Raw genomic sequence first — 72,089 nt, 5'->3', positions numbered from 1 at the left:
ACTTGCAATATTTCTGGGCCTTCGGTCCAAACGCGCTGCGTAGCTGGGCCATAAGTCGGGGTTGGCACGACGGATTTCCTGAAAAGCAAATGCAATCAAGATTAGAGTGTCCCAGCAGTGCTCCCAGACCACGAAACTCACCCAGAAACACCAGGAAGCCCCCCAAACAGGCCCCCGAAAACGCTACATAGAGCAAAATGTCAGAAATAGCCCAAAAAAAAATCGGCCTGGATTTAGTCCCAACCACTTCTACCCGGTATTAGACCTTCCCAGGAATGCCCCAAGACCCGGCAACCCACCCGCCAAGAAGTATAACACCCCCAAACAGGCCAAAAGCAAACTCTCATACTTGCAATATTTCTGGGCCTTCGGTCCAAACGCGCTGCGTAGCTGGGCCATAAGTCGGGGTTGGCACGACGGATTTCCTGAAAAGCAAATGCAATCAAGATTAGAGTGTCCCAGCAGTGCTCCCAGACCACGAAACTCACCCGCAAACACCAGGAAGCCCCCCAAACAGGCCCCCGAAAACGCTACATAGAGCAAAATGTCAGAAATAGCCCAAAAAAAAATCGGCCTGGATTTAGTCCCAACCACTTCTACCCGGTATTAGACCTTCCCAGGAATGCCCCAAGACCCGGCAACCCACCCGCCAAGAAGTATAACACCCCCAAACAGGCCAAAAGCAAACTCTCATACTTGCAATATTTCTGGGCCTTCGGTCCAAACGCGCTGCGTAGCTGGGCCATAAGTCGGGGTTGGCACGACGGATTTCCTGAAAAGCAAATGCAATCAAGATTAGAGTGTCCCAGCAGTGCTCCCAGACCACGAAACTCACCCGCAAACACCAGGAAGCCCCCCAAACAGGCCCCCGAAAACGCTACATAGAGCAAAATGTCAGAAATAGCCCAAAAAAAAATCGGCCTGGATTTAGTCCCAACCACTTCTACCCGGTATTAGACCTTCCCAGGAATGCCCCAAGACCCGGCAACCCACCCGCCAAGAAGTATAACACCCCCAAACAGGCCAAAAGCAAACTCTCATACTTGCAATATTTCTGGGCCTTCGGTCCAAACGCGCTGCGTAGCTGGGCCATAAGTCGGGGTTGGCACGACGGATTTCCTGAAAAGCAAATGCAATCAAGATTAGAGTGTCCCAGCAATGCTCTCAGACCATGAAACTCACCCACAAACAGACGGAACCCCCCCTAAGAGCACCTCAAAGGCAAGCAAGTCATCAAAAACACAAAAAAATTTCCGCCTCGGATTTGGCACAAACCACTTTTAGTGCTTCCCAGCAATGGCCCCAGACCCGTCAACTCACCTGCAAAGAGGTAGAACAACACCCCCACAAGTGCTGAGTCTTTCTTCATTGGGCGTAAACCAGCCCTCTGCTTTGATGGAAATAGGAGTCTGGAGGAGGAGGATAGAGGAGCATGTTCTTCTGAACTTGTGAACCTGAGGAATGCAGACTGCGGCACCTTCAAATAAATTAGCAAACAAGTGAAGACAGTTCTGCTGATGGGCTTGTCTTTGTGATTATCTGATTAAAGTTTGAATTATATTAACTGTGCACAACAAAGAAAGACAGACACACAGGAATAAAAGTGAATAAGGATGAAAAAGAAAGTTATTGATTCGTTGTCTCATTTTCAGGGCTCGAAGTCGGAATCACGGTCCAGGAATAAGAATAAGGCTTCGTCATCATACTCTGCGAATTCAGCCCGGGTGAGGTCAGTGCCACCTGACAGAGTAGAAATTCCCTCATCTATGGTGCTGGCCACCTCCTCTTCATCCGGCACGCTCTCTCGTACTCTTATATCTGGTGGTATGAGGTGCTGATTCATCTTGATCATTGTTAACCTCTCCACATTTTTGGGCGAGAGGCGGCTCCGTTTGGGAGTTACAATCCCACCAGCCGCACTGAAAACCCGTTCAGAAGACACACTTGCGAGTGGGCAAGACAAGTAGTTTAAAGCCAGGTTGGTGAGCTGTGGCCACAATTCTTTTTTCCCATGCCAATACGCCAATGGGTCAGAATTAACATAGACCTCTGTGGAGTCATTCAGATAGTCCTTCACCATCGACTCAAGGTCCTCCTCCAAGGTTCCTCCACTTTGCGTAGCTCTTGCTGTGCCTCTGGCCTTTTGAGAACCAAACCCACGCAGAGCTAGCCAATCCTCTTCAGCCTCCAATGTTTCTGCTGCCTTTCGTGCAGATGATGCGGTTGCCGGTGTCTTTAACGGCTGAGAGGTCACTTGTGCCACAGCCACAGGTGCAGAAGTGGATTGTTTTGACTGGGGATGGCCTGCTGATGTACTGCCATTTCCTTCAATTTCCAGCCGTTCTGTTTCAAACTTCTTGGCTGACAAGGCTAGCCAACGTTTGTACTTTGTAACATCTTCATCAGCAAAAGGAAAGAATGCTCTGCCTGCCAGCGCCTTTTTGTAGCGTGGATCCAGAATAGTAGCACAAATGTAATGCTGTTCTGAGTGGATCTTTTGAAGACGTTCATCACCTTGTAGGAGCTCTAATAATGTCTCAGCCAGAAGCAAAGAGTCTTTCTTTTTGTCATCTTTTCGAAACACAGAACACACCTCCTTCAGTTGGTCCTCCAGCATGTACAACAATGGGATAGCTTTTCCCAAATTAGAGTCCTCCTTGCTGACTGCACGTGTGAAGACCTCAAAAGGACGAAGCATGCGTGTTAGGCTTTCAACTATGTTCCATTGCGGCCCACCCATCCTCAGCTCCTCTATACCCTCTTTCAAGAAAAATTGATCGAGTTGCGTATACTGCTCATACAGACGCTCAAGCATGTAGAAGGTTGAGTTCCAACGTGTTACCACCTCCTGGATGAGTGCTTTCACTGGCATTTGACTTTGATATAGCATGCTCCTCAGCTGCTTGCGGGCCTTAAAAGAATGCCTGAAATGCTTGCAAATTTTTCGGCAGTTGTCCAATACACTGTACGCTGCACTGCGTTTATTACCCAAGAATTTTTGGACAACCAGGTTTATACAGTGCGCCAAACACGGCACTCTGAAATAGTAACCGTCCCTCATGGCCTTAACTATATTGGAGCCATTGTCTGTGGAAACATAACCAACCTTGCGTTTTAGTGGGGACAGACAGTTAAGGACCTTTGTGTTAAAGACATCCAAAATGTTTTCTGCTGTGTGACGTTTCTCCAAACCAAACATGGCTAGTGTTGCATGTTTCCGAGCACCTTTAAAAACAATGTTAGTGTCAACACCTGAGTTTAGCTTTGCTTTAGCCCCTGAAAAAGAGACCCAGTGTGCAGTGATGCACATGTAATCAGCGCCTGCGCCACTGGTCCACATGTCTGTTGTCAGATGTATAGTGTGAACAGCACTCTTCTCCAAAGCTGCCCCAATCAACTTCAGAACATCTTCATGTAGTGCTGGAACCGCAACTCGGGCAAAATAGAACCGGCTAGGAACCTTCCATTTAGGGCAGAGCACTGTCACTAATTCTAGAAAACCAACCCCTTCTACAAAAGAAAAAGGGAGAAGGTCCAGAGCTAGCATTTTAGCCAGCTTAGTGTTATACAGACGGGTCATTGGGTGGTTGCGTTCATATTGCGCTTCTGTAAACAACATCTTTTTAATGTTGCCCTGGACCAATGATTTACGGGATGATGATGATCTCTTCGACCCAGTTACGCTCGCTGATGAACTTTTCCGCATTGATGTCTCACTCTCTCCCACACTCTTAGTGTGGCTCCCATGGGGTGTGCTGCTGACATGGGAACTGGGTGTAAGTGAAGTGTTTGAATCGTCTTCTTCTACCTCCTCGTCATCAGCAGATGACAAATCAACGTTTTCATTACGTGCAATTCCGGCTTTCTTGACCGCCTCTAGGTGCGGAAACCATTCGACAGGGTGCCTTCTCTCAAGATGACCTCTCTGGCCTCCGGTACCATAGTTAGAACCAAGCTTACCACGACTATATCGAAGCTTACAAAGGCTACAAATGGCTACGTTTTCCTTTTTTGGGCAAACACTAAAGAAGTCCCAAACTGGAGACTTGAAATGTCTTCGGGGGCCGGAGGAGGCGGCGATACTGGTGGTGGTGGTCCTGCTGCTAATGACAGATGAAGTGGAGGATGTGGATTGCCGAACTTCAGTACGTTTTGCACTTTCACCACCACGAATTGAGGTCGAGGACGAGGTGGGTACCTTCTTGCGAGGAAGAAATATGGAAGCGGTAGGTTTTGGTGTACTACTTAACTCCAAATCTAATGATTCCATTTCCATTGCCTCCTCGCCGACATCATCATCACGCTCAGCAGCTTCTCGGGATAGGGTCAAAATGTCTCTTTGCTGCATGCCCGGTGGGGCTGCAGTGACCTTTGTGATGACTGCCTCGTCGTCATCGTGAGAGGCTTCATCACCAGCAGTATCTGTCACTTCTTGTTGAGCCTCATCACACTCCATAGGTTTGAGTTTTTGGACGACCTTCCTTTTACGCTTAGGTACCGGTGGCAGATCATGGTGTGCCTCTGCCTCACTGTCAGACCGCAGTTGTCGTGGTTCCCAAGACAGATCACTTGCACCAGAACGAGGTGGGCTTGAAGAAGATGTAGACACCCCCCTTGATCTTTTCCTTGCTAGGGATGTGGAAGACAATGAATGATCATCAGGAGGAGTGGCTTCCAATGATACCTCAGCTTCATTGTCGATTTCCAAATGTGCCCCTACTTCGGGAGGAACAACTATTGTGGGCACTTGTGAACGTCCATGCACCTTTGCTTGCGCATCTCCTTTTGCTGCCTCTCCTTCCACATGTACTTGGGCGTGTACTTGCACATGGTGTTGTTGTTGCGGCTGTGGTTGTTCAACACTTGTCAGATGAGTTACAACAACCTGTGTTGATTCAGGGACATTGCTGCTACTTTCTTGCGATGAGCCAACATCACTGGTCGATGGTGATTGGAGAAGTACACTGACTGCCTCTGAAGCACTCAAGGGCTTTGACTTAAGTTGGCGTGGTGGTGGAGGCACTGAACCCAATGGAGCAGGGGTGCTGCTCTCAGGTTGGTCCCCAGCAGATCCTGCTGCTGCAGGCGTACTTTTTTTTTTGCTCCCAAAAAAAGTGGTGGGTGGCACACCAGCCTCCTTGGTAACTTGCTTCTTCTGCTCCTTACTAGCAACTTTCTTGCTAGAGGAGCTACGGAGAAGTTTCTTTGGGGCCATCTTCTTCAGAGCAGGTCAGACAGCAGGCCGCAGTTGCACGAATTGTAGAGTTGTCTGAGGCCAGACGTGACGTCGCGTGACGTTATGCTGCACACACACACCGCTGCAGGACTTCTTCCTGGCACTGGTGGTTCTCTTGAGTCTTGTGCACCTAAAAAAAATGGAAGACAGAGGAACATCAGTTCAGTTATAGAGCACAAAAAAATCGAAAAACACTGCAAAATCAGCACAATCCCAATCCATCCATGCCCTCCATAATGTTTAAATTCAAGACAACCCACAGAAAGACTAGGCCCATGCAAGACTCACTACCCCTGGGCATAAATAAAGGTTGAAAAGTAGGCAAAATGGTTGGAGGCCTAACAACAAAGCCTGCATTCAAAATGGCCACTTGCCTGCCAGCACATGGCCAGTGCCTGTAGCTGCACTCAAAATGGCCACCAGCCACATGGCATGTCCCTCCCCATGAACACCCCCAAAAATCGAAAAACACTGCAAAATCAGCACAATCCCATTCCATCCATGATGTTTAAATTCAAGACAGCCCACAGAAAGACTAGGCCCCATGCACCACTCACTACCCCTGGTCAAGGCCCCAACAACAGGTCAAAAATCGAAAAACACAAAATTTTACAAAAAAAAAAAATCGAAAAACACAGAAAAATCAGCACAATCCCAATTCATCTATGGCCTCCATGATGTTTAAATTCAAGACAACCCACAGAAATACTAGGCCCATGCAAGACTCACTACCCCTGGCATAAATAAAGGTTGAAAAGTAGGGAAAATGGTTGGAGGCCTAACAACAAAGCCTGCATTCAAAATGGCCACTTGCCTGCCAGCACATGGCAAGTGCCTGTAGCTGCACTCAAAATGGCCACCAGCCACATGGCATGTCCCTCCCCATGAACACCCCCAAAAATCGAAAAACACTGCAAAATCAGCACAATCCCATTCCATCCATGATGTTTAAATTCAAGACAGCCCACAGAAAGACTAGGCCCCATGCACCACTCACTACCCCTGGTCAAGGCCCCAACAACAGGTCAAAAATCGAAAAACACAAAATTTTACAAAAAAAAAAAATCGAAAAACACAGAAAAATCAGCACAATCCCAATTCATCTATGGCCTCCATGATGTTTAAATTCAAGACAACCCACAGAAATACTAGGCCCATGCAAGACTCACTACCCCTGGCATAAATAAAGGTTGAAAAGTAGGGAAAATGGTTGGAGGCCTAACAACAAAGCCTGCATTCAAAATGGCCACTTGCCTGCCAGCACATGGCAAGTGCCTGTAGCTGCACTCAAAATGGCCACCAGCCACATGGCATGTCCCTCCCCATGAACACCCCCAAAAATCGAAAAACACTGCAAAATCAGCACAATCCCATTCCATCCATGATGTTTAAATTCAAGACAGCCCACAGAAAGACTAGGCCCCATGCACCACTCACTACCCCTGGTCAAGGCCCCAACAACAGGTCAAAAATCGAAAAACACAAAATTTTACAAAAAAAAAAAATCGAAAAACACAGAAAAATCAGCACAATCCCAATTCATCTATGGCCTCCATGATGTTTAAATTCAAGACAACCCACAGAAATACTAGGCCCATGCAAGACTCACTACCCCTGGCATAAATAAAGGTTGAAAAGTAGGGAAAATGGTTGGAGGCCTAACAACAAAGCCTGCATTCAAAATGGCCACTTGCCTGCCAGCACATGGCAAGTGCCTGTAGCTGCACTCAAAATGGCCACCAGCCACATGGCATGTCCCTCCCCATGAACACCCCCAAAAATCGAAAAACACTGCAAAATCAGCACAATCCCATTCCATCCATGATGTTTAAATTCAAGACAGCCCACAGAAAGACTAGGCCCCATGCACCACTCACTACCCCTGGTCAAGGCCCCAACAACAGGTCAAAAATCGAAAAACACAAAATTTTACAAAAAAAAAAAATTGAAAAACACAGAAAAATCAGCACAATCCCAATTCATCTATGGCCTCCATGATGTTTAAATTCAAGACAACCCACAGAAATACTAGGCCCATGCAAGACTCACTACCCCTGGCATAAATAAAGGTTGAAAAGTAGGGAAAATGGTTGGAGGCCTAACAACAAAGCCTGCATTCAAAATGGCCACTTGCCTGCCAGCACATGGCAAGTGCCTGTAGCTGCACTCAAAATGGCCACCAGCCACATGGCATGTCCCTCCCCATGAACACCCCCAAAAATCGAAAAACACTGCAAAATCAGCACAATCCCATTCCATCCATGATGTTTAAATTCAAGACAGCCCACAGAAAGACTAGGCCCCATGCACCACTCACTACCCCTGGTCAAGGCCCCAACAACAGGTCAAAAATCGAAAAACACAAAATTTTACAAAAAAAAAAAATCGAAAAACACAGAAAAATCAGCACAATCCCAATTCATCTATGGCCTCCATGATGTTTAAATTCAAGACAACCCACAGAAATACTAGGCCCATGCAAGACTCACTACCCCTGGCATAAATAAAGGTTGAAAAGTAGGGAAAATGGTTGGAGGCCTAACAACAAAGCCTGCATTCAAAATGGCCACTTGCCTGCCAGCACATGGCAAGTGCCTGTAGCTGCACTCAAAATGGCCACCAGCCACATGGCATGTCCCTCCCCATGAACACCCCCAAAAATCGAAAAACACTGCAAAATCAGCACAATCCCATTCCATCCATGATGTTTAAATTCAAGACAGCCCACAGAAAGACTAGGCCCCATGCACCACTCACTACCCCTGGTCAAGGCCCCAACAACAGGTCAAAAATCGAAAAACACAAAATTTTACAAAAAAAAAAAATCGAAAAACACAGAAAAATCAGCACAATCCCAATTCATCTATGGCCTCCATGATGTTTAAATTCAAGACAACCCACAGAAAGAATCAGTCCACCCACCACTGAGTACCCCTGGGAAAAGGCCCCAAAACAGCCCAAAAATCGAAAATCCCAAAATTTTAGTTGCAGCAACTGTAATGCCCCAAACAAACTTACTTGTAAAATTTCTAATCCAACAGTGATCCAAAGAAAGTCAAAAAGGCCTCAAATCCAAAGATCCAGCAGCATCCACAAAAGGTAATCCTTCCAGGTCCACATCCGAATGAAAAGTGACCAGGAGATGGACAAAGCACTGGGAGGAGCCTGCTGAACAGGAACAGGAAGTTGAAGACTATGGGGCACTTCCTTCCTCCCACCCCCCTGCCCCCCTCCCCAAAATGGACTCCTCGCTAAAAAAGTGCAGGCAAATGTCAAACTAAGGAGTTATTCACATAAAAATCATCATTTCTAGAAGGTTTATGCTGCTTGCTGGTGGATTTCTTGTGCAGAATTGCAAATTTATATTTTCGCGCGCCGCATCTCAAATCTCGCAATTTGCGAAGTACCGCGAGACGTGATCTCGCCGTACTCGCGTTGACAAACTCTCGCTGGCAAGCCGCGATGACGTAATCGCGCTCGCCAATTCCCGCGGGAACACACAGCAAGATCCAAAATGGCGCAGCACTCGCAAACTATCGAAAAAAACAACTCGGCAAACGATGATAAACGCCGCGCGCCGCAAAAATTGTATCACCAACGCCGCGCGCCGCCAAAAAAATCCGCTGCGTGCGAATTTGCGGATTTTGCGGGAAATCCGCAAATCTCGCGGATTGCGGATTTCCCGAAAATCCGCAAAATCCGCGAGCGGAACGGATTTTCCGCCCACGCTTAGGAGGGAGCCGACACTGGAGTGTGTGCCCACATGGGAGGCGCGAAAATCGAGCCCCAGCTTTGAGGCCAACATAGGTCGGTCGACTAACATCCCGGCAACCGGCAGGAGAAGGAGGTGACTGGCCCTGCACAGCATAGGGGGCTCCATCTGGACGCATCCAGGGGGACAGACCAGCCAGCAGACCGCACTGGCCCAATGAACAGAAGCCTGTGCCCAGAAGTTGAGGAGCAGCGTGGAGGGTACAGGGGTGCATGGATGGCACCCATGGCGTTACACCGGTGAGGTGATTGTGTCCGGGGGACATGCAGAAAGCTGCGCCTGACCTGACCTGAGTGATCTGTGTGTGAGAGAGCCCTAGTTGACGCTGCTTGGCTGATGAACGGGGCTTGGAGGGGGCCCCTGCAACGCACAACCCCCACAGACCATTGAGTGCCTTGACGGAGCCTACCCTATCCTAGTGGGGCGGAGTGGATGACTGGGAGGCCTAAGCATCGGCCTGCGGTTCCTGAATTTCCAAGGGGCCCACAATCATCAGAGCGCACTCCCCCCCCCTCCCGAGAAGTCAAGCTATCGGGCCCCCCTGGGCCAGAACGGACAGTGCACCATGGCCAATGTAGGGCGCAGGGGAAGGTGCACTATCACGGACATGTTGGTCAAGGGCACGCCTAAGGGGGAGAAGGGCCTTCCTTCTCCAGTAGCGACGAAGGAACTCACGGGACAGGATGACGGAGGGGCCCCTATCACTAAATGCTTTTTGGAAACCCTGTTTAACTCCCTGCGCGAGGACTTCCTGATGCTCAAATAAGATGTGGCCGGGGAACACAGCGAATTGCGCCACGACGTGGATAGCCTGGGGGAACGAGTGGAGGCGATAGAAGATACGGAACAAACTTAGAGCGAGGAGGTGGAACCATTGCATCAAGAGGTCCTCCGCCTTCGTGAACAGCAGGCATATCTTCAGGCACACGTGGAGGACCTCGAAAATTGCTCCCAAAAAAACAACATAAGGGTCCGAGGGGTGCCTTCCAAAGCAGAAGGAGACAACATCACCAGCTTCCTACAGGGACTGTTCCGGGAGATTTTGGGGGATGCAAATGACTTTGAAATTCGCATCGAAAGGGCGCATAGGGTAGGTCTGGCGCACCGCGCACCTGCCCCCGCCTGACATTCTGGCCTTCCTGCCGGACTTTCCCCTGTAGGAGCGAATCCTGAGAGAGGCATGCCAGAAACAGCCTCTTCAACATCATGGTTACCAAGTGGCACTGTACCAGGACCTCTCGGCTATCACTCTGCACAAGAGGAAAACCTTCAAGGTAGTTACATCGTTCCTGCGCGACAAAGTGATCCCTTATTCCTGGGGCCACCCCTTCCGGTTGATTTTTTAATGGAATGGGGCCTTACACCAACTCCGGTCGCTGCGGGACACGTGTGCCCTGCTGGGCATTGACCTCAACGAGGACCCACCGACGCAGGTAGCATCTCTACGATCTTCACAAGAGAAAACACTGCGACCCTCACGCGACAGCTGGCAGCGAGTGGGCCACAGACATTCGCCCAAAACCCATCTTAAACGAGACCCAGTAACAATGGCGCAGGAACAAGCATTGGCTGTCCAGGAGGTGTCCAAAGACACAGCATCACTGAACTGATGCAGCAAGGAAGGGGGTTATGACTTTGCACTGGTAACGCTAACGCGTGAGTCCGATGGGGGTTCGGGCGGGGGGTCGTCAGGGTCGCCACAGCCACACACACTTCCACGTAAGGTTACCACAGGCCTGAACTGTATATTGATAGGCCTGGGACTATGATTTGCAATGGGAAGTTCCTTGTTGGGGTTAGGGAGGAGGGAGGAGGGAGGAGGGAGGGGATGCTGGGGGGGTGTACGGGGTCAGGGGCCAGCCAAGTTGGGGTTAGGGAAGAGGGGGTGGCGGTGGGATGAGTTGTTGGGGTCTTGGAGTCTTGGGAGAGAACTTTTGCTTGGGGTGGGGGGTTCGGGGGAAGTGGGAAGGGGGGTTTCCTGGGTTGGGAAGGGGCAGGGGTGGGGACCAGTGTGTCGGGGTGGAACCAGTGTGTCGGCAGAAGCAGGGCTTCAGCGCGTGGCAGGGTGGTCGGTCACCCAACTCAATTAGCGCACACAACCCATTGATTCCATGTTGTCAGATACTACCTTAAGGCTTTTGACCCTGAATGTGAAGGGTCTAAACAACCCCATTAAGCGGAGGGCAGTGCTGTTCTATCTGGAAAACTCAGGAGCAGAGATTTATTTGATTCAGGAAACTCACCTGCTTTCGAAAGACTGGCATAGATTGAGGTCATGTGCATTTCCCCACCAATTCTTTTCTTCTACGCCGGAGAAAAAAGCAGGTGTTGCGATCCTAGTGTCTAAACACTTTCGAGGACAGGTCAAGGAAAATGTGGGAGAGATCAAAGGCAGATTGTTAGCTCACAGCATACTAGTGGGTGGCCAGCGGATGACAGTAGGATCTCTATACACACCGAACACGGGGCAAGAGCCATTCCTATGAAATGCCCTCTCGGAGGCATTACCCTCTTCAGACCCCGTTCTGCTTTTAGGAGGAGACCTTAATTTAGTAATGGACACTGACAAAGATAGGTCAGGGCACAGGTATGGCAGTGCAGGCGCTATTACCGGAGCAGGCAAATACTGGCTCCAGCAAAGGGGGCTAGTGGACTTGTGGCGAGCTAAACACCCAACACTGTCACAGTACACCTTTTACTCTCACGTACACCGCACATATGCCAGATTGGACCACTTTATAGGTTCTTCGGAGCTGGAGGCTCGGGTGGTAGATGTGTGCATTACCCCGGCAGCTATCTCTGATCATGATGCTGTGGAGCTTACACTCAAAGTCCCCATGGCTAGACGGCCCCCGGGTGGGTCGAGGCTACGAGAACCCCTCCTGCAGCGCTCCGATGTGGCCCAGCAACTCTGCAAGTGCATTACCAAGTACTTAGCAATCAATGATAATCCCGAAACGCCACCGTCGGCACTGTGGGGGGCCCTGAAAGCGGTGGTGCACGGCAAACTTATTGCATTGGCAGCGCCGGAATCTAAGGACTGTAAAGTAAAACGAGAGGCCTTAACGGCCCAGGTTGTAGAATTGGAGCGGGTCCACAGTCGAACTGGAGCTCCCAGAATCTGGAAGCAACTGAAAGCAGCCAGGGCCCAACTGGCAGGCTTAGATATCGATAGGGCTGAGTACGCGGCCCTCCGCTTGCACCATACTTATTATGTAGGGGGAACAAGACTGGACGCCTTCTTGCCAGTGCATTGAAGGCAAAGATCCAACGCTCAAAAATACAGACCTTACGAGGCGGGAATGGGGATGAAATTAGAGGTGCAGATCACGGAGGCCTTTCGCATTTATTACGCCTCAGTGTACCGCACCGACACTGTCCCAGGCGCCGATGTCGATGCTTACCTGAGAGATGCTGTCACCACGGCACTGACCACAGGGAACGCACACATAATAGACGCTCCCATCAGAATCAACGAGGTTGTGGCGCCCATATCCCTCCTTCGACCTCTCAAATCGCCCGGTCCAGACGGCTTCTCTGCCGGTTTTTATAAAACCTTCTGTCCGCTGCTGGCCCCGACACTCACTAAGCTTTTTAACTCATTCCACGGCCCGGGTTCCATCCCACCGGACATGCTGGATGCGGAGATCGTGGTGCTGCCCAAACCGGGTAAGGACACTACACACTGCTCAGCATTTCGGCCCATTTCCCTGCTTAACATAGACCTTAAGCTGTTTACGGGGGTGCTGGCCGCACGACTTGGGTTTTGTTTACCTGGGATTATTGAACCGGATCAGTCTGGCTTTGTCCCGGGTCGGCAATGCAGCAACAATACTAAAAGATTTCTGCACCTGGTCGACAAGACCCACTTCCAGCAATCAGACTCAGTCCTGCTAGCTATTGACACTGAAAAAGCGTTTGACCGTGTAGATTGGGGTTTCTTACAGAAGGTCCTGACGCATTTCGGAGTGGGTGAACGCTTCCAGGCATGGATTGCGAGTTGCTATCATCGCCCCCAGGCGCGGGTTCGCCTGGGCGGCTTCCGCTCCAGCCCCTTTGAAATCCAGCGCAGTATACGACAAGGGTTCCCCCTCTCCCCCCTCTTGTTCGCACTTCATGTTGAACCATTGGCACAAAAGGTGCAGGATAATCCACGCATAAGGGGTATTACATTTGGCAGGGAGCAACATTCTATAGGCCTGTATGCCGACGACATTCTAGCAGCTCCTGATCACCCAGAGAGTTCAGTGCCCGAATTCCTGGATGAGGTGGAATCATTCGGAAGGGTGTCTGGTTTTCGGATGAATAAAGGGAAATCACTGATTCTGCCCTTGGGCAAGAATGCACGCTCTGCCCCTGACACAATAGGATACGGGGGGCTTAGTGGTGCAGTCACAACTTCCATACCTAGGTATCACCCTTACTCCATCCACAGAAAAGACGGTTGCCCTCAATTACACCAACCTAACGTCGCAAATCCATAATGATCTGGCGCGCTGGACCAAACAGCTGCTTTCCTTACTGGGTAGGATTGCGCCGGTGAAAATGTTGGCCTTTCCCGAGATTCTGTACATCTTTCAAACCATTCCGGTATCCCCGTCGGCTGGGACTATCGCAAACCTACAAACAGCCCTCCAGCATTTCATATGGGGGGGGAAGAGACCACGCTTACATAAACAACTGGCATACAGCGGGATGGACGAGGGCGGTCTGGGGATCCCCAATCTCCAACAATACTTTCAAGTGGCACAATTGCGCTATCTAGTGGAGTGGTACAGGCCGGCACCAGAGAAGAGGTGGCTATTTCAGGACAGGGCCATGGCCCAGACGTCTCTCTGGAAGATACCGTTCCTCCACCGCTCACACAGGCCGCGTTACCTTCAGAAATCTCCTATTACCCACACCATTCTGAGAGTGTGGGACACAGTTGCTGTTCAACGGGCTCTTACAACTTTTCCTTCCCCGCTCACCCCTCTCCTGGATAACCCTGAGTTCCCGCCTGGCACTGACCCTCATGCATTTCCACAGTGGCGGGGAACTAGCTGTAGATCAGCTGGTCATCTTTTCGATTTGCAAGGCTTTCTTCCCCTTTCGGAGCTGACCCGGGGATATGATATCATCTCGCCACAGCTCTTCCAGTACTTCCAGATCCGACACTGGCTCACACAACCCGAACAAGCCCCATTATAGTAGGTGTTTGACTAGCTTTGAAAAATGGTTGGTAACAAAAAAAGAATCGGATAAGCGCCTTATCACAGAGTTATATAGGATGCTTACCCACCCCTGAGACACACCACACGGTGGGGCAAAGACGCTGGGAGGAGGAGTTAGGGAGGTCGCTGACACATCGGGAATGGGGTTCAGTTTACTACAGGGCCAACCACACTGCACGGAATGTTGCGGGCAGCTACATATTGGTACCTTACTCCTGTGAGGCTTAACAGAAGCAACCCGACCCGCATTGCATTGCATCCTGCTGGAGGGGTTGTGGGGAAAAGGGCACCCTGACTCACTTATTATGGGACTGCGTAGAAGTTAGGGAGTATTGGACAGAGGTACTCAATGATATAGATAGCTCATGTGACACTGAGAGCCCCAGATTCCCGGCATACACCCTTCTTGGTCTTCCGAACACGCTCACCTTCCCTTTGAAATCACTGCGAGGATGCCAGTTGGGCATTGCGATGCAAGCTGCCTCTCAACACATCCTGTCTCTCTGGGGAGCGACCACCCGACCCACTCACACAGGGTGACTGCACAGGCTATGGTTCACATTGGGAATGGAATGCATTCAAGCCACGCTTACACAATCTGTGGCATCATTCCGAACAGTCTGGCAGCCACTGCTTGCACTTCTTTCTAAATAATTCAATGAGATCACCTGCCCTAGATACCTCTGCCTGCTGCGCTTGACAGATACCGAGAATGACCCTCATAGGCCCGCCGACGGCACTCGATGAGAGCGATGAGCATGTAACGATGTGCACTCCGAGAATACGACAGACTGGTTGGGGAGGGGGAGGTTTGGGAATGAGGGGCATGTTTGAGTTTACTTTTTATGATTGTTTCTGTTACACAGGCTATGGATAGCTTTCTGCTTCTCGCTACCACCCAGGGACATATGTATTTCGCAGATTATGTGTTCCGCATACCGGACATGGTCGCCCAGACCGCTTATCAATCATTACTGTGGATTCTATGTTGCCTTGTATTGCCTGTGAATTTCAATGAAATCAATAAAAATAAATGTAAACATAAAAATGAATATACAATGTGTGATGTTCAGCTGCAGAAGACATATACTGGTTTGGGGTCGAGGAATATAATTCAATTTAGAGCATTAAACTTCTGGACTACGCACCAGAGTTTTTTTCCCAACCAGAAATAAGAGTTTGTTTGAACATTTCTGGGTTTACAATGGCGAGGCAGGTTTTTTCTCCAAGTCTCAGCCTGTGGGGAGGGAGATGCAGCACCTAGAGAGCACAATATCGACTATTGCTATTTAGTACTAGGATTGGTACACAAATTATTATAAGCAATGTATACAGAATGGTTATGAGTAAATTGATCACTTTTTCAATTGACATGTGAAGACATACATTTGACACCCTACTAGTCATTACAACAAGATTGTGTCATATATCAATATAATCTGCATATAGTTTTATTGCATGGAATGTAACAGGGTTAGTAACCCCATCCAAGTACCATAAGGCGTTCCTTTATTAGAAGTGGACCAACATACACACTGCATGCTTCCAAGAGACCCATCTAATTACCATAGAGATGGAGAAATTACGCCAGAAATGGTGGGGACAGCTGAAGGCCACCAATTATTCATCATGTGCATGTCGGAGGTTAATATGGATTTCGCTTGGGGTGCCATATGTCATACAAGATACTCATGTAGATGAGGAAGATAGGTTTTTTGTATTGAAGAGGAAAATGGAAGTAAAAGAGGTGTCTCTGGCAAGTATATATGACCCTAATCGAGGCTCAGTTTTTAGATGTATTGAATGTACACCTGATTAGGATATACGAAGCATCAAGAGTGCTAACAGGAACCTAAAACATGGTGCTGGATTTTGACAAAGACAGGTTGATAACCCCATTCCAAGGAGCCCCCCTGCGGGCATTCATCATGAAAATGTAGTATTTGGGTGAAAGAGTGGCAAGAGTTCTCCTTTTATTCCGCCATTGACAGGATACATTCAAGGATAAACATGTTTTTAGTTAAAAGGAATATAAAGACGGAGGTGATCTCTGATAGCTATCTTTGCAACACCAAGCTGGATCAAAACCCATTGCAATTGCAGATGTGTGAGGTGGACCCACGTGGTAACTACAGGTGGTGGCACAGGCAGATGCTCCCTTCCAAGTAACTCTAGGGAAGCAGGTTGATCACTATTTTATTGTAACAGAGGACATTGAGGGTGATAGGGTGTGATGCTTCTATGTTGTTTGCAAGAGGGGCATGCTTAAAGACTACTTATGACATTAAATCAACCGTCATTAGGGATATATATAGGTTTGGGACGTATGGGCCTCCCTTGGCATCCGCTGCATGGCCAACAATGTGTGCATCCACTGGTAGTACAGACAGAATGGCACTGTCATAAGGACTGCGGGTGGGTACCAAGGACCAATATATGCCCCAAGATAATGATACCAGAGATTAACATAAGCCCCGAAACGATGCTGCCACAGTACAAACTTAAACAACACAAGCACCACAGTGCCTGCGTACTTGTGAACGACCAGGATTGACTGCGAACGCCTAAACTCTCTTGCAAGACTTCGGGGAGGCAGCAGCCATGATGGGTGCAGTCGGGCATGGCCGCTATTTAAGACCACTTCTGATCCAGAAGCCTAAATTGCTGTTCAAGACTCTCACCTGCACTCAACACTAGCCTCCCATTCCATGATGGCAATCCTTCAATGTCAGCATCTTCCCTTGGAGTGCGTGTCTCTAAAGAGAAGGAAACACAGCATTCAGAACTAGTTTCGACAGTAACTTGCTGCTCCGCGCCCTTGTTTAAAACTTACCTGATGTTTGTTTCTGCTGCAAGGCTCCCGAAACTGGAAAATAAACAAAAGATTCATTGCACAAGAGGGCTTTGGGAGGGGCGGCTGACCGGAGGGAGGGGGCGGAAGTAGCCAGCGCCGTAATCGGGCTGGTTTTGAGCTTCTTGGATTTTCTTCGGCTGGTTTGGGCTGTGGCTGGGCTGCATTTGGGCTCCTTGTTATATACCCAGCCATTTTGTGTCTCTGTCCACCATTTCGGTGGCAGTGACACATCAGCTGGTAGTGGGCTGTGGTCGGTGCAACGTTTGTTTTTTGGTGTGACGTTGTTGGCGGTGGTCGTGGCAAGTTTCCCTGGGTGTCCGTTTCTTCGGTGGTCTTTGTTGGCCTAGTGCGGCGCGGTTTTGGTGCAGGGATCGCGGACGGTGTTGGAAGTGCCCCGGGGCCGGGTGAGGCATGAGCGTGGTGCCGGCAGGTTGGGGGCCTGGTGGTTGCAGCAGTGGTGGAGCTACTCGGCATTGTGGTGCAGCGGGACGGAGCTCACCTGATGGCAGGACAAGAGGACCCTCGAGTTCGGGAGGCACTCCGCCTTCTGGGGGAAGCGGGCCTCCTGGATCTGGTGTGGCCCACAGTGAAGGTGAGACCGTCGCGGCGCGCAGCCAGCGACGCCTCGGCAGCAGTAATGGTGCCCGAGCCGCCGTGGGTTCATCAGCGGTTGGAGGAGGGGGGTGGGGTCGGAGGTAGGGGGAGGGGGCCCGAAGAGGACTTACTGTGGCAGCCAGGACCAGGGGAAAGAGGCGGGCTGGGGGGAGGTGGGGCATGGTTGACAGGCCGTCTTTGGAGTTCGTGGGGGAGGCAGAGGGGAGGGGGCGAGAAGTTGTGGCAGGCACGATGGGGGTTGCGTGGCAAGGGGCAGGGGGACAATGCCAGGTCGGGGGAGTTGACTGAGGGTGGGGGGCCATTTCTCCGGGGATCGCAGGAGGGATGTCCACATTGCTGATTGAGGAATCAGAGGTGGAGGAGGAGGAGGGCTGGGGGCAGGAGGCAGTGGTGCGAGGGTGGATTCTTCCTCAGAGGGGGAGGGGAGTGTGGTGCCACCCAGCCAGCCTCAGTCACCAAGGGTGGGGGTACGAATGGTCGCACGTGCAAGGGGGAAGGGGGGATATTATCACACGGTGCGGAGGGGAGGACACTCGGTGGGAGTGGGTCAGGGGACGAGGTGGTTGGGGGGCTTGGAGGGCATCGGGCGGGACGGGGGAGCGATTTTACCCCAGCATGCTGGACTCCACCTCTTTTTCCCGGCAGGATCATCGGACAAGGTGCTTGGGAGAGCAGCATGTGGCTCCGCTTCACCGAGGGGATGGGCTGGCTCTGCCTTGTACAGGCGGTCGCGCTCCACCGAGGGACCATGTGGCGGCGCACAATGGGAGGCGGGCGGTAGGTCCCCGACAGCCCCACCCCGAAGGGTCAATAAGGCCGCTGGGGATGGAGCGGCGCTCTGGTATGGCGGAACCTGATCTGGAGGTCTATTTCAGGGATGGGAGGAGGGAGAGTGTGGATTTGGAGGACTTGCTGCGCACATGTAGGGAAAAGGCTGGTTTGAGCCCAGGGACATAGGTGGCAGGGGTGTGGCCTTGGTGGAGGTTCAGGATATGGACCAGGTGGAGATGATGCAGCTGGATTATTAGGAGGAATCTCCTGAGGAAGTGGAGTTTCGGGAAGAAAGGGGGTAGCGGGGTTGGGGGGAACAGCGTAACGATGTTCATAGTGTGTTACGGATCTGCCAGAGTGACGGCCCACCTGCTCCACTGGTTTGGGGGCGGGATCCAGTGTGGACGCCGGCCTTGACCCCAGTTAACGATGGTACAGGGAGTGGGTTGGGTGCAACAGGGCAAGTGGATGTGTCAGTGGCAATGGATGCCCGCGGAGAGTTGGAGGTGAGACCTAATAAAGGGCGGTATGTGAAGGATACAGGGGTGGGCCTGGATGAGGCGAGCGCTGGGGGGCCGGGGTACAGCAAGGTTGATGGGGGGTGTCCGAGGGGTCAGGGTGGCGAAACCAGGTGACTGCACCAATAGAGGAAAAGGGGAAAGAGAGCTGCGATGTACCAGTGCGCAAACTTCCTTACAAGGACATTACGATGCCACTGAGGGCACATCTATCGCTGGCGACAAAGCAGAAGATTTGGAAAGGGAAGTATGTGGAGATTCTGAAGCTCCTTCACAGGGAGCTAACGGCAAAGGAAGGGTCAAAGGAGGAGGAGCAGGAGTTGGCCCGGCGACCCAAAGTGCTCTTGACCATTGATAACTGGTCAGCGGCTTTCCTGATTTTCGCCAGCGTGTACTGCGAGAAGTACCCGGAGTGGGCGGTGGCGCTGTTTAAGTGTATGGATGTGGTGCGGCAGGCGCAGATCACGTATGGGGGATACGCCTGGTCGCATTACGATGAGGAGAAAACTCAGGAGCAGAGATTTATTTGATTCAGGAAACTCACCTGCTTTCGAAAGACTGGCATAGATTGAGGTCATGTGCATTTCCCCACCAATTCTTTTCTTCTACGCCGGAGAAAAAAGCAGGTGTTGCGATCCTAGTGTCTAAACACTTTCGAGGACAGGTCAAGGAAAATGTGGGAGAGATCAAAGGCAGATTGTTAGCTCACAGCATACTAGTGGGTGGCCAGCGGATGACAGTAGGATCTCTATACACACCGAACACGGGGCAAGAGCCATTCCTATGAAATGCCCTCTCGGAGGCATTACCCTCTTCAGACCCCGTTCTGCTTTTAGGAGGAGACCTTAATTTAGTAATGGACACTGACAAAGATAGGTCAGGGCACAGGTATGGCAGTGCAGGCGCTATTACCGGAGCAGGCAAATACTGGCTCCAGCAAAGGGGGCTAGTGGACTTGTGGCGAGCTAAACACCCAACACTGTCACAGTACACCTTTTACTCTCACGTACACCGCACATATGCCAGATTGGACCACTTTATAGGTTCTTCGGAGCTGGAGGCTCGGGTGGTAGATGTGTGCATTACCCCGGCAGCTATCTCTGATCATGATGCTGTGGAGCTTACACTCAAAGTCCCCATGGCTAGACGGCCCCCGGGTGGGTCGAGGCTACGAGAACCCCTCCTGCAGCGCTCCGATGTGGCCCAGCAACTCTGCAAGTGCATTACCAAGTACTTAGCAATCAATGATAATCCCGAAACGCCACCGTCGGCACTGTGGGGGGCCCTGAAAGCGGTGGTGCACGGCAAACTTATTGCATTGGCAGCGCCGGAATCTAAGGACTGTAAAGTAAAACGAGAGGCCTTAACGGCCCAGGTTGTAGAATTGGAGCGGGTCCACAGTCGAACTGGAGCTCCCAGAATCTGGAAGCAACTGAAAGCAGCCAGGGCCCAACTGGCAGGCTTAGATATCGATAGGGCTGAGTACGCGGCCCTCCGCTTGCACCATACTTATTATGTAGGGGGAACAAGACTGGACGCCTTCTTGCCAGTGCATTGAAGGCAAAGATCCAACGCTCAAAAATACAGACCTTACGAGGCGGGAATGGGGATGAAATTAGAGGTGCAGATCACGGAGGCCTTTCGCATTTATTACGCCTCAGTGTACCGCACCGACACTGTCCCAGGCGCCGATGTCGATGCTTACCTGAGAGATGCTGTCACCACGGCACTGACCACAGGGAACGCACACATAATAGACGCTCCCATCAGAATCAACGAGGTTGTGGCGCCCATATCCCTCCTTCGACCTCTCAAATCGCCCGGTCCAGACGGCTTCTCTGCCGGTTTTTATAAAACCTTCTGTCCGCTGCTGGCCCGACACTCACTAAGCTTTTTAACTCATTCCACGGCCCGGGTTCCATCCCACCGGACATGCTGGATGCGGAGATCGTGGTGCTGCCCAAACCGGGTAAGGACACTACACACTGCTCAGCATTTCGGCCCATTTCCCTGCTTAACATAGACCTTAAGCTGTTTACGGGGGTGCTGGCCGCACGACTTGGGTTTTGTTTACCTGGGATTATTGAACCGGATCAGTCTGGCTTTGTCCCGGGTCGGCAATGCAGCAACAATACTAAAAGATTTCTGCACCTGGTCGACAAGACCCACTTCCAGCAATCAGACTCAGTCCTGCTAGCTATTGACACTGAAAAAGCGTTTGACCGTGTAGATTGGGGTTTCTTACAGAAGGTCCTGACGCATTTCGGAGTGGGTGAACGCTTCCAGGCATGGATTGCGAGTTGCTATCATCGCCCCCAGGCGCGGGTTCGCCTGGGCGGCTTCCGCTCCAGCCCCTTTGAAATCCAGCGCAGTATACGACAAGGGTCCCCCCTCTCCCCCCTCTTGTTCGCACTTCATGTTGAACCATTGGCACAAAAGGTGCAGGATAATCCACGCATAAGGGGTATTACATTTGGCAGGGAGCAACATTCTATAGGCCTGTATGCCGACGACATTCTAGCAGCTCCTGATCACCCAGAGAGTTCAGTGCCCGAATTCCTGGATGAGGTGGAATCATTCGGAAGGGTGTCTGGTTTTCGGATGAATAAAGGGAAATCACTGATTCTGCCCTTGGGCAAGAATGCACGCTCTGCCCCTGACACAATAGGATACGGGGGGCTTAGTGGTGCAGTCACAACTTCCATACCTAGGTATCACCCTTACTCCATCCACAGAAAAGACGGTTGCCCTCAATTACACCAACCTAACGTCGCAAATCCATAATGATCTGGCGCGCTGGACCAAACAGCTGCTTTCCTTACTGGGTAGGATTGCGCCGGTGAAAATGTTGGCCTTTCCCGAGATTCTGTACATCTTTCAAACCATTCCGGTATCCCCGTCGGCTGGGACTATCGCAAACCTACAAACAGCCCTCCAGCATTTCATATGGGGGGGGAAGAGACCACGCTTACATAAACAACTGGCATACAGCGGGATGGACGAGGGCGGTCTGGGGATCCCCAATCTCCAACAATACTTTCAAGTGGCACAATTGCGCTATCTAGTGGAGTGGTACAGGCCGGCACCAGAGAAGAGGTGGCTATTTCAGGACAGGGCCATGGCCCAGACGTCTCTCTGGAAGATACCGTTCCTCCACCGCTCACACAGGCCGCGTTACCTTCAGAAATCTCCTATTACCCACACCATTCTGAGAGTGTGGGACACAGTTGCTGTTCAACGGGCTCTTACAACTTTTCCTTCCCCGCTCACCCCTCTCCTGGATAACCCTGAGTTCCCGCCTGGCACTGACCCTCATGCATTTCCACAGTGGCGGGGAACTAGCTGTAGATCAGCTGGTCATCTTTTCGATTTGCAAGGCTTTCTTCCCCTTTCGGAGCTGACCCGGGGATATGATATCATCTCGCCACAGCTCTTCCAGTACTTCCAGATCCGACACTGGCTCACACAACCCGAACAAGCCCCATTATAGTAGGTGTTTGACTAGCTTTGAAAAATGGTTGGTAACAAAAAAAGAATCGGATAAGCGCCTTATCACAGAGTTATATAGGATGCTTACCCACCCCTGAGACACACCACACGGTGGGGCAAAGACGCTGGGAGGAGGAGTTAGGGAGGTCGCTGACACATCGGGAATGGGGTTCAGTTTACTACAGGGCCAACCACACTGCACGGAATGTTGCGGGCAGCTACATATTGGTACCTTACTCCTGTGAGGCTTAACAGAAGCAACCCGACCCGCATTGCATTGCATCCTGCTGGAGGGGTTGTGGGGAAAAGGGCACCCTGACTCACTTATTATGGGACTGCGTAGAAGTTAGGGAGTATTGGACAGAGGTACTCAATGATATAGATAGCTCATGTGACACTGAGAGCCCCAGATTCCCGGCATACACCCTTCTTGGTCTTCCGAACACGCTCACCTTCCCTTTGAAATCACTGCGAGGATGCCAGTTGGGCATTGCGATGCAAGCTGCCTCTCAACACATCCTGTCTCTCTGGGGAGCGACCACCCGACCCACTCACACAGGGTGACTGCACAGGCTATGGTTCACATTGGGAATGGAATGCATTCAAGCCACGCTTACACAATCTGTGGCATCATTCCGAACAGTCTGGCAGCCACTGCTTGCACTTCTTTCTAAATAATTCAATGAGATCACCTGCCCTAGATACCTCTGCCTGCTGCGCTTGACAGATACCGAGAATGACCCTCATAGGCCCGCCGACGGCACTCGATGAGAGCGATGAGCATGTAACGATGTGCACTCCGAGAATACGACAGACTGGTTGGGGAGGGGGAGGTTTGGGAATGAGGGGCATGTTTGAGTTTACTTTTTATGATTGTTTCTGTTACACAGGCTATGGATAGCTTTCTGCTTCTCGCTACCACCCAGGGACATATGTATTTCGCAGATTATGTGTTCCGCATACCGGACATGGTCGCCCAGACCGCTTATCAATCATTACTGTGGATTCTATGTTGCCTTGTATTGCCTGTGAATTTCAATGAAATCAATAAAAATAAATGTAAACATAAAAATGAATATACAATGTGTGATGTTCAGCTGCAGAAGACATATACTGGTTTGGGGTCGAGGAATATAATTCAATTTAGAGCATTAAACTTCTGGACTACGCACCAGAGTTTTTTTCCCAACCAGAAATAAGAGTTTGTTTGAACATTTCTGGGTTTACAATGGCGAGGCAGGTTTTTTCTCCAAGTCTCAGCCTGTGGGGAGGGAGATGCAGCACCTAGAGAGCACAATATCGACTATTGCTATTTAGTACTAGGATTGGTACACAAATTATTATAAGCAATGTATACAGAATGGTTATGAGTAAATTGATCACTTTTTCAATTGACATGTGAAGACATACATTTGACACCCTACTAGTCATTACAACAAGATTGTGTCATATATCAATATAATCTGCATATAGTTTTATTGCATGGAATGTAACAGGGTTAGTAACCCCATCCAAGTACCATAAGGCGTTCCTTTATTAGAAGTGGACCAACATACACACTGCATGCTTCCAAGAGACCCATCTAATTACCATAGAGATGGAGAAATTACGCCAGAAATGGTGGGGACAGCTGAAGGCCACCAATTATTCATCATGTGCATGTCGGAGGTTAATATGGATTTCGCTTGGGGTGCCATATGTCATACAAGATACTCATGTAGATGAGGAAGATAGGTTTTTTGTATTGAAGAGGAAAATGGAAGTAAAAGAGGTGTCTCTGGCAAGTATATATGACCCTAATCGAGGCTCAGTTTTTAGATGTATTGAATGTACACCTGATTAGGATATACGAAGCATCAAGAGTGCTAACAGGAACCTAAAACATGGTGCTGGATTTTGACAAAGACAGGTTGATAACCCCATTCCAAGGAGCCCCCCTGCGGGCATTCATCATGAAAATGTAGTATTTGGGTGAAAGAGTGGCAAGAGTTCTCCTTTTATTCCGCCATTGACAGGATACATTCAAGGATAAACATGTTTTTAGTTAAAAGGAATATAAAGACGGAGGTGATCTCTGATAGCTATCTTTGCAACACCAAGCTGGATCAAAACCCATTGCAATTGCAGATGTGTGAGGTGGACCCACGTGGTAACTACAGGTGGTGGCACAGGCAGATGCTCCCTTCCAAGTAACTCTAGGGAAGCAGGTTGATCACTATTTTATTGTAACAGAGGACATTGAGGGTGATAGGGTGTGATGCTTCTATGTTGTTTGCAAGAGGGGCATGCTTAAAGACTACTTATGACATTAAATCAACCGTCATTAGGGATATATATAGGTTTGGGACGTATGGGCCTCCCTTGGCATCCGCTGCATGGCCAACAATGTGTGCATCCACTGGTAGTACAGACAGAATGGCACTGTCATAAGGACTGCGGGTGGGTACCAAGGACCAATATATGCCCCAAGATAATGATACCAGAGATTAACATAAGCCCCGAAACGATGCTGCCACAGTACAAACTTAAACAACACAAGCACCACAGTGCCTGCGTACTTGTGAACGACCAGGATTGACTGCGAACGCCTAAACTCTCTTGCAAGACTTCGGGGAGGCAGCAGCCATGATGGGTGCAGTCGGGCATGGCCGCTATTTAAGACCACTCCTGATCCAGAAGCCTAAATTGCTGTTCAAGACTCTCACCTGCACTCAACACTAGCCTCCCATTCCATGATGGCAATCCTTCAATGTCAGCATCTTCCCTTGGAGTGCGTGTCTCTAAAGAGAAGGAAACACAGCATTCAGAACTAGTTTCGACAGTAACTTGCTGCTCCGCGCCCTTGTTTAAAACTTACCTGATGTTTGTTTCTGCTGCAAGGCTCCCGAAACTGGAAAATAAACAAAAGATTCATTGCACAAGAGGGCTTTGGGAGGGGCGGCTGACCGGAGGGAGGGGGCGGAAGTAGCCAGCGCCGTAATCGGGCTGGTTTTGAGCTTCTTGGATTTTCTTCGGCTGGTTTGGGCTGTGGCTGGGCTGCATTTGGGCTCCTTGTTATATACCCAGCCATTTTGTGTCTCTGTCCACCATTTCGGTGGCAGTGACACATCAGCTGGTAGTGGGCTGTGGTCGGTGCAACGTTTGTTTTTTGGTGTGACGTTGTTGGCGGTGGTCGTGGCAAGTTTCCCTGGGTGTCCGTTTCTTCGGTGGTCTTTGTTGGCCTAGTGCGGCGCGGTTTTGGTGCAGGGATCGCGGACGGTGTTGGAAGTGCCCCGGGGCCGGGTGAGGCATGAGCGTGGTGCCGGCAGTTTGGGGGCCTGGTGGTTGCAGCAGTGGTGGAGCTACTCGGCATTGTGGTGCAGCGGGACGGAGCTCACCTGATGGCAGGACAAGAGGACCCTCGAGTTCGGGAGGCACTCCGCCTTCTGGGGGAAGCGGGCCTCCTGGATCTGGTGTGGCCCACAGTGAAGGTGAGACCGTCGCGGCGCGCAGCCAGCGACGCCTCGGCAGCAGTAATGGTGCCCGAGCCGCCGTGGGTTCATCAGCGGTTGGAGGAGGGGGGTGGGGTCGGAGGTAGGGGGAGGGGGCCCGAAGAGGACTTACTGTGGCAGCCAGGACCAGGGGAAAGAGGCGGGCTGGGGGGAGGTGGGGCATGGTTGACAGGCCGTCTTTGGAGTTCGTGGGGGAGGCAGAGGGGAGGGGGCGAGAAGTTGTGGCAGGCACGATGGGGGTTGCGTGGCAAGGGGCAGGGGGACAATGCCAGGTCGGGGGAGTTGACTGAGGGTGGGGGGCCATTTCTCCGGGGATCGCAGGAGGGATGTCCACATTGCTGATTGAGGAATCAGAGGTGGAGGAGGAGGAGGGCTGGGGGCAGGAGGCAGTGGTGCGAGGGTGGATTCTTCCTCAGAGGGGGAGGGGAGTGTGGTGCCACCCAGCCAGCCTCAGTCACCAAGGGTGGGGGTACGAATGGTCGCACGTGCAAGGGGGAAGGGGGGATATTATCACACGGTGCGGAGGGGAGGACACTCGGTGGGAGTGGGTCAGGGGACGAGGTGGTTGGGGGGCTTGGAGGGCATCGGGCGGGACGGGGGAGCGATTTTACCCCAGCATGCTGGACTCCACCTCTTTTTCCCGGCAGGATCATCGGACAAGGTGCTTGGGAGAGCAGCATGTGGCTCCGCTTCACCGAGGGGATGGGCTGGCTCTGCCTTGTACAGGCGGTCGCGCTCCACCGAGGGACCATGTGGCGGCGCACAATGGGAGGCGGGCGGTAGGTCCCCGACAGCCCCACCCCGAAGGGTCAATAAGGCCGCTGGGGATGGAGCGGCGCTCTGGTATGGCGGAACCTGATCTGGAGGTCTATTTCAGGGATGGGAGGAGGGAGAGTGTGGATTTGGAGGACTTGCTGCGCACATGTAGGGAAAAGGCTGGTTTGAGCCCAGGGACATAGGTGGCAGGGGTGTGGCCTTGGTGGAGGTTCAGGATATGGACCAGGTGGAGATGATGCAGCTGGATTATTAGGAGGAATCTCCTGAGGAAGTGGAGTTTCGGGAAGAAAGGGGGTAGCGGGGTTGGGGGGAACAGCGTAACGATGTTCATAGTGTGTTACGGATCTGCCAGAGTGACGGCCCACCTGCTCCACTGGTTTGGGGGCGGGATCCAGTGTGGACGCCGGCCTTGACCCCAGTTAACGATGGTACAGGGAGTGGGTTGGGTGCAACAGGGCAAGTGGATGTGTCAGTGGCAATGGATGCCCGCGGAGAGTTGGAGGTGAGACCTAATAAAGGGCGGTATGTGAAGGATACAGGGGTGGGCCTGGATGAGGCGAGCGCTGGGGGGCCGGGGTACAGCAAGGTTGATGGGGGGTGTCCGAGGGGTCAGGGTGGCGAAACCAGGTGACTGCACCAATAGAGGAAAAGGGGAAAGAGAGCTGCGATGTACCAGTGCGCAAACTTCCTTACAAGGGCATTACGATGCCACTGAGGGCACATCTATCGCTGGCGACAAAGCAGAAGATTTGGAAAGGGAAGTATGTGGAGATTCTGAAGCTCCTTCACAGGGAGCTAACGGCAAAGGAAGGGTCAAAGGAGGAGGAGCAGGAGTTGGCCCGGCGACCCAAAGTGCTCTTGACCATTGATAACTGGTCAGCGGCTTTCCTGATTTTCGCCAGCGTGTACTGCGAGAAGTACCCGGAGTGGGCGGTGGCGCTGTTTAAGTGTATGGATGTGGTGCGGCAGGCGCAGATCACGTATGGGGGATACGCCTGGTCGCATTACGATGAGGAGATTTGCGCACGCTTGGTGTTGGATCCGGAGGCCAACTGGGGCGAGATTGATTCGGATCTGTATCAACAGACTATGGTGGGAGCGAAGTTTGACAGGACGATATATACGGCCAGCGTCCTTCCGCTGACGCTGCCCCCCTTTTCGGCGTGCCCCACCTGAGGAGGGGTGGCGCACGGAGATGGGACCGCAGCCACAACCGTTGGAGCCTGTTGGAATTTCAACAAAGGCTCGTGCGGCAGGCAATATTGCAGTTTTCGGCATGAGTGCTCGAAATGCGGGAAGAGACACCCGATGGTGCACTGCTGGGAAGTCGGGGCAGTGCTCAAGGACAGCAGCCCGCGGCGGGCGGAGGGCATGTCAGGGGAGAGGGAGGAAGGGGGTGGGGGCTCTGGGAAAGGCTTGTATGCCGGTTAAGTTAGAGCGGATGGAACCCTTCCTGGCGTCGTACCCGCGGGCGGATGATGCGGCCACGTTGAGGCGGGGTTTTCGGGAAGGATTCCGGCTGGGTACGAGGGCCCGCGGATTGCACTGTGGGCAGAAAATCTTAAATCAGTGAGTGCACACAAAGTGGTGGTACGGGAGAAATTGTTTAAGGCAGTACGGGAGGGGATGATGGCGGGTCCGTTTCGAGAGGCACCGATCCGGGACTTGATTATATCCCCTATTGGGGAGGTGCCTAAGAAGGAACCAGGGCAGTTTAGTTTGATACAGCACTTGTCGTGGCCGGCGGGCTCGTCTGTGAATGACTATATTTCATCAGAGCTGACGTTGGTGTCTTACTCATCCGTGGATGTGGCACGGCGGATGGTGACGGCGGTAGGAGTAGGCGCCCTCATGGCTAAATGCGACATCAAGTCGGCGTTCAGGCTGCTGCCGGTACACCCGGAGGATCCCCAGTTGTTGGGGATCCAGTTTGAAGGGGGCATTTTCGTGGTTAAGGCTTTGCCCATGGGCTGCTCAATGTCGAGTGCGTTATTAGAGCGTTTCAGTTCCTTTCTGCAGTGAGCTTTTTCCTGGCACACAGGCTCAACTACTGTGACGCACTATCTGGATGACTTCTTCTTGGTGGGACGGCCTGGTTCGATGGACTGCCAGTAGCAGCTGGACGGTTTTACAGAACTTATGGCCTATTTGGGTGTGCCCTTGGCACCAGAGAAGACGCACGGTCCCAGTACAGTGCTGTCATTTTTGGGAATTGAGCTCAACTCGGTGTCTATGGAAGCACTACTGCCGGAGGAGAAGGGGGCGACGATGTTGGCGTTGGTGGATAGCATGTTGGGCAAGCGGAAAGTGACGGTGCGTGAGGTTCAGGTGCTGTTGGGACATTTGAATTTCGCTTGCGAAATGTTGCGGGCGGGGCGTACTTTTTGCAGACGGCTGGGTCTGGCGCTGTCCGGCTTGACCCTGCCTCATCACCATTTGCGTCTGTCGGCAGGGACGAAGGAGGACATGCATTTGTGGCGGCCTTTTTGGGGTGCTTTAATGGTGTGCCCATGGCGCCCCCGAGGACTGGCAATGGGACGTCACCATGTCGTCGGATGCAGCGGGAGTAGGCGACTTCGGGCTGTACTGGGGAGGTAGGTGGTGTGCAGAGCAATGGCTGCAGCATTGGCAAGGCGCGGGCGGAGCATCGCGTTTTTGGAGCTCTTTCTGCTGGTGGTGGCAGTGTCTGTGAGGGCACAGGAGTTGGCACACAAGCGGGTGTTGTTCGAGGTGGACAATTTTTCAGTGGTGCAGGTGGTGAATAGGCAATCGGCCAGGGACCCACAGGTGTTGAAGTTGATGAGAGTTTTCGTGCTGCGCTGTTTGGAGCATGACATTTTGTTTCAAGCTCGTCATGTACTGGGAGTGGACAATGACATTGCGGATGCTTTGTCTCGTTCACAGTGGCAGAGGTTCCATGGGCTAGTCATGGAGGCGGACAAGTGCAAGACGCCGGTGCCAGTGGAGCTGTGGGCGGTAGGAGAAATCGGGTCGTACAGCTGGTAAGAGCGTTGGTGGCCGTGTCTACATGGCGGGCGTATGAGCAGGTGTGGGGTGAGTTTCTGCAAGGGGGAGCTGTACCTAAGAGTGGTCGATGGCGACGGGAAGAGCAGGTGGTACAAATTATGCTGCGCATGATGGATACGGGCTTGTCAAAAGTGACGATCGCAGGAAAATTGTCGCAGTGGCTTTCATGGGAAAGTTATGGTGGGGGCATGCACCGTCCGTGGGGGAGCTGGGGACGCATCTTTTGGAGGGATAGGCGAGGAAGAATGGGGCCAGGGTTATGCAGCGCCGGCCCAATATGGAGGGCATGCTTGCGGGTCTGTTACGAACCTTGCCAGCGGTTTGTCACAATCGGGGGGAGACCCGTACTGTTTTCAACGCAGATGTCGTGGATGTATTTTGGGGCTTTCAGAGTTTCGGAAATGGTGGGGCTTAAGGGTAGGCCTGGGATCCTCTGGGGGAGGTGGACCTGAGGGCGAGGGAGGTTGCGGTGCGTCCGCGGCGTTCGAAAACCGACCAGAGGGGAGTCGGAACGTGGGTGGTGATGGGACCGGTGGAGTCACAAGTGGTTTGTCCGGCGGCATGGGGACGGCGGTTAGGGACGGAACGGCGGGTCCACTCGGGGGAAGTATTTGGCCGGAGAGCTCAGGGCTGGGTGACGGCGGCTCAGTTGTTGTGGGTCCTACGGCACTCCCTAGGGCTCATGGGTGAGGATCTAGCAGCTTTCGGGACGCACTCGTTCCGGATTGGAGCGGCAACAGAGGCGGCGAGGCACGGTTGGGGTAGGGAGGCCCTCATGCATTTAGGGCTGTGGCGGACGGATTGCTACAAGAAGTATGTCAGGATGAGGGGGGTAGGGGCGGAAGAATGGCTTGCATGATTTTCCACTCTCTTACATGTGTGTCTTTGCAGGTGCTGTGGCAGAGTCGACTGCGGCAGTCATGGAGATTTTCATTATAGGACATTGGTTTGTGAAGCGTGCAGAGAGGGCGGAGTGGGAGAAGCAGCGGAATGTGAATTTTGAGTTGGACACAAGGTTGTTTCACTGCCAATGGCAAGGAAAAGGGGGCATGAGGTGGCATGAGCTGTTGCTGGCATTGAACAAGGTGGTCAGAGGGGAGCTTGCCCGGATGAGGTCGTCATACACTTGGGGGAGAATGACTTGGTTCAGTGCAAGGGGATAGCACTACTGAAGGACGGAGTTCACCTTTCCAGGTATGGGATGGAACTTTACATTGTTCAGTTGAAGGAGGCATTGGATAGGGCACTCGGGGTGCGAAGGTATCCAAGGGTTCAGGCGTCCTAGGGGGCGTCGAAAGCCGGCAGCCAACTTTCGAGTGACGGTTTTTTACACAAGGACTGGGAGAATTAGGAGGTCTGCCTTTGCCGGGGGGGGTAAGTGCAACAGTTTATTTAGTTAGGTACAGAGGCAAGTTGAAATTGGCTAATTGGTCATGTTGTTGGGGGGAACCATGTTTAGGAGGGGGTGGGGGGTTCTGTTAGGAACATGTCATTAAGCGAGGCTTAGTTTTGTACGGCACAGGCCAAGAGATATTTTGCGAGGTGCAAGTGCTTCCAATAAAGCAGCCTGTGTCACATCTTCAGATGAGTCTGTGTCAGTGCTGTTACCCCCCTCCCTGGTGGGCCCCCAAGAGGGCTGTGGGAGGGGCGGCCGACCGGAAGGAGGCCTGATCCTCCCGGGGGGTTTTGGGGAACAAGGGGGCGGGGGGGAAGTAGCCAGCACTGTAATCGGGCTGGTTTTGGGCTTCTTGGTTTTTCTTGGGCTGGTTTGGACTGTGGCTGGCTGCATTTGGGCTCCTTTTTATATAACCGGCCGTTTTGTGTCACTGTCCACCATTTCGGTTACAGTGCACAGCAGCTGGTAGTGGGCTGTGGTCGGTGCAACGTTTTTTCCCGCCCCGCCCGCCCGTGGTTTCCATAGTGGGGGGATTCTGGTTAGGTTGTACTTTAATGGGGGGGTTTGTGTCGACAGGTTGGGGACGGTTTCTTGGGAGCTGGTGCATCAAGGGGGCTTTGCTGTATGGGGTACTGTCGCTGGAGCAGGTGCTGGTGTGTTGTTCGGTCGTCCAGTTGGCGTTTTTTTACCTAAGGACTGGGAGAATTAGGAGGTCTGCCTTTGCCGGGGGGGTAAGTGCAACAGTTTATTTAGTTAGGTACAGAGCCAAGTTGAAATTGGCTAATTGGTCATGTTGCTGTTGTTGGGGGAACCATGTTTAGGGGAGGGGGTGGGGGGTTCTGTTAGGAACATGTTATTTAGCAAGGCGTAGCTTTGTACGGCACAGGCCAAGGGATATTTTGTGAGGTGCACCTGCTTCCAATAAAGCTGCCTTTGTCACACCTTCAGATGAGTCCGTGCCGGTGCTGTTCCCCCCTCCCTGGTGGGCCCCCAAAGTTTGGATGAGTGCAACAGTGAACAATGTATCATTTCACAATGCTCGGAGAACGAATCGAGTAACAGTGCACTTCTGCGCATGCAACCTTGTAACTTGTGTTACGTTTTCAGCAATTCATGTATCTAACAGTGTTAAAGGAAAATGTTGCTAACGGGTTTGGAAAGTATATTTAGACTCACATATGTTTTCTCTAAAATACTGTGTTATGGTGTAATACTTTTCTCTGTGCTCATGATATCATGAAATGAAACTGTGCTAATGCTAGGATAATTACCATTGTGCCCTGATATGTAACAATACTAAAGCTGTGTGATTGTTTTCTACGCTATACGAGTTATGGACTCGGATTTCAAAAACACACAAGACAAGATACAGATTAAGATGGAAACCCTATTCAAAATGAGTAGCTGTCGTACATAAAGGGAGAGGCCCAGGGATTAGGTGTTACCAGATTCTAAAGGTGCTTTTACTTATAGGTTGTACTTGATTGTATTGAAGATATGGCACTCGGAGAGAGGAAGAGCCACACAATTGGGAAAAAGGGAGCCTCGCAGGTAATTTATTGAATTTGTGGGAATACACACTTTAAAAAGTGTAGAGGAAGTAATCACATCTTTTTTCCTTGTAGCACACATCATGCGATGGAGAACATCACGTGGACAACGCAAGGTCAACTAATCAACATCTCTCTCACTAACATCCCATCCTTTTTACCCCAGGACGTCCCTGTGCTATCGGCGTGAGTCCGTGGGAAGAGCTTGAGTGTCCAGGAAGAGCTGGAAACCAGCAACTCAACTCTATCACATCTTCATGGGATCAAACAGGTCAGTGCTTGACAACAGCCTTGAAGTGGAATTGAAAGACGTAGATGTGAGGATGGCATTGGGCCTCGGATGTCACATGGTAAGGACAATCAAACTAAAGGAACACGTTGAACTCATAGGTATAAACTACATAGAATACATAAGGAGTGTTGGGCATGGCCCTCTCTCCAAGATGACCCCCAAACGTTTTGCCTTTATCCTCCATTTTTATTCGGAATTGTTTTTTAGGCCGCAGTACACCTTATCACTTCTAACCAGTGCTAAAGTGTTTGTACTTGTGACTCCAAACAGGGTATACATTGGCTTACACCTGGCTGGCATAGTTAATTTACTTATAAGTCCCTATTAACATGGTACTACATGTACAGAGGGCATGTAAATTAAATGCTACTAGTGGGCGTGCAGTACTTGTTGTAATACCCTCTTAAGTAGCCTTTCAACCCTGTCTTAGGCCTTCCATTGCAGCCTCTGTGGACAGGTTTAAACTACAATTTCAACCTAGCAAAAAATCCTTTTACCAGGCCTAAACCTTCACTTTTTGATACATATAAGCCACCTTTAGGGTAGGTCCTGAACAGCCCAGAGGGCAGGGTGCAGTGTACTTAAAAACTAGGACATGTACTTTTAAGTTTCTCATGTCCTGGTAATGGAAAACTCCTAACGTCGTTTTTCACTACTGCAAGGCCTACATCTCCCATAGGATAACAATGGAGTTACCTTGTTACATTTAATAATCTGTAACTTCTAATTGGTAGCAGATGGACAAGTTTTGTTTTGTGTCTAAAGAATTGTAATTCGACCCCTTTGACGTTACGTGGTTTTCGACTCCGCTTCGTATCTAGCCGCCATTTTGTGTTTAACCGCCATTTTGTGTTGCTTCACTCAGGCAGCACGGCGAACGTGGTGAACGCGATGTTTTTGCCTTTTCAGCTGCTACGTGTCTCTCTCGTTAAAAAGTAACTCTTACCCATGTTTACGAAACTGATGTCAGGGTTTGCCGAGTCTGTAAATCCATGTCTAGACTGATTAATCCATGTCTTACTCCACTGTTCGGGTCCCACCATTCTTCTTGACTTTATCTTGTTAAACTGACCTTCGCTATTCTCTTCGTGTGTTCTCTTGTTACATAAACTATCCTTTGAAGCATTCAAACATGTTCTACCACCTGCAAATTGAATTACGGGCACTAGTGTTGATTAACTTGAGGGGAGGAGAGCACACAGGGTCTGAAAGAAGGGTGTGTTTTAGACATTCGATAGCTTGTTTTCAAACTGTTCCTATTTGTCAGTTTTGTATGTTTTGGGAGTTGTCATTGTAAACTTGTGTACTATAATAGAATGTGCTCCACAGAATTAAGTGGCAGTCGCCTGAGAACCTACCATTGGTGTACTTACAGGACAACTGTGCTTAGCTGCAGCTAATAAATCCGCTTTTCTACGCCCAACAGAGTGTCTCGTGTCTCTGTCTGCCAAGGCAGGTGAACCCGGAGATCTTAGGCGTGCCCTGCGCCGCCTGGCCCATAAGGTCAGGTTCTGCAATTGGTGGCCCAACGTGTGGGCGACTTCAGTGGTAGTAGTTTTGCCCAAGGGTCGTGAGGAGCTTCGCAAGAAAATTCCGGAGGATTTCGCGAACCACATGAGCGACCCCTGTATGTCGAAGTGGACCGAAGGTCTTTTGAAGCGCGGCTAATCCTTCCCGATGGCTGCTGACGAATGCTGCCCTGACTGTCACCCTGCCTTGCCCCCCTGGTGATGATTAGTATCGCGAGACGTTAGACGGACATATGTTGGCGTGAGAAAACATTTAGTTAAGTATTCGTGGGTAGCGCCCACTTTTTGTTTTTGTTTTTTGATATTCGATTAGTGCACTAACCGAAGCCGAGGGGAAAGTACGTTTGTGCTATGACTATATTGTCTAAAGATCCCTTGACATTTGTAAGAAGTCCAGTTCGTTACAAAATGCCTGGATTTAGTAAGTTTAGGAAATTTTGTTGTTTTGGTTGTTCTAGGGATTCCCGGCTAGAGGAATCTTGTCCGATTCCTCCGGTTGGAACTCCCACTTATGAGCTGTATTCAAAACATGGTCTTGGTCCTATTATTTTTAATGAAACATGGATTCGATATACTAGGAAAGATGGTGTCTTACGGTGGCCACAAAATGGCACCTTTGAGCCTGATATACTAGATAATTTGGAAGCGAGTTTATTTAAGAGAAAAGCCCGGCCGGCAATGTTCGACTCTTTCCGCCTCTGGCGTAAAGAAGCCAAACAGAAAGAAATTAAGCAAATGAAGAAAGATAAGAAAGAACAGAATATGACGATTTTGCAGGCTGCCAACAGTTTAAAAACGATGAAGCTGATCAGATGGTTGAGGTTTCGGAAAGACCGCATCGTATGGCAATAGACAGATGTTATCCTGTGTTACCTACTGCCTCAAAGAGTAAGGGTTCTGACGAAGATTCTTTTGTGTCCCATCTATTGACGTTACCTCCACCTTATGTGTTAGGTGCTAATGCACCTCCATTACAACCTGTTGCTAATCCAGCCGTTCTGGTTCCTGCACAATTGCCTCTTCCTGTGATTCCACCTCCACCATCTTTGCCATCAACTTCTGTACCCCAATCTTCTGTGCTTCAGTCTCCTTTACCTTTACCTTCTTTTGCTATTGGTTCTTCTCCTGTTTTACAGAATACGTTGTCTCCTATTCTAGAATCAGATTCCCCTACAGCTCGACAACGTTTAGTTGAAACTGTTTCTGGTCTTCTGTCACCTTTTCTTGGACCTCTTTTCTTTTCTCCTGCTTCATCTCGAAGACAATCTCGTAGCCAGATTCCAGATTTGGAAGAACGGACTAAGTTAGATTCTCTTGCTCATAATTGGATCATGAGTAGTCTACAGTATAGTGTGCGTGATATTTTAGACACCTTTCTGCAATGGAACGCGCCTACGCAGAGGTATGTCTTTAATTCTATGTGCAACACTCTTATAAAATGGTGGGAAGATATGGATTTGGATTCACCTCCTCAGGATTTATTCGAAGTACGGGATCAATTTGATAAGGGACTTATTGTGGGTCCTGATGTAGAGCCTGCTGTTCAGAAGCTTGTTACTTTCCGATCTTCCTTTTTCTCTCAAAATTCTCTTGAGCCTGATCCTCGGGTTCGTCGTAAAATGGCACAATATCCTTTGCGAGAAGTTCCTCCAATATGGAGAGAGGCAGACCCAAACGCTCATCCGCCTGTCCTTGCTCATTTTCAGCGCATATGGGTACATGATCCTTGGAAAAGATCAGAAGTGTTGGCACTTAAGCAGTCCTTACCAGACCCTCGTAAGAATCCTGCTGGGTATTATAAAGAATTGTCTCAGACTGTTAATGCATGTATTATGAATTTGGCAGATATTGATTTACTTATGGGAAATGTAATTCCACAAGCTTTATGGGCTAAAATTCGTAGACAAGACCATGATCAAGCTTTAGGTGGTAATTGGGCTGCTATTACAGCCGCAGAAGCAGGACAAATAGGTGGTGCCAAACCTGATGATCTGATTCCAAAGTTGCCCGGTAGAATAATAGATCTTATGAAAACGATGATGCCTGCTGTACGCGTTAACTGGGATAAGTTAGCAGCGTGCAAAGAAAAGATTGATGAAAGCGTCTCCGATTTCTTTACTAATTTCAAAGAGACTTTCATCGACCATAGTGGTCAAGATATGAGTACTGAAGGTGGACAGTGATTATTTGTAGATAAATTCGTTTTTCATTTACTTCCAGAATTATCGCATAATTTGAAACAATCTGAGAGTTCATGGGCTGTTTCTTCAACTGCCCAGATATCAGCTACTGCTCAATATTATGAGAATAGGGATAAGGAAGATAAGGGAAAAGTGGAGAAAAAGACTAAAGAATTAAAAACGAAGGTTCTTCTGCAACAGGCTTATCCTCCTCGTTCTGCTCAGCCCCAATTTCAACAGCCTGTATCTTCAGTTCCGCGATTTCCGTTGGGTCCTAATCAATGCGCCTATTGTAAAGAGGAAGGTCATTTTAAGAACAGTTGTCCGGTTTTGTTGCAGCGTTATGGTGGGTCATTAGCGCCACGGGGTCGTGGAGATTCTCGGTCAGTGTCCAGAGGTAGAGGGCGTGGTGCGTCGTCTCAGGAACGACGTCCCTCTTCCCCTCAGGACTCTACAAATTACTTTGACCAGCGGAATTCTCAGTCTGCACAATATTACAATGACGATTATTGCACAGATAGTGAGAATGCTGATTTCCTCACTTGCTAGGACAGGCATAGACAGAGTAAGGGAGTCGTATCAGTTCCAGTGGATCAGGATGGACCTTATGTTAATGTTGTAGCATTGGGTGTTACAGAACCATTTCTTTTGGATACTGGTGCAATGAGAAGTTCTATTATGCATTCCAAACTCCCTGGGGCACCTTTGTCTGGCTTAACAAATGTTTCTTTGGGATTCTCTGGCGCCCCAGTTAGCAACCCTGTTTCTTGTCCTTTGCCCATTTCCATTGGTCTGTACGATTTAGAAGCTCCACTTCTTTTGGTGACGGGTTGCGGAGAGAATTTATTGGGTTTGGACTTATTGAAACGTCTGCATGCCACATTGTATTGCTCACCCTCTGGTGTACATCTTACTTTAGGTGATAAATTGACTTCTCCGATGTACGTATCTAAAGACCAACTGCCACTCGAACTGCGTTCGCTTCCTGCTAGGCTTTGGGCTACGGGTCCGAATGATGTTGGTTTGCTTATAATTCTATCTTATGTAATTACTGTGAAGCCTGATTTTAAGTTACCACGTATTCCACAATACAAAATCTCTAATGATGGTGAGAGAGCTTTGTTGGCTATTGTTCATGACTTGGTTCAGAAGGGTGTGGTCGAGGAGACCAGAGGAAATGTTTGTAATAGTCCTGTTCTGCCTATTCTTAAGCGCACTGATCCTTCTCAGCCACCTGTGTATCGTTTTGTGATAGATCACCGAGAGGTCAACAAAATTGTTGTCCCTCAGTTTCCTGTTGTTCCGGATATTACTGCTTTGCTTACTATGATTCATGCTTCGGCAGCTTGGTTTTCGGTTATTGATCTCAAAAATGCTTTCTTTAGCTTTCCCATTGCTGAGGAAAGTAGGGATCTCTTGGTTTCTCTCTCGGAGGCCGAAGTTTTCGATTTAAACGTGCACCTCAAGGCTATTGTGAGAGTCCCTCCATCTAAAGTCAAGCTCTGAAATCTCAGCTTGACACCTTTTCTTTGCCATCAGGTGCTACTCTTATCCAGTATGTGGATGATTTGTTAATGGCTGCCGATTAGGATGATGTCTGTAAGAATGCGACTGTGTCACTTTTGCGATATTTGTCTGATCTGCACCACAAAGTGTCACTTTCTAGGTTGCAATATTGTCGCCAAGAGGTTACCTATTTAGGTCATCTCTTGTCAAAGGAGGGAAGGCGATTGACCCCAGAACGTATCCATGCAATTGCACAAATGTCTGTACCATCCACACAAAGAGAGGTGCGTGCTTTCTTAGGCATTACCTCTTATTGTAGACAGTGGATTCCGAACTTTTCCCTACTAGCTAAACCTTTGTTGGCACTCACTCTGAAAGATACGCCCCAACCTCTTCCTTGGACTGATGAATGTCAAATAGTTTTTCTGACTTACGTACTGCTTTGTGTTCTGCTCCTGTGTTGGGTACTCCTTTTACACTCTATGTTCATGAAAGAGAAGGTTGTGCATTATCAGTCTTGACACAACAATTTGGAGACAAACAAAGGCCATGTGCCTATTTTTCGGCTACATTCGATCCAGTCGCTAAGGCTTTACCCAGTTGTCTTAGAGCAACAGCGGCAGCAGCGATTTCCATTCATCAATCTGCTGGATTGGTGTTGGATCATACTCTTAATGTTATGGCGCCACACGCAGTAGATACTCTTTTAAACAGGACAAAAACCCAGCACTTAACCAGTGCCCGTTTGTCTGGATATGAGTTGACGCTTTTAGCTATTCACATACATATCAGGAGATGTAATGTTCTGAATCCAGCAACATTGTTGCCTGTTTTGGATGAGAAAAATGTACAAGATCAGCATGATTGTTTTCTTCGTACGGAAGAAGAAACTAAAGGTTGAATTGATTTGAAAGATACACCACTTACGGATCCGGATGGGATCCTGTGGGTAGATGGGTCTTGTTTCAAGCTTCCTAATGGCGAGACGACAGCAGCTTATGCTGTTACAACTCTACATACAATAGTAGAAACTGCACACATTTCACAGAAGTCAGCGCAAGCTGCAGGGTTAATTGCGTTGACGAGAGCATGTGTGTTGGCGAAAGGGAAGAGAGTGACTGTTTATACAGATAGTCAATACACTTTTGGCGTTGCCCATAGCTTCGGCCGTTTGTGGAGAGAAAGAGCATTCTTTACCTCCCACAGCACTAAAATACAACATGGCCAGTTGGTGACTGACCTTCTTGAATCACTTGCTTTGCCTACTCAAATAGCGATTGTGAAGTGTAGTGCGCATAAAAAGATTACTGATGACGTGGGTCGAGGAAATGCATTTGCGGATGAAATAGCGAGGGAAACGGCACAAAATGTAGAAAGTCGCATGTATGTTGCAGGACCGGCAAGATGGGTCACAGATGTTGGTATGTGTGAAGACACAGTAGAAAGCGTGAAAATGATTCAGAAGGAGGCAACTGAGAAAGAATTGAGTAATTGGAGAGAGAGTACGGGAATGTTGGATACAATGGGATTTTGGACAGAATTGTCAGAGCATCAGAGATGGTTGTTACCAGATGGGTATGTATTACCTGTAATTACTATGGCTCATGGACCAGCCCATATTAATGCAAGGGGTATATGTAAACTCCTAGCTCCAGTATGGCAGAAAGACAGTATTCCTAAATGTGCAGAAAATGTAGTGAAGCATTGTATTGTTTGCTTGATGCATAATCCAGGAAGGGGAACTCCAACTCCAGCAGGTCACTTTGCTCCCCCTATGTATCCTTTTGAGGTACTGCAAATAGATTACATCCATATGGAACGTTTCAACAATCTTAAGTATGTCCTGGTGGTGGTTTGTCCCTTTTCCAGATGGATAGAGGCTTACCCCCTAAAGGACAATACTGCTTTGTCTACTGCCAAAGTCCTTCTGAAGGAATTCTTCCAGAGGTTTGGTTTGCCATGCATTGTCTGGAGTGACAATGGGAGTGAATTTGTAGGTCAAATTATGCAGAAGGTGTGTGTGGGTCTTGGTGTTAGACAGAAATTTCATGCGGCAAACCACCCTCAGTCAGCAGGTTTGGTAGAGTGTTACAATGGCAAGATTCAGACCAGCACAGGCCTTTCCTGGCCTGATGCCTTGCCTTTGGCACTTCTCTCAACAAGAACGACTGTCCATTCTCGTTTGGGGCTTAGCCCATACAAGATTGTTTTTGGACGCCCAGCCAATGTCTGGGGAGTCCCTCGACCCAAGAAATATTCAGATATTCTGTATCCATTGTTGGTTGATTATTTGTATGAACTCACCACTAAATTACATATTATTCTTCAACAGGTCCAAAACGCTTTGCCAGAGGCCTCCTGAGATCCAGGACACTCCATCCAACCTGGGGACTGGGTTTGTCTGAATAATTTCCACAGGAAAAAGAATCTGGAACCTCGTTGGGGGCCGCCGAGACAAGTTCTACTAAGTTCTATTAACCACCCGTACAGCAGTGAAGGTCGTCGGATAGAAAAACTGGATCCACGGCGTGCACTATAAAAGGGTACCATTACCTTTACCTTATGACCAGTGGGTCTGAAAAGGTGTTGGTGATAGTGACTGTGAGAAAGTACCCAGATTTGTACCATTCAGCAGTGCACGCCTGGATTGGACTAGTTCTGAGAAAGAGGTCGACGACGTTTTGCAGGAAGCTGTACCTTCACACTTACGACTAAATACATTGGATTCAGAGACTTTGTTTAAGGACCAAACGATACCTGGCAAGACACGGTACAACCTAAGAAAAAGGTTGCCTAAAGACAATTAAATTCTGTGTTTTATAATTATGCCTTTATTAAAAATAAAAACATTCCTTTTCCATTATCCATCAAGTTGCAATGTCACGGTAGGAGTCTTAGGCTGTGACCTGAATAGTGACTAGGTCAACAGGACTTGCAGTGTCATAGGACGGCTAACAATCACAGCCAAGTGATTAAGGAAGATTATCCTGAGCAACGCCTTTAGAGTAATGGATAGCGCAGGAAAAGGGGATGATATTAAGATAATGAAAAGAAATCATTATAAGAAAATATTATTCAGTCGTTGTGGCGTAGCATTATGTATTTCAGTATGTTTATGTAGTTTATTAGCATGTGTAGGATGGATCGTACACAGTATACAGCTGGCACCTGTTCCTACTTTTCCTTCTTTGATTTCCTCTACTACTATTTCTCCGCACAAATTTTACTCACTCCCAGACCATGAGCAGATGAGAAGAATGGAATATCTCAACAATTCATTTATCCAATTATTACATCAGCATCAATTGATAGTAAACACTACTGATTGTTGGGTTTGTGGGCTCATACCCCATAATACAGAGAGAAGGACGCCGTATTTAGTCCTTCCATTTTCGTATGAAGGTTCTGCTTGGGCTTATCTGGCTATGTTTTCTAATACATACCAGAACCAAGTCCGATATCCTCCTGGTGGGTCCTATAATGGTGGAGTGGATTTCAGTCACAGTCCTTTGATAAAGGGAATAGTGACCATGGCAAAAATCGCTGATATTGGTAAAATTCCCAAGGATGAGAAGAGAGCATATGATGGATGGAATGTGACTCGTTATATCACTAGTCTTACTGACAAGGTTAAACAGAAGAGATTTGCACCAATTTGGGTTTTACCCGAAAGAGGTAATTTGTGTTTACAAATAAATGGCCAGAATACCAAAATTAAGCAAGAAAAGAGTAATTGTTCCCACACATACGTTTATACACCCTTGATTTCGTCACCGTTAGTGCGATCTCAAGGTACATACTTTATCTGCCACGACAGAGCTTATACATGGCTTCCCACATATTTCGCGGGAACATGTTATATAGCCTTTCTTCTTCCTCCGACATATACTGCTCCTGCAGATCACCATAGAAAAAGATTTGATAGAGGGGTTATTGATGCGGAAGACACAGCCGGACAAGAGGGAGGAGATTTTCTAAAAGGGTTTCTTCCTTTTTGGGGTCCAATGGTTAATAGTAGAAACATCAGACGCCTAGTTTGTGTGGTCGATGCTACCATAAACGTAACTTCTGGAGCATTGAGTAATTTGACAGCTGAACTTCAGGCGGATCGCCTTATGACCTTGCAGAACCGAATGGTTCTAGACATTATCCTTGCAGATAGAGGAGGGGTCTGTAAATTGATTGGGTCTAGTTGCTGCGTTTACGTTCCTGATAATGCCCCTACAATATACCAAGCCATTTCTAAGCCACATGTCATCTCTGAGGCAATTCATCAGGACACTGGAGATTGGTCGGTGATGGGATGGTTTTGGGGACTACTGTCCACATGGGGATGGAAAGTGTTAACTTTCCTTGGAGCGATCCTAGCGATCATCTTTTCTTGTTGTCTTTGTTTACAGTGTGGTCCAGCCATTTGCAGATTTTGTGCCACTGTGTGTGTTTCTAAGCCAGTAACACAGAAAACAGAGAATATTAGAATGATGTTGCAGCAACAACTCAATGACCTCATGACCATTTATATCGACTCAGACTAACATGAGTCTTTTTGTGCTTTGCCTGAGTATGGCAAAAGGAGGGTCTGAGGTTACGTGGTTTTCGACTTTGCTTCGTGTCTAGCCGCCATTTTGTGTTTAACCGCCATTTTGTGTTGCCTCACTCAGGCAGCACGGCAAACGTGGTGAACGCAATGTTTTTGCCCTTTCAGCTGCTACGTGTCTCTCTTGTTAAAAAGTAACTCTTGCCCATGTTTACGAAACCGATGTCAGGGTTTGCCGAGTCTGTAAATCCATGTCTAGACTGATTAATCCATGTCTTACTCCACTGTTCGGGTCCCACCATTCTTCTTGACTTTATCTTGTTTAACTGACCTTCGCTATTCTCTTTGTGTGTTCTCTTGTTACATAAATTATCCTTTGAAGCATTCAAACATGTTCTACCACCTGCAAATTGAATTACGGGCACTAGTGTTGATTAACTTGAGGGGAGGAGAGCACACAGGGTCTGAAAGAAGGGTGTGTTTTAGACATTCGATAGCTTGTTTTCAAACTATTCCTATTTGTCAGTTTTGTATGTTTTGGGAGTTGTCATTGTAAACTTGTGTACTATAATAAATTGTGCGCCACGGAATTAAGTGTCAGTCTCCTGAGAACCTACCATTGGTGTACTTACAGGACAACTCTGCTTAGCTGCAGCTAATAAATCCGCTTTTCTACGCCCAACAGAGTGTCTCGTGTCTCTGTCTGCCAAGGCAGGTGAACCCGGAGATCTTAGGCGTGCCCTGCGCCGTCTGGCCCATAAGGTCAGGTTCTCCACCTTTTTAATGGTAAAGTCGGATTTTTAATCATAATTTTGAAAATGCCACTTTTAGAAAGTTGGCATTCTCTTATCCTAACCATTTGGTGCCTGCAGCCTGATCCTGGGTCACATGACTAGGTGTAGCTGGTAGTTGGTCTTTTTGTTCTCCCAGACAGTGAGACAAGGGGAAGATAGGTGATGGCGGGATAGGAATTCTGAGTTAACGAGAGGGAGGAGCTGTCACCTACCACACTTGCACTCCACAATGGCTCTGCCTGAGCACTCTCAGAAAGGGTTTGTCACTAGTCTATTGTGTCCCCAGACATGCTGGTGTCAGGGCAGGGAGGAAGAGGATGTTTGACACCTCAGTATGATGGAAGCCTCTAGAAGCTTCCTCCACTTCAAAAGAGGGCTCTGGGGTATATATATTGGACCCTAAACAGCAACTCTCCAGTACACTTCTGGCCATGTGAATACTCTGCCAGGAGGATGGACTGCTACGCAGAGGAAAGGATAGCCACTCTGCTGCCCTAAACGTCTCCTGCCCCGCTGTGCTAACCTGCTGCTTGCTGCCCTCTTGCCTTGGTAAGAAGGACCTGCATCTGTTGAAACCAGGACCCCAAAATGATTACAAGGACTAGTAGGCTGGCCTCCTGACTAGGGCCTCGGAGACAGAAGGATACAGCAATCTTGAACCCAGCACCTGGATTCTGCCGCTTTTGAGTCCTGCCCTGACAAGTGGTGCCACCCCAGTCCTGGACCCTTGGAGGTGGGCCTGAAGTTGTTTTACCAGCCCATCTGTAGATCCAGCAGAATGACACATCTCCTCTGCTTCACAGCGCAACCCCATTCAGAACCTATGCATCGCCTCTGCTGCGAGAGCTCTCCCGAGACAAGGACTCCCCATCGACCTCCAACCTGCATCAGAACTGCTGCCTGCAAAAAGCTTTTCTGATGCAAGCCTTTGCATAGCAAATCTCTAATTAATGGCATGACAATGACATGCTGCAAAGCTTTCCTGATGCCGGTCCCCGCATTACAAATCTCTCGCCTATGGCAGCCTTGATGATGATGGAGGTTTTTCGCATTGCAGCCTCACAGCTACTCTGAACCGATGCATCGCTTAGACGGCATGATGCCTCCTTGATTGTGGAATTTGCATCGTTATCCCTCATTGAAAGGCTCCTCTACGATGACACTGGACTATTGCACCTCTGCAGCACCTTGGAACTGACGCATCGCCTTGGCTGCACAACATAACGTCAGACTCAGCACTAGACCTCACAATTCTCCAAAAGCAGGACTTAAGGCACTCTTGTTCAGCAGGCCTAACTGGGCCCCTGTAGCTGACTCGCACATCATCGATATCGGCCTGAACTTGTGACTTTGTCCCTGTCTGTTATGACCAGATATCCATAGTTGGTGCTTTGTGCTTTTTGGCTCTATTTTTTATTGAAATCTTTAAATCAACATATCTCCGGTTCTACTGATTTCAATTTTGCAGTTTTGGTCTTGGTTTATTCATTCAAAATTACCCTATATTTCTAAATTTGGTATGGGATCCTTTTGATGTGTGTTTTCACTGTGTTACATTTTTAAGTGTTGCACAAATACTTTACATATTGCCTCTGAGTTAAGCCTGACTGCTCTGTGTCAAGCTAATGGAGGGTTGAGCACGGGTTCATTTAGGGTTTGCTTGTGACTTCAGCCTGACAAGGATTATGGTTCCTGCTTGAGTTGGGTTTCACCCCTTCAACCAGTAGCACAATTTCTTACAAGGGGGCAACAGAGGAGGGGGACAGATCTTGGCATCTGTTGGTGTGGTTATTACATATGCATGCTATAGGACACCTGTTTGTGATATCGTACGTTGGGCAGACAACATACCACACACACACACAGGAAGATATCAATGGGCCCTTTATGTCATACTTTATGAGATTAAACTCTGTGACTCAATTTTATTGATCAAAACTTGAGTGAGATACCCTTTCCCAGCAGTAGCGGCTCCTGGTGGAAGTGCTGCTGGGCGGTGATGTGCGGCGGGGGAGGGGCAGGGTGGGGGTTAGTAAACACCGGAATATGGATGAATGCAGGTAAGTAGATAATTAAATCAATAAAGTGAATTTCATCGCACGCTCTGCGTCGCATTTGGCTATGCAGCGCGTGCAACAAAATTTGTTTTATTGATTTAATTGTCTACTTACCTGCATTCATCTGCTGGCGATGGAGCACGCACAACAAAATTTGTTTTATTGATTTAATTGTCTTCTTACCTGCATTCATCCGTATTCCGGTGTTTACTACCCCCCACCCTGACCCTCCCCCACCCCACGTCACCGCCTGGCAGCACTCCCACCAGGAGCCGCTACTGTTTCCCAGGCTGGAGATGGCATCACGGGAAACACTAAACACTTCTATGACTGCTAAGGATATTGCCGCTGCCACAATGGCTGCAACACACATCTTAACATTTGGTGGTTATATGATGTGATGGGCATGAATCCATGCTCAAAGCCGACCCTGGTAGTGGCCTCGCTACACTTTGAGAAAGCTTTTGATAGCCTATTGTGGCCCTTCTTATTTGATGTACTCCACAGAATGGGGAGGAGCAGACATTGCTCCAGTGAAATACATTACTATATACAAAACCTGTGGTGAGGGTTTGAACAGGTCAGACATACTCACAACAATGGGAAGATTATACACAAGGCAAAGGTGTCCCTTTAAACCAATGCTATTTGCTTTACCTTTGAAATCCCTGGGCTGTAGTATGCAAGAGAGGGCCCGAAAATAGGGAATATGTTGATGTATCAGGTACTGGGAGTGAGAGATTTCACCAACAGGGGATGGAAGCCTTCATAGATGCTAAAGCTTTCCCCAAATTTCCCGCTTATGGTCCAACATTGTCATGGTAAATCTGGACCCCCAGATATTTAAATGCTTCAAACTCCCCGAGGAATACTGTACCCTCACCTCATTCAGGTTGGATGCACACATATCACTTTATTCTGATGATGCACTCTTATTTTTGAGAAATCCCAAATGTAGCTTGCCACAGTTGATGGAAGTGCTGAGGAAATTGGTGCGATAGAGATAAGTCAAGCCTGTTACTGAAACATCCGATATCAAACCTGAATAAGATGAGGATACAGGATTCCCCAGGGAGTTTGATGCATTTAAATATCTGGGGGACCCAGATTTAACATGAGAATGTCGGACCACAAGTGGAAAGTTTGAGCAAAGCTTTGTATCTATAAAGGCTTCAATCTCCTTTTGGTGAAATCTCCCAGTGGTACTTCTCGAGAGTGTGGCCATAGTGAAAATATACTATTTTGTGGAACTCCCCATAATACTTCATATGAAATTATTTAAATAGAAACATAGTCTACTGTCAGATTTAATATGTGCACACAAGAGAAAGAGGATTGTTATTGTCAAGACCATAAGGCATTTAAAGAAGTGTGGCATAGGAACCCCGAATATGGAAGTATACTACATGGCGGCATAGTTGATATGACCAATGCAGTGGCTGGGGTGTGAGTTAGATCAGTAGGAGTGGGAGATAAAATTCATACTGGCCAGAAACTCCATTCTTGTGATGCTGCTGAATAAAGTCACTCTATTGGACTTGCATCTTAGAGCTCTCCTAGCGGCAACACACTGCGGGTGAGGTATGTCATGAAAAAAGTTTTTTGTCAGTGTGCGCACTGAAGATTCCTCTGTAGTGTTTGTCAAAATTCAAGGACCTGTCTAAAATACGCAATAAAAAGCAATGGCACGAGGCTAGGATCCGGAGGTGAGGACCTATATTCAAAACGCTGGCTTCTTTCCATTGAGGAGGTTGGAGAGGAATATGACCTGAGACAAGGGCTATTTATAGCATATAAACTATCGTGAAAGTGGTAAGTCAGACTTAGACTGCAGACAAGAACAAACCTGGGAAGCAAGAGGTGCTTACTAAAATGTTAACCGTTGAGAATTTGACACATGGGGTGACCCTGTTGGTTCTGCATATCACACCCACTTTTATACTATGTCACAGCTGAAACAAAACTGGGAGATGAGACTAGGGGAAGAGATTGCAGATAATGACTACTGGAGGACTATCCTAGAATAAACGAAGAAGGTTACAAGACCCTCTCGGTTAAAGTTCACTCAACATACCTACTTGCGCCAAACTTATTTATCGCCTGTATGTATAACAAAATATACCCTGGGGCTGCCTCTCCTGTCCAAAATGCCTACAGGCTGATTTTTATCACCTGTTACGGGAATGTAATCACATACAGCAATATACAGCTGATAAAAGAAGTGACAAAGCTAAAGCGACTCTCGTGGGAGGACTGTACCCTTCTTCAAGTGAGGTATCAGTCTGGCTATGAACTTGCAGATCATTAGTGGCGGTGGGGTGATAGACAGGAAGGCAAGGGAAGTACCTGTGGAGCAGGGAAGAGAGTGGAATGATATCGGCGTCCTCTTTAGTTCCACAGAGTCCCTTGTGGAGGTAAGCCTCGACTTAAAAAAACGTTATTTTTTCTTTTTGTAACTCACGTTCAACAGTATACACGCCTGATGCCTCCATTTACAACATTATTCATGGACGTAGACTTAAAATTGATTCTGCTAGCCACTCCTGGTGAAACCACTTATGATGTCTGAGAACTGGTCGATGCTCCTGACAAATTGGTGTGAGAAACCGATGTTTAGGAAGTTTCTCACCACATTACCTATGTAGTAAAAAGCTACAACCTTCTCCATTACTTTTTAATTCCTGATGAGCTATGGCACTGAGATGGGCCCACGGTGATAGCAGAGAAATGTCTAGGAATAGAAGGATCCCAAACAACATCATATAATTTGGTAAGGATCCCACTGATTTACAGGACTACCAGTTTGGACATAATGCCAAGTATATTAGCTACTTATCACTTTTTGTAAATATAATCTCTCTTTCCCTAGTGTTGGTTTATCGCCTCCCATTGCACAACGCAAAAAGCTAAACAAGGAGCTGAAATTCAAAATCTGAGACTCTTTATGCTATTAAACGGGCTTGCAGCACCTTCACAGGAGACTGAAGCAACCAGTGAGAAACTGGGACAGATCATCATGATAGCTGACCAATTACTGGGGTGTTTTGGGAATATGACACTGGTGACCCAATTCACTGGTGATATCAATTCATGTTCTAGATGCTCTTACTTCCGTACCTATTTCACTCCCATCCTTCACTAAACATTTTAAAGGATGAGTCACCATTCTAATCAATCACAATCTGAAGTTGGGTAGTATTCACCCCCTCAGGTACCTGCATTGGGTAATTCTCCAGTGGCACACGTTAGTCACATTTGGACAAACCAAGGCTAAAGTCTTATGGTCATTACTTTTATTGATGTTTAGCGTGGTTTTGTATGAACACAGAGATTAAGGGGCCCATTAGGATCTTGGGCGGATCGCCACCGCCCGCATGGCGGTGACGATTCCCCCGAGATCCATCCACGCCGCCACCCATTTCCCCCCGCGATATTACTATGGCGGGGGGACCACGGTGGACGGAAAGACCGTCCGCCGTTTTTCCGCCCGGTCAACAAGTTGACCGGGCGGAAAAGAGTTTAATATGGTGGCGGTGTCTGACAGACACCGCTAGCCATATTATCATGGGGGCAGAAACATGCCTTTCCACCACGGAAAGGCATGCAGTAATTGCTTGCGGGGCTTGTTGTGGGCTCCCAAGGACTCTAGGGAGTGGGGGTGCACATGGGGGGTACCTATGGTACTCCCCTGCAGTTCCATGCACAACATGGCAGGCACCGCCTGCCAATTTGAGCATGGAAGTGCACAACATGCCTTCCTGACATTGTGGCGGGCGGTGCTAAGTGCACCGGCCACCACAATGACAGGAATGCAGGATGCGCCCGCCACTGTGGCGGGCACATCCTAATGGCCCCTCACGGGATCCCCGCCCTTATGGTGGGCGGTCCCATTTAAAGTCCGCCCGCCATCCTAATGACCCCCTAAGTTCTAATCAATAAATTGTGGAGAAAAGTAATACTGTCTTCGCAGGACCTCTTTATAGCTGTTGACCATGTAGGCCCTTCTTCTACACCACCCATGATGTGGGGAGAAATTTAAATATGTTGGATCTATTGTTATGTGTTTCTACCTTCTGTAATTAATTTAGGCACTTGTTTAGAAGGAGTTGGTAATGGACCATGTTTCGAAAATTGACAACTGTCCCACCTCACTCATCCCACACTTAATTTAGAGGTGGAAGGATGGTGGATTTCCTGGTAGTCGAACATTCAGGGACTCTGCGTTTGGGAAAAATGGATCAGCTGGACAACGTGGTAAAATAGAATTGGATGCTATGTCCAATGACTTCTTTCGTGCCTTGGGGTGTCATGGATAATAGATTTGTTACATTATGGCAAGCAATGCAGAGCCCAAAAGACCTTCGCTTCCGGGTAGCAAAATAGAGGGAGGGACACAGACTGGTTTCGATTTTCCATAAAACAGAAGCATATCATAGAAGAGCCCTACCCTCCAGCTCAGCCTTTGAAGCATGGTCAATAATAATGGAAAACTAGACTTCATTGAAAGCTGCAGATAGATCCACCCGCAAAAGGTAAGCAGTCTGTCATGGAGATCTTCATCAATAGCTGACTATCACAGATTCTGTGGTAGGTCTTGAGTAGAAGCCCACATAGCCTTCATCCAAAAGATCCTAGGTCTCAAGATGTTTTGCTGGCCATCTAGCAAGATGCCCGTCTATCAATCTGGCAATATACAGCAACAAGGAAATGGGGGCAATATTTTTTAGGTAACCTGCATCAATGCTAGGTTTATTAGAGACAGCATAATTCGAAAGGCCTTTGTTAGACACAGAGGAGAAAATTATCAATAAAAGCAAAAGCAGAGCAGGAGACTAATGGACTTAGTTTGATTTTGTGATAGTGCTAAAAAAGGACACAAACCAAATTTACACTCGTGTTTGTGCAGAGCCAATTAGAATTTGTAAGTACTTTCTTCCTCTGGCATTTGTGTTTGGTGTCAGCACCAGGCAGAAGCTGGAGACAACACTAAGGTGGACACTCTGGGAAAAGAGGCACTACAGGGCATTAACACTGCTTACGTGTGCTATATCAGATTTATTATTCCGAACTATAAACTGAGACATGTGATAGATTTCTAGAGATCTATTTATCATGTATTTGGAATTGTGCTATTACCCACAACATTCTCTATTTTAGATATCAAACAGTTTACAGCCATTTTCCCATTAGCATTTCTAAATCAGATGCAAAAAACTCAGTAGAAAACAAAGCATAAATGTACTTTATAGTAGGGAGATTTTATTTACCCAAATGTATTATCACTTCTAAAAAAAAGCCCATAAGTAACCTCTGCCACGATAAAGTAGACAGTAGAATTGGGAGGCTAGTTGGACTCAATAGTGGTTATTTGCTCTGATCTATAGTAGACCCCTAGAGTAGACCCCCTTTCATTGCCCTTAATGTACCCCAAAGCACATGAAACTAATGATCCTCAGTAAACATATTCGAATGAATGAGGCGACCTGGCTGATTTTTATTTAGTGACAAACACTAGTCCCCTCCGCCCTCCCCCCATACATGTACTTCCTCCAAAATAGTGTTAATGGGGAGAATATACAATAAACAGTGAGAGCTCTTTCACAAAAGAGAACATAAGCAGGTTACCTAAAATAATGTAAACATTGTGTTTTTCCATTATTATATTGTGCGCACATTAAATACTTTTAATATTGCGATGCAGTTTTGTGCACTCCTGCTGGAGATGGACTGAGCTCTGTGTAACCCGAGGTTGCGATCGTTTTTGTTGAACATGTATAATTAATTTAATCTTAAATCAATTTCAGACATAAATAATGCATCAGATCGTGATGGGGCTTTCAGCCGGTCAAGAGTCATGCTGTACTGCATATTGCACTCATAAAGAATAAAGATGTACAGCCCCTCCTGACTTACATAATGCAATCTGTTGTTCGAAATAAAATATTCCAGACTGTCGGCCATTATTTACCAGAGTAAATTGCTCGGTTGTAAGGTGATTCACCCCTCTTAAATACATCTTTTTAAAGACCTCTTTCTAATCAGGGTTGCAGTAACTCGTTTCCTGGAAAATGATCAGCTGACTGAGTAATGGAGAGTAAAGGAGAAACAGCGGAGACGCGCAGCTAAAGGCTGATTTAAACAATTTGCTTAGTTTTGCACCCTGCTGGTACAATAGGTGTTGTGGTGCAAGAACCAGTAAGCTAGCAGTGAGTTGCAGTGATTGATTTTACTCGGGTTTGTTCACAGGTCTCGTAATTATACCCAGGGGCGTAGCTAGAGCTTGTGGCGCCCGGGGCTATCCCTCAGATTGCCGCCCCCTGGGGGGGGGGGGGGGGGGGGGGATAAGGGGGGAAGTGCTGGGGAAAAATGACGGTGAGCACACTGGATACCACGCCCTCTGAGCTGTCCTGCCTGCAGATGCCTAGGACTCACAGTTTGTGAGTGGTGGCTAAAAAGATTAGCATAAGCAGCATTAACAGTATGGTACTGGATATACCGCTCAAGTATATACACCCCTGGCCAGGGCTCTACGAATCACTATTTGCAAAAGTGGTGGTGTAAAACGGCAATTGGGAATGTGATTAGCTTAAAGGACACTGCTTGAGAGCTCTGCTTCCTTTGTGCAACGAAGCCATGTGTACCACCTCCAAAACGTTAAGTGGCTTTAGACTTACTATACTCTTTGGAATCCGGCATTTATTGACCTCCATTTGAACTTTACTTCACTTCTTCTGAACGCACCTCCGCTTTCCTTCTATGTCCTGCATGACTCTTGCGAATAAATCAATCTAAAGTCATATCTGTAGCTCTAACCCAAACAGTAGCTATTAATTCGAACAGGCATTTCTTTCTCACAAAGCCCATGCGAAAGGTCACACCCAAGTAACTAATAAACGCAAGGCTAACCCCAAATAACCAATGGAGTGGCCACTAGTTTAGTGGCATGCTACGTGCCATAAGTCAATTCAAAGCCTTGTCTGGGTTAAGAGCCATATAAGTAAGTTTTCAATTCAGTTACGGATGTACACACTTCGAAACAAACAGTATTTCTAGTCCTAAAGTCCACCACCATTTGAGAAGGCACCAACTACAATAACTAGAGTAGTCACAACTGATGGACCTTTATTCCAGATATTATGCAGTTACATAAAATCCCAAGCTGTGCTACAAAAGGAGAAATTTACTCTACACACAAGGCCACTGGAATACAAGATTATGCACAATTATGGATTTTCATGTTTAGAAATGCATCTTAAGGCTATAATTGAATAATAACTGCGCAAGGGGGGAGGGTTTCCTCCTTAATACCAGTTAAATATGCGTAAAAAACACATTAAGCCGCATTCATTTGAGCTTTGGCTGTAGCTAGCACATATTATGCAAAGAAAACAAACTTATGGACAGCCTTTAAATTACAAACCTGAAGGTATATCACTCCCCATCCTTTTTTCTAATGACTGCATATGCGGAGGGTTGGTCCATGAATTATTCATTAAGCGTGCTAAACAGATTGCTTTGTGCAAAGTAAGCAAGTCAGGGAAGCGGTTGGGAAGTCCAGCAAAATGCCCAAACACAACGACAAGAGCGTAGCGGTGAAGCTCGTAATGCGTCACTGCTACGTTCTAATCACGAGCGAGGGCTGGCCAAAAATGTCTTTTCAGGGCCGTCATTGTAGCGAGCGCCGCGCACGCTACAACATGACGGCCATGGACTCGAGGCGGTGGTGGGGGCAACAACGGTCCAGGAGTCCGAGAGGACACAAACGCGGGATTGAGTTAAGCCGCCAGTGCTGCAGCCTGCACTCTGCACACAAACGCAGGACTTAGTTATTGCCACTTTTGTGTGCAGTGTGCAGCAGTTATCCAACGCAGGTCTAGGAGTGCAGGCTGCAGCGCTGGTGGCTGTACACTTTTAAATTACGGCCGTGGGCAGCGGCCGCGGCACTGGAGGCCCATTGCGGCCGCGGCCGCCTTTATAATTTATTTGGGACTGGACCAAATAAATGATAAAGGTCGCCGTGGCCGCAACAGGCCTCAAGAGCCGCGTGTCTGCCTCAAAAAATGGTGCCAGATGGGGTGGACCACCCCCCCTAGCTACGCTAGTGATTATACCTTTAAAACGTTAACCAAGTTGAACCCATCCCCACTTTGAAAAATTAAAAACTTTTTCGACCTCACTGAACTAGACCTTTATAACTTCCACTAAATCAAAAGCTCAGTTACGAGAATTAAGCCACGAACCCAATTTTCAATACTCTTATTAAAATATAATTTTATTTCTTAATAAAATATAACGATATGACGGCAATATGTATAAAAAATGAATGCACTACTGTCCCTCAGACACTTCAGACTTAACAATAACCTTCAATCAAAGTAGTAGCAAGAACTCAACAACTCAGAACCACATACATCCTCACCTCTAAAGTGGGAAACTGTATTGCAAAACCTCACATAAATCAAAATCGCACCCTCACTCCTAAAAAGTAAATATTAGATGGCCCATACGGCACACTGGACCCCATAAAAACTTCATAAATTAAGTCTAATTGACACCGACACTTTCTGGAGCTGTAAAACATATCAAGGCAATCTACTTCACATGCTCTTTGAGAGCCACTTAATTAAAATGTTCTTGATTTTCATTAGCTATTACATCCTTAACATACTTAACTCAAATTGGACACTGGGCCATGCCTTCAAATCCTTGGGAATCTTCCCTCCCTAAAATCAATCAGTCCCTAAGTCACAATGACAGATTCCTCCTAGACGCATTAATTACTATAGGAGAAAAATCCATTCTTTCAGAATTGAAAGACATTTCACATCTGTCCAGCCACACTTGGTAAGCATGAACTCAAGTCGTAAGAGGAGTGGACAAGTACGCGGCCTGGGCAGGTGCAGCCGGACCAGTGAGAGGCCCGCAACAAACCCCCTTCCGGGGGCAGGAACCAAGCAGCTGAACCTGGGAAGTCACCAGGAACCGATTGTTCTGCTTGGATTAAACCGATCAATTGGCAAGAGGCAGCCTGGGTGCACCAAAAGGTTAAAAGGGCATGCCCCACCCCCCTAAGAATCATCATTACAGCAGAAGGAGTGAAATAGCCAAAGGTGGAGACTTTCAAGCGCGTGCCCTTGGAATGCCTAATTGCAAGGGTAACAGGGTATGGGGCACCATGTGGTCAGTAGAGGGCAGACACAGCACTTGCAGTTGGTGGCGGGCACGAGGGGCCCCCACAATACTTGGCAGCAAGGTGTAGCCTAGAAGCCGCAGGAGAGGTCGTAGACCCTGGTTAGGAAAGCACTTTGGCTCAGGGCACTGTCACAATGTGCTGTTATAGACCAAGGACTACTGGATTTGAGCTACAGACAATGTGGGGCACTGATGACATTATGCATGTATTGGGAAAAAGATATCTGTGAGATTTGTCATGTCAATACATGAATAAAGATGAGCAGTGGCCGTTTTCCACCATCAAAGGCTTGTTTCATCTGTGGCAGCAAACGGGTAGTTTTGGTGCATGTAGCGGCCGGGAAGCTCGAGGACACTCACCGTTCTGGGAGGGTTTAGGCATTTAACTTCTTTTTACCCTTTAATATATCTACGGTACACCAAATATTTCAGTACTCTACATCGGTCCAATCAAGCTCCCAAGTGCCCTAAAGTGAGCACTACAATACTTAAAGAGCCACACACAACAAGTAATATCTACCATCTACCCCTTACCTGTCCACTCACCTTCTCCTATTTACCCCTCTTATCTATTATATCTTATTTTTCTCTCAACTCAATTTTCTTTTTCTCTCTCTTTCTTTACTTACTCTGGACTACAGTAGCTCTCACTATAGTGTATCAAAATGATATCAAAACACTTCTTTTTACAAATACCAGCTTATTATCATATCCTTAAGCAACAGCAGCTGGAAACCCCCAAAAGTAGTGGGGCAGGCAAATGGGTGGTGGGTGGGTGCACTCATGCACGGTCAATCAATCAATGAGCATTTGTATAGCATAGCACTGTCACCTCCAAGGGTATCTATGCTCTCTGGGTGCGACTTCTCTTGAAGAACCGGGTTTCTAAACCCAGCGGCGCCAGGGACACGCCCTAAGTCTTCGGATTCCCCTGTCTTGGTATACAGAGACACAGAATACTTCTGGGTGGCGTCAGAGACCAAATTTATTAGCTGCAGCTAGTAATAGTGATCCTAAAAATACAGCATGGTAGTATTTCAGGAGACTGCTCAAAATTCGTAGAGCAAGACATCTCCTTTTAATCCCAAAATTTACAATACGAGTACACACCCATTGCGCAAAATTCTAACCAATAAGGTACATTCTCAAACAAAATATCACATAGCAGAAACTCTTAGTTTACATTGCCCCAACCCACAAGTTAATTATTAGGAATGCCCCAAATCCAATCTTCGCAAGCCGGACAAACCCATAATTGAAAGCACAATGCATGTAATGAAAGAGCATAGGAAAGGAAACAATGACAGATAACGAGCAAGATAAAGCATGTGTAAGGAAGCTAAAAGTTAACGATGGCCTGGACCTTGGTTCGTAATCTCAGACCACAATCAGCTAGGAAAATTAGCTTAGCGAGGTCAGTTTCTGATGGAGGGGCCAGTTTCTTACAATGCACCTTAAAGTCAAGAAAAGGCCTAGTTAATAAGTGTATGAACAGCTAAGCTCATGCAACTTCGTTCGTTCGGTTGCATCCACGGGCTCACGGGCCTACGTGATGGCAACACAAAATGGAGTCCCAAACAAAATGGAACCCATGTCCGAAAACGAAGTCTCTGAATACGTAATGAACTCGCTAGTTAACGTGACAAATTCACTCCTATATTAGCCGCACTCACTAAATACGGTTCGACATCACCAAAATCGTAACGGAACCATGACCTCACAAGACAAGTCAGGATTTCACAGAACCTCAGACCCTCCTTTTGCCATTACGTAGGCAATAACCCAAACTCACGTTAATCTGAATCTAGGTCTATATCAATATTCATCAGATCATCAAGATGTTGCTGGAGCATTATCCTACTATTCTCTACTTCTTTCGAGACATGTCTCCGCACACACAAGGTAGTACAAAGACTACAAACGGCGGGAGCACACTGGATACAAAGACAACAAGAGAAGAAAATAGCTAAAATCATACCAAAGAATATCAGAATCTTCCATCCCAATCTGGACAGTAGTCCCCAAAACCATCCCATCAATGACCAGTCTCCTTTATCCACATGAATAGACTTGGAGACCTTATGCAGTCTAGAAATGGCCTGGTATACCGTAGGGGCATTGTCTGGTATGAAAACACAGCAACTAGATTGGATCAATTTGCATACCCCTCCTCTATCTGCAAGTATAATGTCTAAAACCATTCTGTTTTGCAACGTCATAAGACGATCCGCTTGAAGCTCAGCGGTGACATTACTAAGGGCACCTGCAGTCTCATTGATAGTGGCCTTAACCATTATTCCTGCTATTGGCCATAGGACCCCAAAACAGTAGGAAACCCTTGAAAAAGTCTCCTACTTCCTGTGCTGCAGTATCTTCCTGATCAAAGACACCTCTACCATATCTTGTCCTATGATAATCTGGAGTAGCAGTATACGTAGGGGGAAGCAAAAATGCCACATAACAAGTTCCCGAAAAATCAGGTGGCAACCATGTGTAAGCTCTGTCATGACAAACAAAATACGTGCCTTTGGCTGGCACGAACGGAGGAGAAGTCTGGGATGAATAAACATAGGTGTGAGCACACACACTCTTACCTAACTGAGCTCTCGGATTTCGACCACTACCTTGCAAGCAAAAGTGACCTCGATGTGGTACAATCCAAATCAGGGAGACCTTTTTCGCCTCTCCTTCTCTGTCAGACTAGTACTATACCCAGTCACGTTCCAAACAACGTAAGCCCGTACCTCATCCTTAGGGATAGCATTATATGGATCAATATCTCGGATCATATCTACTATTCCCTTTATCAAGGCACTATTTCTCGGATTGTCTTTCATGGAACGTAACGGATATACCTCATTCGCATAGATAAACATAGTCTGAAAAGCCCATACAGACCCATTGAAAGAAAAAGGCAAAAACAAATAAGGCATACCTCTATCTGTCGTGTGAGGCATAAGACCACAAACGCAGCAACTAGTGGTGTTTACTACCAACTGATGCTGATGCAACAGCTGTATAGAAGAATTGTTAACAAATTCCGATCTCCTTATCTGTTCATGTTCAGGCAACGTGTAAAATTGGTGCGAAGAAACAGTAGAAAAAGAAAGTATAGGTTGGGACGTAGGTGCAGAATTCAGTGGAGTATCATAGATAATCCAACCCACAAAGGCTAATACAATACTTAAGAGCCTAAAAGAACACAGTATTATAAAACATTTGCTACGCATCAATGTACATAATCTCATCTTAAAATTCAGTTTATCAACAACTCTCTCAGTTACAAAAAACTCCATCCTCTAACCGGGCTGTTCGCGGCAGTTGATTCTTTTCACTCAAGTGTGCATCTGTAAGTCCAGGGAACGCCCTAGAACAAACCAGAACCGTCGACCTTGCGTCTACACGGCTCACAACCTTAAGTCTTGATACCGCGACCCTACAGCTGAGCTCGGATGGTAGCTAAAAAAAGAAAAATAGAACAAAAAAGTTTCTTGTCTGTAAGAGTATAGTTCCCAAAACACTCAGGGGCATATTACCAAGCAATAGCGATAATTTTCGATATTGCTTGGTTAGCGGGAAAAAAATATCGCCGAGGATTTTTACCGCTGAGATACCTTGATATTATCAAGATTTATTTCAAAAGCGGTAAAAATCCTGCGAAATGCATGAATATCGCTGAAAAATCAGCGATATTCATGCATTATCATGACAATGCTCTTAGCCATGTTATCCACCTTCCATTGGATAACATGGCTAAGAACTGCTTTTAGCAGGCGTTAGCTTTTGGAGATATTCGCGCTTAGCGCGAATATTTCCAAAAGTTGTTAATAGGAGTTAGAGATGTTAGCGACTGTTTTCAGTCGCTAACATCTTGGCATGCCCACTTTGCATGTCATTAGCGATAATTATCGCTTACATGCAAAGTGGGCCCCTAAATGCCCGCTATCGCCTACAAGCTGTCGCTAACTGGTGTTAGCGACAGTTTGGTAATAGGGCGATAAAATTATCGCCGCATTAGCGGGAAAAAGTCCCGCTAATGCGGCGATAATGCCCTTGGTAATATGCCCCTCAGTTTGTATTTGTCCATGTTAGATCTCAGATTGTAGCGTTCTTTGTTTGGGTGGTGTCAAGCTTCAGGTGAGGAGGCACAGCTTCTTGTAGAACTTCGTCATCTGCACGTTCCGACTGAGTCCATGTCAAACATGCATCACTGAACGGCACAAAGTTAGGAACCCTTTCGGTTTCTGAGTCTGCAATACCCTCCCTTACCCAGCGATCATATGGTAAGGGCAAAGGAATTTTCTTGCAATGGGTGGCATGCACCCAGTTTTTCTTGCCAAGAACCCTAACGGCAGTCCTCATTGTGAGAAGCACCTGGTGTGGTCCTACCCATCTCGGTTTCAGATTCTTTGTCCTCTGGAAATTCCTCACCAGGGTCCAATCACCAGGTTGTATTGAATGTCCTGGATCCACAGAAGCTGAAGGTAAGGCATCGTGCACCTGTTGGTGAAGAACACGCAATTTAGCAGTCAAGTCATGTAAGTAATCCACCAACATAGGATACTCGATATTACTATACTCATTCGGCCTCGGCACACCCCAAACATTCGCCGGGCGACCAAAAACTATCTCATACAGACTAAGTCCCACACGAGAATGTGCTGTCGTCCTTGTTGACAAAAGTGCCAACGGCAAAGCATCGGGCCATGTAAGACCAGTGCTCGCTTGTATCTTGGCCAATTTAAGCTTACGGGTGCCATTGTAGCATTCGACCAAACCAGCTGACGGGGGGTGATTCGCAGCATGAAATTTCAGTTTGATTCCCAAACCTGCACACACTTTCTTCATAATCTGGCCCACAAATTCACTTCCATTATCACTCCATACCATTCTCGGCAAACCATACCTAGGGAGAAATTCCTTTAGCAAAACCTTGGCTGTAGATATAGCAGTATTATCCTTTAGGGGGTAAGCCTCTACCCATCGGGAAAAGGCACAAACAACCACAAGGACATACTTTAGGCTATTGCATCTCTCCATGTGAATAAAATCCAACTGCAACACCTCAAACGGATACGTTGGAGGAGCAAAATGACCAGCTGGAGTTGGGGTTCCCTTGCCAGGATTATGCATCAAACAAATCATACAGTTTTTAACCAGATTCTCTGCACACTTTGGAATTCCAGCATTCTTCCATACTGGAGCCAACAACTTGCATATCCCTTTCGAACTGATGTGAGCCAATATATGTGCCATTGTAACCACTGGGAGCACATACGCATCAGGCAACAACCATCGCTGATGCTCCGACAATTCAACCCAACAGCCAGTCGAGTCCAACATTCCCATAGTCTCTCTCCACACATTCAATTCTTTCTCAGTAACTTCTGCCTGAATCGATTGCACACTTTCTATCGTGTCTTCGCACATTCCTCCTGCCATAACCCATCTAGCAGGGCCTGCAACATACATTCGACTCGTCACATCTTTCGCCGTTTCTCTCGCTACTTCATCCGCAAAAGCATTACCACGACCAACATCATCAGTAACCTTCTTATGTGCACTGCATTTCACAATCGCAACTTGTGTTGGCAAAGTAAGTGACTCAAGAAGTTCATTCACCAATTGTCCATGCTGAATTTTCGTGCCATGAGAGGTAATAAAACCTCTTTCCTTCCACAAACGTCCGAAGCTATGGGCAACACCAAACGCATACTGACTATCAGTGTACACATTCACTCTCTTTCCTTTCGACAATACACACGCTCTCGTCAGTGCAATCAACTCTGCTGCTTGAGCTGAATTCTGTGCTATACGTGCAGTTTCAACAATCGTGTGCAAAGTCGTAACTGCATATGCTGCAGTCGTATCACCATTTGGAAGCTTAAAGCATGAACCATCTACCCATATGGTACCATCTGGTTTCTCAAGAGGAGTATCTTTCAAATCAATTCTACCCTTCGTTTCCTCCTCTGTCCGAAGAAAACAATCATGCTGCTCCTGAGCATCTGTTTCTACAGAAATCGGCAACAATGTAGCTGGATTCAACGTGTTGCACCGCTTAATGTGCACATGACTAGCCAAAAGCGTCAACTCATAACCCGGCAAACGTGCACTAGTAAGGTGCTGAGTCCTAGTCTTATTCAGTAAGGTATCCACTGCATGTGGGTGTGAATAAAGCACCCAGGCAAAAAACACATTACCTACTGGCACACAAAAAGAATACAAATTACAATAAAAGATAATAGACAACTGTTTTAACACATAAAGTTCTGCCGAGAACCGAGACGCCACCGGATGCACACCCGGCCTGCTGCCTCACTGCTGAACACAGATACATGAGCATCGGTATATGAGACTACATCCTAAATATCACGATACTACACTAAGAGTTAACCTCATTACTGCGAAAGATTTAATTAGGAAAACCGCCAGCCTGTTAAATTAGATCAGCGTGTTACCGAATAAATATAAAGGAGACGCAAACACGGCTACCCGATAATCCGCTGTATGTTTGCTAACAGGGTACCGGAACGCCGCATGAGTAGACGTAGATTTTAAAACGTCTTTGTGATTCTCTGTAGTCGTTCTTTTATATAGGGTATCAACCGACTGGAGAACTCACAATTTTGCTGTGTAGCAATACCAACAACGAGGAGAAGTATAACAACTATTTAAAAGATCAGGCCTAATAGATAACCACCTACCCATACGTTTCTCAGCAGTTGAAAATATATGGTAAAACAGACAGGAGATTTCTAAAGAAGTGGAAACTCCCTTGAAAGATTAGTGTAAACAGCATCATGATGGTACAGTCCTGAGGAAGACATGGCTAGGTGTCGAAACGCGTAGACAGGAAACCATCCATTATTTTAATCATATATTGTTATTGAATAAAGGAATGCATATGCTACAATGCTAAAAAGTTTGATCAAATGTCATGAATTATTCATTGCTTTTTATCAACCAATATTTTCTATATGTAATTAAAATGTACTTTATGTGTTAAAACAGTTGTCTATTATCTTTTATTGTAATTTGTATTCTTTTTGTGTGCCAGTAGGTAATGTGTTTTTTTCCTGGGTGCTTTATTCACACACATTGTTTACCCTGACCCAGGAATTTGATTCGAATCAGGGGGTCCTTGTTTTTTCACATATTTCCACTGCATGTGGGACCATCACAATCAACGTATTATCCAATACCAAGCCAGCAGACTGTCGGATAGAAACAGCCTCTGCCGCTGTAGCTCTCAAACAACTCGGCAACGCTCTAGCTACCGGATCCAAGGTGGACGAGAAATACGCACATGGGCGCTGCTTGTCCCCAAATCGCGGTGTCAGTACTGACAATCCACAACCCTCTCTCTCGTGTACGTAGAGTGTGAAAGGCTTACTGTAGTCGGGAGTACCCAACACCGGAGCAGAACACAATGCATCACGGAACTCAGAAAAACTCTTCTGACATTCGTCAGACCAAGGAATAGGATTCGGTGTATCCTTAAGGGTAAGTGCCAACAAAGGTTTCGCCAGTAGGGAAAAATTCGGAATCCATTGCCTACAATACGAGGTAATACCCAAAAACGCACGCACCTCTCTCTGTGTGGATGGCACAGTCATCTGAGCAATCGCTTGAATACGCTCTGGGGTCAATTGTCTTCCCTCCTTCGACAAGAGATGACCTAAGTAGGTCACTTCTTGGCGGCAATATTGCAACTTCGAAGGCGACACTTTATGGTGAAGGTCAGACAAATGTCGCAACAAAGAAAGGGTAGCTGCTTTACAAATCTCTTCATCATCAGCAGCGACCAACAAATCATCCACATACTGAATAAGAGTCGCACCAGAAGGTAAAACAAAAGCATCAAGCTGAGTTTTCAAAGCCTGACTATAGATGGAGGGACTCTCACAATAACCTTGAGGAGCGCGCTTAAACCGGAAGCTTCGACCTCCTAATGAGAAGCCAAAAATATCTCTACTTTCTTCAGCAATCGGAATACTAAAGAAAGCATTCTTCAGATCAATAACAGAAAACCAAGCAGCCGAAGCAGGGATCATAGTCAATAAGGCAGTGATGTCCAGAACAACAGGAAACTGTGGCACGACAATTTTGTTGACCTCTCGAAGGTCAATCACAAACCGATACACAGGTGGTTGAGAAGAGTGAGTACGCTTAAGGACAGGCAAAACAGGACTATTACACACATTACCTCTCGTTTCTTCAATCACATCTTTCTCAACCAAATCATAGATAATCGCCAAAAGAGCTCTCTCACCATCACTAGAGATCTTATATTGCGGAATGCGAGGTAGCTTAGCATTTGACTTGAGAGTAACAACATAGGGTGGAATCTGCAAAAGGCCAACATCATTCAGACCTGTAGCCCACAAAGTATCAGGAAGCGAACGCAATTCCAGTGGAAGCCGATCTTTAGACAAATACATCGGAGAGATCACTCTCTTACCCAACGTAAGATGTACTCCTGAAGGAGAACAATGTAATGTCGCATACAATCTTTTCAACAAATCCAAACCCAACAGATTCTCATCACAACCTGTCGTTAGAATCAGGGGTGCTTCCAATTCACAAGGACCAATAGAAAGAGACAAAGGACTAGAAACCGGATTACGAACTGGGGCGCCAGAAAATCCTACCGAGACATTCGTCAAGCCAGACAAAGGTGCGCCAGGGAGTTTAGAGTGCATGATAGAACTCTTAGCCCCACCAGTATCCAAACAAAAAGGTTCTGACACACCTGATGTAATTACTTCAACATAAGGTCCACTCTGGTCTACTGGAACTGACACTACTCCCTCTCTTTGTCCATGGCTGTCCTATCTATCATTAAAGCCAGCACTCTCACCCTCAACATAATAATCATCCGTGTAGTACTGGGCAGACTGAACAGACAAATCTTTCTGTTGATCAAAATAATTCATAGAATTCTGAGGGGGAAAGGAACGTCCATTCTGAGAAAACGTACCACGTCCTCTACCCCTAGACGCTTGTTGAAAACCACCACGGCCTCTCTGAACAGACACACCATTCGCACGTTGTAGCAAAACCGGACAACTATTCTTGAAGTCACCCTCTTCCCTACAATAAGCACACTGATTAGGGCCTAACGGAAGTCGCGGAGGAAAAGACTCGGGCTTCTGCAACAATCTCTGGAACTGTGGAGGCTGCTGAAACTGGGAAGGTTGCTGACGCTGATTCGAGCGAGGCGGATACGCCTGCTGTAAAATAACCTTTGTCTTTAAATCTTTAGTTTTCTTTTCTGCTTTATCTTTCTCTTCTTTATCCCTATTCTCGTAATATTGTGCAGTAGCCAATATCTGGGCCGAAGAAGAAACAGCCCATGAACTCTCAGAATCCTTCAACTTATTACAAAGTTCGGGAAGCAAGTTAAAAACAAACTTATCCACAAATAATCGTTGGCCACCTTCTGTACTCATGTCCTGAACACTATGATCGATAAATGTTTCTTCAAACCTAGTGAAGAAATCAGACACACTCTCATCTTTCTTCTGTTTGCATGCTGCTAACTTGTCCTTATTCACCCGCATAGGAGGCATCACAGTTTTCATTAAATTAATAATCCTACCTGGTAATTCTGCAACTAAAGTCTTAGGTTTGGCACCTCCTACCTGTCGACCATCTGCAGCAGCAATGTTAGCCCATGTATCTCCTAACTCCTGTGCATGATTCTCATGACGAATCTTCGCCCACAAAGTTTGAGGAACTACTTTAACAAACAACATATCTATGTCAGCTAGATTCATAATACACGCATCAACTGTTTGGGACAACTCCTTGTAGTAACCAGCAGGATTCTTACGGGGGTCAGGCAAGGTCTGCTTAAGAGCCAAGACCTCTGCTCTCTTCCTAGGAACATGTATCCATACACGCTGAAAATGCGCCGGAACAGCCTGAATACCCTGATTAACATTAGCCACAACTTCCTCTCTCCATACAGGGGGAACCTCTCTCATAGGATACTGCTTCACTTTCCTCCTAACAGAAGGATCAGGTTCAAACAACGACTGAGAAGAAAGTTTACACCTAAACGCAAGAAGCGTCTCTACCGCTTCTTCAACATCGGGACCCACGATCGTCCCATTAGCAAATTCAGACTGAACATCGAGCACTTCCTGCGGAATCAGACCCAACTCGTTATTTCCCATTCTTCACGAAGGAATGTACACATCACATCAAAAACATACCTTTGCTTAGGCGGATCCTACTGCAAGAAAACATCCATAACTGCTTGTAAATCATACCTAGAAGCATTCGAAACCCATCTACGAGCCAAGAGATCCAACACTACCCGCTCTTCCGGACCAGGAAGCTGACTACGACTCTGCTTACGTTCCGAAACCGGGGTCATACTCAGTGACCCAAAGAATGGAGACAAAAGACTAACAACAGTCTCCGACATCCGTTTCCGAGCAGAAGGAGAAGAAGTTGACATAAGAACAGGAGACAAAGTGTTTTGAGGAGATAAAGATGTAGGATCAGTAGAAAAAGAAGTCAAAGGCACAGGAGAAGAAAGCAAAGGAGTTTGAGGCAAGACTGGTAGCAAAGCTGGCGGCCCTAGAGAAGGCTGCGCCAATGGAGAAGGAACCAACTGTGGAACAGCAGCTGGCGGCTGAGCAACAGCAGGGGGTTGAGCAACTGGGGGTTGCTGAGGTGCTGCAGCACTCTGCACATAAGGGGGTGGTAATCTCAACAAATGCGACATCAAAGGATCCTTTTCAGGGTCATTTGTCCCACTCGAAGGAAGAGGTGGCAAAACCGGATAACATTTATCAATGGCCATGCAATGCTATCTATATGACACCTCAATCGCACAATCTTCTTCATCTTCTTTAAACTGCCTAGCAGCTTGCATAATCGATATATTCTTCTCTTTCCTATCTTTCTTCGCTTGCTTAATTTCTCTCTGTTTGGCTTCCTTACGCCAGAGGCGGAAAGAGTCAAACATCGCCGGCCGGGCTTTCTTCCTAAATAGCGCAACTTCTAGGTTATCTAAAACCTCTGTTTCAAAACTACCATGTTGGGGCCATCGTAAAACACCATCTTTCCTAGTGTAACGGATCCATATTTCATTATACGTAATTGGACCCACGCCATGCTTAGAATAGAGCTCATAAGTTGGAGTTCCAATCAGAGGTATCGGACACGAATCCTCCAACCGGGAATCCCTGTTACAACTACAACAAAATCATTTCCTAAATTTGCTAAGACCAGGCATCTTATAGCTCACTAATCTAGCTTCAAACTTCAAGGGGTTATCAACACAATATACTCACAAATATACGAGCCCCTCGGCTTTGATTGTTGCAGCAATCAAATCAAAGAAAACCAAGAAACCAAACAAAGTCGTGGGAGCGACCCACTTGTACTTAACCAAAATGTCTGTGACACCACCAGAAGACCGTCTATCGTCTCGCTTTACAAATCTTCACAAACGGGTCCAAGACAGGGCGACAGTCAGGGCAGCAGTCCTTCGTAGCTGTCGGAAAGGGGAAGCCTCGCAGTAAAGACCTTCGGTCCACAGTCGACATGCAGGGGTCGATGAAGTGGGGGCCCTCCTCCAGTATTTCCTCACAAAACTCCTCACGATCTTCAGGCTTGGACCAGTACCACTGAAGTCGCCCGACGTTGGGCGCCAGTTGAAGAACTGGGTTTCTAAACCCAGCGGCGCCAGGGACACGCACAAAGTCTTCGGATTCCCCTGTCTTGGTATACAGAGACACGGAATACTTCTGGGTGGCGTCAGAGACCAAATTTATTAGCTGCAGCTAGTAACAGTGATCCTAAAAATATAGCATGGTAGTATTTCAGGAGACTGCTCAAAATTCGTAGAGCAAGACATCTCCTTTTTATCCCAAAATTCACAATACGAGTACACACCCATTGCGCAAAATTCTAACCAATAAGGTACATTCTCAAACAAAGTATCACATAGCAGAAACTCTTAGTTTACAATGCCCCAACCCACAAGTTAATTATTAGGAATGCCCCAAATCCAATCTTCGCAAGCCGGACAAACCCATAATTGAAAGCACAATGCATGTAATGAAAGAGCATAGGAAAGGAAACAATGACAGATAACGAGCAAGATAAAGCATGTGTAAGGAACCTAAAAGTTAACGATGTCCTGGACCTTGGTTCGTAATCTCAGACCACAATCAGCTAGGAAAATTAGCTTAGCGAGGTCAGTTTCTGATGGAGGGGCCAGTTTCTTACAATGCACCTTAAAGTCAAGAAAAGGCCTAGTTAATAAGTGTATGAACAGCTAAGCTCATGCAACTTCGTTCGTTCGGTTACCTCCACGGGCTCATGGGCCTACGTGATGGCAACACAAAATGGAGTCCTAAACAAAATGGAACCCATGTTCGAAAACGAAGTCTCTGAATACGTAATGAACTCGCTAGTTAACGTGACAAATTCACTCCTATATTAGCCGCCCTCACTAAATACGGTTCGACATCACCAAAATCGTAACGGAACCATGACCTCACGAGACAAGTCAGGATTTCACAGAACCTCACTCTGTCGAGGAGCTAGGACAGAAACAAGCAGAAAGAGGAAAAATAAAGGTCAGAAACGAGCAGAAAGAGAATAAAAGAGGTCAGAAACGAGCAGAAAGAGGCTGGATAAAGTTCAGAAATGAGCAGAAAAAGGGAAAAATAATTGGCAGAAAGGAAAAATAAAGGTTAGAAACCAGAAGAAATAGGCAAAACAAAGGACAGAAATGATAAGAAAGAGGCAAAATAAAGGTCAGAAACGAGCAGAAAGAGGCAAAAATACACTCACAACAAGCAGAGAGAGTACTTACGCACTCTTATGGCTTGTCTCCTTCAGTCCCATGCTTCAGTCCCTCGGTGCTGAAAGCTTGAAGCAGTTGAATTCTCTGCACTAGTTCACAGCAGCGGTCCGTGCTGGTAATCGCGGTGGGGCGTGGCGGGAGATAGGGGAAGTCAACAGACTACAGAAAAGGCAATAATAAATCCTATTCCTTCATCTGTCAACACCCACCCGCCCCACCGCACCTGCTTACCTGCAGGGACCTCTGCAGCTAATACAGACGCTGCTCTCATGCTACTGATAATGTTCAGCGGCATGAGAGCAGTGCCAGGATTGGATGGAGTGGGCTGCCTTGACGCTCCTACAGGCACTGTGTGCCTGGATCTGCTCTCCACCCAGCTGCATGAGACAGCTGGGTGGAGACATATATTTACTCTGCGCATGTCAGGCCATTGCAGGACAGCTGGGTAAAGTGACATGTGCCGAGCAAACTGTTGAAGTGATCATCACTCCCCTGCTGACAGTCAGCAGCATTGGCTGGGGAAAGGAAAAATAAAATGGTAGTGAATTTAATTTATTCACTTTTTATTTTTTTTTATTTTGCAGCTCTGGCAGCAGGGGGCTGTCTCTCCTCTGCCCTAAAGAAAGGGGCCACTGCTGTGCCTAAGACTCCTACTGAATCTTGTCACAACAATTCATGTGCATGACATAAGCATTTCTTTATGTACCTTATATAATTTACACTTTCAAACTTGCTTCTTATATTTACATCTTTACATGACTCAAGAAATTCTAATAAAAAGTATTTGAATTGAAAATCTTTAACCACGTTGGACACAGCATTTCCTAATTTAGAAAAATGTCCTTCTTCACTCTCAACTCTTCTAATCAATCTCTTTCCTCTTTTTCATGCATTATGCTTGTGTATTCTACAATGTTTGTTTGCAGCAGTATTGCATCATTCAGCAGTGCATCATGCCATAAATAAGTGCAATAACCAGTTTTATTGTATGTGTTATTTCTGTAGCTGGAACCTAGCAAAAAGCCAGCGGAGAGCTGTACAGGGTCAAAGACAAGCATAAAGTCAAGAAGTGATATCAGAGGTAGCTGGTTTATGGGTGGTTAATGCATTGTGATGTAGTATTCTTTAACTCAATTAAACAAGAAAACTGTGGTCTGCAGTCATCTTGGCGATCAATTTTCTTTCCCACAGAGGACGGTGTTTACTTTTCTGCATTCTGAGATTCTATATATTTATATTTGTTTATGAATCATTCCCCTAGAGGGTCAGGGACCAACAGCCCTAGAGGGTTTAACAGCAGGGCCAGTGTGGTGCAAGTTCCTAGGACTCGGGAGTGATGGCATCATTGCCAGATAGAGTTCAGTGAGAGGAACTGGTTGGTTCAGGGCCGTCAGACATTGTTAGTGGTGCTGTGAGGCAATTTTAACAATGTGCTCCATTCATGAGCTATCTTCACCTTCTCTTTGCTCCTTTGTCTCTCCATGTGCTGTCTCCTGTTTTCCAGCAGCGGTTTGTGCAGGTAAGCCTGGTGGGCAGGGTGGGGCAGAGGGGATGTCTAAAGATGAGGGAATAGGATTTATTTATTTTTTCCCTCTTCCATCGTCTGTTGACTTCCCACCTCCCGTTCCACCCACCCCCACCCCACTCCACCCTGCCTCAGCACGCTTACCTGCACGGACCGCCGCTGAATATTATTGAACTGTGGAAGGGGGAAATCTGGTAATTACAATGAAGTAGTAAGCAGGATGCCTTATTTAATCCCAGCACTGAGTAGCGCCAGGAACTAACTGCCGCACTGGTCAAATCATCACATTCCATGACAGAATGTTGAACACTGAACGAACTACACATTACCACATGGGCATCCCCAGATCAGGTGATACAATGCCACCACTCTATTTGATTACATCTCTGGCTGGCTTCTTGTTGTCTTTTCTGGTGTGAGGTACATTCTAAGTAAGAAGTTTAACTGAATAATGTTCAGATGAGCATTTCTAGATACTTTGTGTATGTGCACTAGAAAGAGGGCCCAGTCCTCGTCTGTTATTTCATTTTAAATATCCATCAACCTTTTATCTCTTAGGCCTGTTAGGGGTTGATCCAAGGTAGACAGCAGTGTCTTGTAAAGTAGCATCACCATTTTCTTCCCTGTTCCCACAGCAAACAATTCAGAAATCACCTGATTCGTAGTATGTTCCATAGGACCCTCCTTGCCAGTCTTAAGATTCACTGTTGCTAATTTCCAATAGGTCCATAGTTGTCCTTTTGACAATGTAGTCTCTTCTGTTAATTCCCTAAATGGCCTAAGAGCAAAACCCTCATATAGATCTCCCAAGTGTTTCACCTTAGCTGTAGCCCATATGAATGGGTAGAGTATAGAGTGAGCCTGGAATCCCCTGTGTCAGGAGCTCAGGTATGTACAAGGGCAGCATTAATCTTCATCTGCTATGTCCATCCCAGCTAGAGTTAGGTACTGGGATCTGCCCCAGAAGTCCACCCAGTGGAGATTGCCAACAACGATAATAGTTATGTGGGTTTCAGAATGCAACATCATGTAGTTAGCCTGTGCAGAGGGGGTCTCTTCTATCCAACGCGGTACCAAATGCAATTGGGCTGCCACATAACACAGCTTGAAGTTCAGGACCCACCATCTAGCCTCATCGCTGGGGAGCTCAATAACTGCAGTTCTATTATGTGCTGCCTCCCTTTCCAAATCAGGTCAATTATGATTGAGTCTAGGTCTCTAAAGAAGGATTTAGTCAGGGAATTCTCCATGGCTTTTGCCTGATCTGGTGCTATATTAGCCAATCTTTGCCTCATTGATGTATCTCGCAAACATTGTATTTGGGGCCTTTGGTATTTCCTTATACAGTGATAATCGAAGAACACCTTATTAGTCTCTGTCTATGTTTGTGCTACTACCCCAGTCATTGTCAGTCTTCTGTCAGCAGCAGTCCTGATCAACTGGGCCAGCAGTCTCAACTGGGCCAGGTTATCCCCTTCAGCATGTTTTTTGTTATACATGTCCTGTAATCTAGACAACATAATTTCTACAAAAGGATAGCATAGGGTTCCTTGGTCTGGAGAAGCTCTTTTCTAAGCTTTGAATCTCTCTCCACCATACGCTCAAGTTCCTGGGAGTCCTGTTTCTAGGCAGGTCATCTTGTTTGAGGATCATTACTTTAAATACTTACCTTCTCTTAACTAACCTTTTTGTCACTATTTTTGACAATGTACTGACTAAACTCTTGTTTAATCACTGCTTTCAATGTTGAGCCTTCAAGGGCGGCTGCATTGTTCTTTTTCTGCCCTAACCCAGACAGATTATTAGGGGGCTGTGATCAGAGACAGTTCTGCAAAGATATTCAGTCTGGAAAACCCTTGCAGATAATTCTGGTGAGCAGAAAACTTTACTTAGACACACATTCAGATCATGAATACAGGAATAGACCAACTACTCCCTACTATCAGTGCTTTGCAGTCTGTATACATCTTTAAGATCTCATCTCATCAACGAATTCCCCAGAGCTTGTGATGTCCTCACTACCATGGGTGAAGGTGGATGGAGTTACGATCTATCCACATTCATGTCATATACTTCATTGTTGTCTCCTTCCAAAATCTTTTTAACCGGAGATTTGTGTTGGTCTTTACATCTAAAAGTAATCTTTCAGGTGAGTTCTAAACATTTTTGGGTTTTCATTTTCAATATTATTTGTGTGTCATCTGCATAATTATAGGAAATAAGGTCAAAACTGTTGATTAGCTCTGGTAATGGGTTCATGAATATGTTAACAAGGAAAGGAGGGAAAATAGATCCTTGGGCAACTCCTGTTTTTATTTTGGAAAGTGCTAAGGCGATAGAGCATATTTATGATGTTAGCTCTGTCATCAAGTTAGGAGGTGATCCAAGTGAAAGTTATACCACCAATACCAATTTCTGTCAGTCTCGGAATTAATGTTTGTTGGTGAACTATGTTGAAAGCTCAGGAGATTTCTGGTATATTGTTTTTGCCTACCTTAATTGTTTTAAGTCATACCATATGGTTTTTACAGAAGATTCTGTGTCTCCTCTTGGGCAGAATCTGGTTTGGTAGCCTGAGAGTAAGTGGTTATCTTCTAGGAATAGATCTACAAAAATACATATCTTTCAATGAGTTTTCCAAGGAAGGCCTCATTAGAAATTAGTTTACAGGGATTACGGTCTTCTCCAGTGGTGTTGTTAGTGGGGGAAGGGGCCAGGTGGGAATGGTGCCTAAGTGCCCTCCCATTTTTCCCCTCTACCAGGCTACCAGTTGTGCCTGCAGCAGGCACAACTGGGCTGGCAACTTCTAAAACACGAACCAGAGCCCTGTTAGCCTCTTTGGCTGAGTAGAAGGGAGAGCCGACAAACGGGAGAGCCCAGCCAGATCTGAGCCATGGGTTAGCTCTGACTCTAGCAGCCCATGCACAAGCCAA

General features: G+C 47.3%; 1 protein-coding gene across 1 annotated transcript; it reads left to right on the top strand.

Annotated features, from left to right (window-relative positions):
• The first annotated feature begins 29,281 nt into the window (after positions 1–29,281).
• On the top strand, positions 29,282–42,751 carry LOC147703123 (endogenous retrovirus group PABLB member 1 Env polyprotein-like). The gene is made up of 2 exons (XM_086929473.1): positions 29,282–29,330; positions 41,355–42,751. The coding sequence occupies exons 1-2, from the start codon at positions 29,282–29,284 to the stop codon at positions 42,749–42,751; spliced, it is 1,446 nt and encodes a 481-aa protein (XP_086785599.1).
• Positions 42,752–72,089: the final 29,338 nt, after the last annotated feature.

Source organism: Lissotriton vulgaris, chromosome 7 (assembly GCF_964263255.1).
Source record: "Lissotriton vulgaris chromosome 7, aLisVul1.2, whole genome shotgun sequence".
NCBI classification, from domain to species: Eukaryota; Metazoa; Chordata; class Amphibia; order Caudata; family Salamandridae; genus Lissotriton; species Lissotriton vulgaris.
Note: the sequence above shows the minus strand (reverse complement) of the source record. Positions and strands in the feature narration are given on the sequence as shown.

Excerpts from the sequence above, each read along its gene's own strand:
- LOC147703123 (XM_086929473.1), top strand. The coding sequence starts at position 29,282 with ATGTCGTCGGATGCAGCGGGAGTAGGCGACTTCGGGCTGTACTGGGGA. Across the intron at positions 29,331-41,354 it reads CTTCGGGCTGTACTGGGGAG|GATGGATCGTACACAGTATA; the intron begins GTAGGTGGTGTG and ends TAGCATGTGTAG.